This window comes from Magnolia sinica, chromosome 11 (genome assembly GCF_029962835.1).
Source record: "Magnolia sinica isolate HGM2019 chromosome 11, MsV1, whole genome shotgun sequence".
Classification (NCBI taxonomy): domain Eukaryota; kingdom Viridiplantae; phylum Streptophyta; class Magnoliopsida; order Magnoliales; family Magnoliaceae; genus Magnolia; species Magnolia sinica.
The window spans coordinates 30491514-30563602 of record NC_080583.1 but is presented as its reverse complement, the minus strand read 5'-3'; the positions used below and the strand labels follow the sequence as shown (position 1 = coordinate 30563602).

Here is a 72089-nt window from a genome sequence, read left to right as displayed (position 1 = left end):
CGTAGGGTTAGGGCGTTAGGGAAAGATCGTCGAGAACCTAAGTAAGCATACAAGCTTGTAAGAATTGGAATGAATTATATACAAGACTTAAACCTACAAACATGACTCAATACTTACCTTCAATCGTCGTCGAATTAATACCAATGAAGGGCATTGTTGCTATAGAGGAGATGAAATGGTGAAGGTGTACAAATCCTTACACTTCCAAGCTCTCTCTCTCTCTCTCGCATGAAATGAATGAGTATTTATAATACCAGAAGTGATGCAAATGGCCCTAATAGCCCTTTATTTATTATATTAACCCTTGAAGGGGTTGTTTCTCACTAATGGGACCCAACAGAAGGCATATGGGTCAATCTAAGCTATGGAATAAGTGTCCTATAAGGCGATCTACGTTTAGACACAACCATCCGACAATCGGACATGCCGATCAATTGAAAAGGCCCTAACCCAGACTAACGGCCACCGAGCGCCAATAGGGTCTATAACCATATGGATATGTGTGGGAAAATATCTTTGGTACCCTGACTTTGGCCATGAATTGACGGTCTGAAAGTTACAACTTCGCGAAAGAGTAAAGGGGCTAGTTTCACTTAAGTTTTAGATTTTATTTAAGGTATTCGCACAACTCAGGCACTCCTCTTACAAGTTCAAGTTGAATGATTCGAGACGCGATCTTAACTCGATGTTCCGCGATGGACATCACGCCCACTAAGACGAAGATATTTCTATATCCTCGGGTTTAGCGGCCCACTAATGAGCGGTCTAGAGCTTGTTCAGATAATTAGGACATTTCTGGAATGAATTAGGTAACGAGATTTCTTGTGCACAATGATTAGGGTTTGGATTAGCTAAGTTGCCTATTCGCAACTAGAAGAAATGACGATTCGATTATAATCACCATAAACCATCAGTTCTTAGGCTAAAAGGATACTAGGTCAGTTTGATTTGTTAATTAAGATCTGACCCTTAATTGTTTCGGCTTTAAGTAGATCTTTATTTAGTCATGGTTGTCTTGATTAGTCAGTGATGGGTCAGATAGATGTGGGCTCTATGTGAACAAATCACGAGGCTAAACTCAATGTTTAAGTGATCGGGCGGATTCGTTGGCTTCCTATAGTTGATTAATCAGATTTGGGTGGTTCTTTACTGGTATCACCCACATATAGGCTCACCTCGAGCATTAAGGGTCAGTCAGTGACAACGTAGGCTAGTTATATCGAAAATTTTTAAGAAATTTTAAAAATTCAAAATAGCGAAAATCTAGGACGATACAATCTACCCCCCCTTAAAAATCTCATCCTCAAAATTGTCTAATGTTAATATGTAAAGATATTCTAATTTCGCACACCCAAGTTTCTGTTGATTTCACATTCATATACGTGTTAGGGTGTATACTAACTATACTAGCCTGGCTAATTGTTGTCTACCCCCCTTAAAAGTTTCCACATTTGATGTTTGAAAATAGATGTCAAAATCATTGTTATCGTATTAAGTGTTTGACGACAAAGTTTACCTAAAGGTGGTATATTCTACTCTTCACAATTGGGCTAATAAGGAAAATTAGTTGTGGTAGGCTCAAATCTGACACGTCGATATTTTGCCTGACCAAGGCAAAAAGCTTATTATATCCATTCCTAGTCCTGGTGGATGTCGGTCTTCTGCTCGATCAAAACAGTGAGTTCATTGGTAGTCGCCCAGAATTGAGAATTGGGTCAAGCCACAAATGCCTCGCAATTGTATGGTTCTTGGGATATTATAATTCATTAGGAAGTTTAACCCTCATATTTATAAGGTTGTCTTTCATTTCTTAGTCAAAGAGAGTTATCGTTTTAGTTGGTGTCCAACTTAGTGATAAAAAACCTCCCACTATGACTATGGTCAACGGTCATCTTAAAAAGGTTTCTAATGGCCTAAAATTTTATATGTCTATTGTCATTTCGATCTTATGGGCGTGAGTAATAAGCAAATCACACTTCAATTCTATTAATTTCGGGAGGGAATGAAGAATCAGAAGTTCTAAGGTATTTGAGAGGTTTGGAGTGCTAGTGACGAAAGGAAGGCCGCGGAAAAGAAAATAGGAATAACATTTCCTCAATGTGGTATGAAGCTTGAATCCATAAGAGAATAAGAACCTAAAATATTTTAGTGAAGCCCACTTCGAATATGAACTCACAGACTCTTAAGCAATGAAATTCAACCCTACTCAAGAAGGCTAATTCGTATAAACTAGAAATGATCTGAAACAGTAAAATATACTAAAAAAAATTTAATTTAATCATTTGGGATGATTCTTGGGATATTTTGAAGCAATTCCTAAGCAGACTCTAAATCCTAAAACTCTATGATAAAAAAGATGCGTCCGGTCCATCGGTAACTCATAGTTGCATAAACTTTTGGTTTCAATACATCTTTTGTTCATAATGTATTTATAACTTTTAATTACTTGACCATTTTTATAATTTTTTTGATAATTCATCATTAAGTTAATCTTTGTCCCACAAAATTTCATTTTATTTCAAGTTCCATAAAAATTATAAAAATTCCAGAAGTACAAGTTATTCGAAACCAACGATTTTTTGTATGATTGCAAAATGTCTCTATTTCTTGTAATATTTCTTGTACTTTTAATAGCTAAATTATTTTTAAAATTTTTATAATAGTTTATCATTAATTTTAAACTCATCCCACAAAATTTCATTACATTCAGAGTTGTAGAAAAATTATTAAAATTTTAGAAGTAACAACTGTATGAAACTAACAATTTTTGTATAGCTATCAAAGAATCCTAAAATTTAATATACTTTAATTTTAATTTATTTTTATATAAAACCAAACTTATTAAGATTCAATCTCATTTTGAATCACCTCAATTGGAGTTGTATTGAAGGAGATATGAATTTTTGAAAATGGCATAAAAAATTGAAAATTTTCAAAAATTCCGACGGTGGAGCCGCCACTCCTTGCTGATCTTGCGGTGGCACCACCAGGAATATTATTATTATTATTATTAATTTCAAAGAAAAAAAATTTCACACATTTTTCTCTAATACATACATACATACATACATATGTCCAAATATATATATATATATATATATATATATATATATATATATATATATATATATATATATATATATATTCCTCTCTTTCTTTCTTTCTTTCTTTTTTTCAACAAGCATATCTTACAAATTAGATTAAGTTACTTGACATAATATATATGATTTTTGGGTAGGAGAATCTACTTTAGCTAACCAACCTAGTTATTTTGCAAGATTCCATCAAGTCGACGGTAGAAAATCTATTTTGTTTTTGTTTTTACTATTTATAGTAAGTTTTATTTTGCTTATAACTCTTTATTGTTTGAGCTTTGGGAGTTGTGTCCAACATGAAAGGTGCTTAGAAAAATTAGGAGAATAATGTGGTTTAAGCCAATTAGGATACTTACTATAAATAACAAATTTACTATTTATATTAAGTTATGAATTTTAGGGAGTTTGAGTTGGAGCTTGATTCTGAAACTTCTTACAAGGTTTGGTATCACTATTTAAAGGATTGTGAGTTCGTTTTTGTTATCTACCAATGAAAGTTCAAATTTTCTAGAATTTATGTTTATTTTCTTATTTTCCCTCATGGATTCAAGGTATCTCTATAAGGAGTCCAGAAAAGCTTCGTGGATTCAGAGTAGTTATACATATGTTCACTAATTAGAGTAGTTATACATGGTATATTTACAATGGTTTGAATTTAATTACTAAATCAACTTTAATATCTCTAATTAGTGAACGTATGTAATGTTTGACATAATGTTTGTAATAAGACCATTGAAATATATACTTTGCTCGAAAATGCCGAGATTCCAAGTATTGGATGGGCCACAAGCATAAGATTATGTCCGAGTGACTAACAAACGATTTTTAACCGTTGATTTACATGGACAATGTTTGAACGATGCTAATCATTATATTAAAGTATTTATAGTGATGTAATTGATAATCTAGTTGTTTTAAGATATCATTAGTGGGTCATATGCCCAATGGTTTAATAGTTTAGTGACACACATATCACACATGTAACTCTTGAAAGCATTTTAGATGTAATCCAAGCTCTCGCTGAGGATTTCAAACCCTCTCTTTGAGGAGATTTGGAACTCCTAGTTACTTTATGGTGCCAAACAACAATGGGATTCGAAATCCCCTTAAATCCATGGTGCCAAATGACCCATAACTATTACTTCGAGGAACAAAGTGCCATTATCCATATTTTGTATAACTTTAACTGTACTTGTTGGTCGAGTTTTTACAAGCTCGGATCACTCATCATACTTAGTACTTAAACCCCTATGTTAAATCTTACTGTCTAGAGCTACGATTTACCAAATTTACTCATCCTGCGTTGGAATAACATGCACTTAAATACTTTGTGCGCGATAAAACTAACAAGGGTGGTCCTTATGTTCATATTTCTACATCGAAGTTTGAAGGCATCACAAAATCAGGGATTTAATCCTATTATTCATCATTTGCAATTTTAAATTCAAAATCATCATCACAATAGGAAATTTAATCATATACTCTAATTTCTGAGTTTCGAGTTTCATACCCTAACAAACCGGGGAATTTGATCCTAGGGTTCATTATCTCTAATTTATTAGATTTTTTATATTAATGCATACTCCGAAAATCAGGAAGATTTCATACAGGACCAACCTCTAATCCTAAGTGTCTCAACCCTAGTTATGGTGGTTTGTATAGTCCGTATTCACAAGGTCCTAGTTATCTCAATACTCCGCTCTGATATCAACTTGTAACGCCCCAAAAATCGGCACCCGAGTACATAGACTCTGATCCTGAGTTCCCAGGTGTTAACTAAATGAAAATGCACGTGTGACTTAATTAAGATTCATATTTATTCAACACACGAATAATCAAAGTTGCGTAATTCAATTTAACGGGACCAATGCGAAGTAGAGATAACAAAAATCAACAAATATGCAAACAGACAAAGTACAATTAAAAAGTGGTGTCCACCCAAATGAGGATTATACAAGTCACAATATACATACTAGAGATGGTTAAAGCGTATAGTTGCCGGTTACGCCAAATCCTCCAAAACATAAAGACGGTGGCACAAGACGATCTAAGCCTACCCGTTTGAGGTCTCACTAGTACCTATATCAATTATATATCTGGTCGGTGTTTTAAAACACCATCCCAAATGGGAGTAAGTACCCAACTCAGTGGTTCCATTAGTTTTAAGTCACACATGTTATCGACTCAATCAGCGCAGTTAATGATAAAATAAAAAAAATCAAGCACTTCCTAAATACTCTTTTTAAATGCATGAAGGATATTATGAAATGATACACGCACCTCACAATCCAACACTCCCTCACAAGCGACTTTAACTCTTATTTCGTAAATGCCAACACTCCCCTCATCACGCGACTCCAATGCCAAATTGTCACATCCTATCTAATGCAATACAATTAATGCCTATGTTAATCGAGTAATTATTAAGTTTTATTCATTCAGCATATTGGCGAAGCTAGGATACCGACGTTATATCACAAGTCCTTATCAGGATTACGTGGCTTGTTGCGGCATGTAGTGGATCCTCACCAGTGTATTTTAATCCAAAGTTAGGCATCACCCATTTTTCTCACCAATCACCAATTTCAAAGGTACGACATGATACCCAAAGGTACAAGGATCAGCCCGGTATGGGTTATCACCCAAACACCAAGTATGATCACTTAGTTCTGAGGTGTGGACTTGTCACATAAAACCAAACCACAACAAAAGAAAGGGCTCATCACTCAATTTTATTCATGCCTGGGTCATTCGAACGGTACTCTAGCACGGAACCATCACCCAGGTAATTTGACTGAGGTCGATCGAATAACAATCTTTCACCTTCATTAGTGCTCACTGGTCATTATGGGGAGTCTCGTCACCCCAACATAAGTCGACAGCTCAAACACGGTGTCCCATACCACCATGCTCGGCTCATGAGTCTTAGTGGGATCGTATTACACCAACGATTATGAATGGACCATCAATTAGGAATGAGGTATCCTAGATTCAGTTTCGTCGTATCATACATTGTGAACATACATGATCAGTTGGCTAGTGAACTAATTTGATTGATTTGGGAGAACCCCGGTATAACCGGTATTGGGTGCAAGCATCTCGTGTAGTCTAGCTACCGTCGATCGTCCGTGTTCGACCTGGGTCAATCGAACAAGCCTAGGATGGCCGCCTCAATTCGGGTCACCCCTTTAGTTCAAGCGATTAGCCAACTGACCCAACATCGTTACAATCCTAAGTATCGTTATGGACTAAACACTGCATCACGTAATTATAGCATAGGTTCTATTACACAACCACTTAAGCATTTCATTGAACATGTAAGCATTCATAGGGTACTATGTTCACTAAGGCATTAAATCAAACATGTGAGCATGGATAAAGTAATACAATCACTTAATCATTAAATTAAGCATGTGAGCATCGACAAAACAACATATTCCACCACTTAGATATTTCATCGAACATGTGAGCACCCATATCCAACCAATAATATTTATTATAGTAAAATCAAAATATTAACATATTAGCATGTACCAATTTATTTACAAGCAACTAATCATTAGTTGAGACCCTCAAGGGTTGGTAAATGATAACCCAGAGATAATTGTCTGCACTTTATGACGATTCGCCTGACTCACAGTGCTCGTAGGGTTAGGGCATTATGGAAAGATCGTCGAGAACCTAAGTAAGCATGCAAGCTTGTAAGAATTGGAATGAATTATATAGAAGACCTAAACCCACAAACATGACTCAATACTTACTTTTAATAGTCACCGAATCGACACCAATGAAGGGCAATATTGCTATAGAGGAGATGAGAGGGTGAAGGTGTACAAATTCTCACACTTCTAAGCTCTCTCTCTCTCTCTCGCATGAAATGAATGGGTATTTATAATACCAGAAGTGATGTAAATGGCCCCAATGGCCCTTTATTCATTATATTAACCCTTGAGGGGGTTATTTCCCACTAACGAGACCCAACGGAAGGCATATGGGTCAATCTAAGCCATGTGATAGTGTCCTATAAGGCGATCTATGGTTGGACACCACCATCCGATGATCGGATGTGCCGATCAATCGAAAAGCCCTAACCCAGACCAACAGTCACCAAACGTCAATCGAGTTTATAACTATACGGATATGTGTGGGGAAATATCTTTATTCGGTACCCCGACTTTGGCCATAAATCGACGGTCTGAAAGTTACAACTCCGCGAAAGAGAGTTTCACTTAAGTTTCAGATTTTTATCTAAGGTCGTACAAATCATGCACTCCCTTACGAGTCGAAGTTGAACAATTCAAAATGCGATCTCAGCTTGATGTCCCACGATGGACATCAAGCCCACTAAAATGAATATATTTCTATAGCCTCGGGTTTAGTGGCCCACTAATGAGCGATATAGAGCTTGTTTGGATAATCAGGATATTTCTGGAATGAATTGAGTACCGAAATTTCTTGTGCGCAATGGTTAGGGTTTGATTAGCTAAGTTCATAGTGTGGCCTATTCGCAACTAGCGAAAATGATGATTCGATTATAATAATCATAAACCATCGATTCTTAGGCTAAAGGGATACTGGGTCAGTTTGGTTTGTTAATTAAGATCTGACCCTTCGTTGTTTTGCCTTTAAGTCGATCTTTATTTAGTCATGATTGTCTTGATTAGTCAGTGATAGGTCGGTTAGATTTGTAATCTATGTGAACAAATCACGAGGCTAAGCCCAATGTTTAAGTGATCGGCCAGATTCGTTGGCTTCCTACGGTAAATTAATCGGATTTGGACGGTTCTTTACTTGTATCACTCACATATAGGCTCATTTCGAGCGTGAAGGGTCAGTTACTGACAACGTAGGCTAGTTATATTGAAAATTTTCAAGAATTTTTAGAAATTCAAAATAATGAAAATCTAGGATGTTGCATTTTTAAATCTCAAAATTTTCAAAATCTCAAATTTTCTCAAACATTATCCATGTTTTCAAGATACCAATTTTTCTTCTCAAAATGTCATTTTCTTTCAAAATCTTAGTTTTTTTTTAAAAAAAATCTCAATTTATTTATTTTTTCAAATCTCAAATTTTCTCAAACATTGTGATTTTTTTTTTCAAACTTTTCTAGTTTGTTTTTCAAAATCACTTTTTACAAAAAAAAAAAATCACAAAAACATCATTTTTAACCAAAATTCATTTTACTTTATTAAATTATTAACTTTATTCAGATTTCTCAATTGTTTTTAAGATGTCAATTTTTTTTTCAAAATCTATTTTTTTTTTCTTAAACATTGTCAATTTCTCTTAAACTCCTTAACATTTTGTTTCAAAATCATAAAAAATTTTAAACTTATATATTTTCATTTTCGAGATGTTAATTTTTTGTCAAAATTTCAATTATATATATATATATATATATATATATATATATATATATATATATATATATATATATATCCAAATTTACTTCGTTTTTTAAAATCTCTATTTTTTAATCATTTTTTTCTTCAAAAACTACAACTTAGGGAATTTTTCATGTGACATTGCTAGGCATTTAAAAACCGATTTTCATGCAGAAGTAGACATAAATTCCACTCAATTGATACCAAAAACAAAAAATCAATGCATTTAATCAATTCATATAAGAAAAAAATCATATTGAAGTTGGGGCAATAGTTACTATTTCTATTAAAAATTACTTCTTTGATTAAAATAGAATTTTTCATTAAATTCAACACAATATATATATATATATAGCTGAATGCTCAGATGCGCACCAGTTCGCACGAAACTCATGTGAACTTTTTTGAGAACTCATCATACATGATGTGACTCCAAAATCTGAAAGGTCCACGTGAAGCAGCACCTCATGAAACTCTTCGGGCCAAATTTTTACTTTGATCCAAAACTTTGGTGGGCCATGAAAAATGAAAACAGTTTCCTCCCTTAATTTCCATTTCTCTTTGCTATGGCCCACCAGAATTTTAAATTGGGGTGAAAATTTGTGCCTTGGGTGTCACGTCCCAAACCTGAAAATCGGATTCACAGGAATCCCGATCGCCGAACCCAGTGCCGACAACCTCCGTAGTATCCCATTCTCGGCCCCCAGTGTACATATGTCAGGTCCCTATCCTAGGATCCTACAAGGAGGATTTTTCAACGTAAATTTGTCTCATAAGAAGCATAACCACAAGTATACCCAAATCGTAAAGGCAACATCATCATCACATATCCACTAATATAATCATTTGAATACAATGTTGAAAGGGAAATACATATATCGAAATCAAAGCTCTTGAGGACAGCTACACGCTCCAAGCTCAACGCTGCTGCAACCGAACGCCACCTGCACGCATCTATCGTGCATAAGCTTATAGAAATCTTAGAGGGTGGTGAAAGTGTGTGCACAAGGTAAGTGCCAAGTAAGCAATATCAGAGTAATCAGAGTAAGCAGAAATATACTGGTAAGTCCATGAGTGCTATCAGCCGTACTAAGGCTATGTGATGCAAGGCATGAATGCTAACGGCCACATCAAGGCTATGCAATGCAAAACATAATAAAACAATAACAGATGTCGAGGATGCAATGTCATATGCAAATCCTGCCAAGTCCGTCTAAGCCATATAAGTGCGAAAAGATAGTAACCCAAAATGTTAAGTACTGTGGATACAATGTAATATGCGGTGCGAATGAAATGACCATACTAGAATGTGAAGTCGGTATGATAGTACGTAGTATCACAGGCTATGGGGTCTACCACAAGGGACTTCTATCCAAACCAGTCCCATACCTAAATTTAGATAGTCAGACTCAATGTGGTAAACTCCTGATCTCAGGTTAGTCGCGTGCCCAACTGAAATCCTGACCATGTGAAGGTACATGTAACAAATAGTTATGCACCACCAGCCCGAGTGGATAATGAATGAATGGATATGCAATTCCTGCTTAATAAGTCCATATATCAGTACAGTTACTCTCTGAAAAATCACCGGGGTCTATTACACTCCACACCGACTGCTGCCTCCCTAGCCACACAGCCTAGTAAGTGGAAGAGACCTCACTATCCGCCTAGCCAGCAGTCTGCCAATACATGCTCGGCTTGTCGATAGCAGACCCATTTATGAGCTGGTCATACTCAGCCTAGCTTATAGCCCCCTTACTTAGGTGGATAAGGCCACACCCCCTCCCAACCGACCATGACACAGTGGGAGACGCGGCCTACTGGTATTCGGCACTCGGGCGCTCATGTTCCACTCGGTCTAGACGTTGGGGCACTTCCTGACCTTAGAAATTTTAGGATTTTCACCCAAGGACATCCTAAGTGCCCACAATGCTAGAACCAAGTATTTTCGGTGTCTCATTTAGCCATCCACGATGTGTCTGTAGAGACTACAGCCCTGATGTCGCTAGGGCGTATAATGATCAAGTCACATATATGCGAGATGCATGAGTCACACTATCCAGTCATGCAGTAATCCTGCGCGTATTGCGCGATAATGTGGGCACTCCATCTCATAAGGAGTCCCATAAATGGTCTGCCTAATGGCGTATGCTATGATCAAACATTCATCATATCAGGCATATATATGATGCGTATGGGCATGAATCATGGAGTTATACTAAGCAATTTATATGGTGATGAACTATCTTCACAACGAAGATGGGCCTTGATGACCTACACACAACAAGTATGGGCCTATCAATAGGCCCTAGGGAGAGTTATAATGTGGATATTTAACCAACATTATTCTTACAATGTGGACGTCAAACCAACATTACTCCCAAGGCACGACTCGCCATAACATCATTACCTGTATTATAATGAAATCACATATTACATCAGGTGTACATTCCTCGCATTAAGCTACATATACACCACATCGGGCCTAGCTATGCGGGCCACAAATACATCAAGATGGGCCTCATCACATTGGTTGAAAATAAATCACAATGGGCCTCAACCCACAGGCCCTAATACATCACAATGGGCCTCAACCCATGGGCCCCAAATACATCACAATGGGCCTCAACCCATGGGCCCTAATACCTCACAATGGGCCTTAACCCATGGGCTCCAAATACATCACAATGGGCTTTGCCAAATGGGTCGAAAATACATCACAATGAGCCTTAACCCACGGGCCCTAATACATCACAATGGGCCTCAACCCATGGACCCCAACTACATCACAATGGGCCTCAAATACACAATAGGTAGGCCCTGCATATGGGCCTAATATACATAACAGGTGGGCCCTGCATATGGGCCTAATATACATAACAGGTGGGCCCTGCACCTGGGCCTACACCTTCCAAATGGGTCCACTAAATGAACGACATGGATGAACAACACATAACTCATGGTATGGCCCACCGTCTAGTTCATGATGGACCATGTCAAATGGATGGAAGGAGTAGATACAACATGTACATCACGTGGGGTCCACGTCCCAACCAAGGATGGATGGCCAGGAAATAAATCACATACATCACAGTATGCACCACCGTCCAGCCATCTGGACGGTGGATGCAAAACAGATGGATGACATTGATAAACACATGCATTATGTGGAGTCCACACGTGCGTGGGTCCCACAGCTGCTATGCAGCATGAACAAAACACATCCATCACATCTGCCCACGTCCATGCCTCTGGACGGTGGGATATAACCCATACATCACTGTGGAGTCCACATTGGTGGACGGTGTGGAGTACAACACATACATCAGTGGGTCCCACATGGGGCCCACCATAATGTTTATTTCCACCCAATCTGTTGGCGAGGTCAGACAAACTCGGATGAGAGGAAAAACAATTTAATAATGATCTAAAACTGCTGTGAACCCAAGCTGGGTTTCAATGGCAGTCGTTCAATCCCTATTATTCACTGTGACGTGGGCCACCTAAGTTCCAGATATGGTTGATTTTTGGAGGGGGCCCACTTCAAGAAGGGGCCCACAAAATGCACGGTGTTGATGTACACACGTATCACGGTGGGGCCCATGGTCGGGACCGGTGGCCCCTAGCCTTTCACGCCCACCACAGGAGTGCGACAGGATGCTGCGTAGCGTCCTCTGGTGCCAGCAGCAGCACCTGCTGCCTCCTTTTATTTTATTTTTTTTGAAAAAAATACATTTTCTATGGTTTTTCAGAGGTAGGGCCCGCATCAGTTGAATCCAGTTCAACCAATGGATTCTATAGTCCATAACAAATCCATCAAGCCCAATATTGGACATGTTTCGGTGTATAGAAACATCGAAGTAAGTTTCAACGGTAGAAAATACTATTTTCTAAGAAATGGCCCGCCAGATAATCGGATCGGCTCCATTTTTCGGCTCAATGCCTAAAATAATCTAAAGAATAGGATGAATGGCATGGATTACATTCATGCATCGAGGTGGGACCTACACAAGTGGCCCACCCCAAATGCTTTAAACCAAGCTAATATTTATATTTTTGTTGTTAATGTCCAGCATCCCTAGACGCTGGACGATTTAGGCATACCACATATATAAAGGTGGGTCGCGCTCAAGTGGGCCACCAAATCGTGGATGGCGTGGATACAACACATATATAAAATGGGCCCCACCTATAAATGGCTTGGATCATATACATACTTCATGGTGGGGTCCATCTAGGTGGGCCACACAACTATATCATCTCATAAAAAGAAAGAGAGAGAGAGAGGGAGAGAGAGAGAGAGGGGGACACGTGTGATGGAGGGACCCCGACACTATGGGCCCTCCCTTGCATGATTTACAACATACATCAAGTGGGTCCCATGACATATGGGCCCACCGATCAAGATCAACGGTGGAGATCCTTTTTCCACTAAAATGAAAGGTCTAGATGACCTTATCCATGCATGAAAAAATAAACATCATGATGGGGGTCCATGGAGAATGGCCCCATGATGGAGTGATCATGAGAATTAAGATGAGCCATCGGCCACACCTAGGGTCCAAAGTGAGATCCATACCATCAATCAGTAGGCCCCACTTGGCCCATAATCAAAAGAATGAAATCTAAGCCTATAGAAGCACCCACTGTTCGATCTTCTTGGTCCGACGGAACGCCGGTCTCCTTGTGCTTCACTTTGATGGAGGGTGATGAGAGTTGAATGGCTAGGATGAAAGTTTTTGGGGTAGGAAGTGGGCCACTCAAAACACCTTTTTCTCTCTTAGAAACGTTAGGCGTCCACTCTCTTGCTAGCTTGGAATGTGTGTTGAGAAATGAGAGAGAGAGGGTTATAAGGAGAGAGGGTGATGGGTGATGGATGTGAGGTGAGTGATGGGTGAGGTGAGAGATTTGTTGACTTTTAGGGTTTGCTTGACTTGTGGAGAAAGAAAGCATGGGTTGCTCTTGTACTTGACATGAGGTGATTAATTGATTGATTGATTGATTGATGGGACATGTCGTAGAGATTCTCTTGGGATTGCAAACGCGCGGTGTTTTCTCAAATGGAACGCGGGTCCACATCTCCTTGTCAGGGTATCGAATCGGTATGCAAGACACGACATTGGAACCGCGGCAACAGTGCGGTTGTAATGGTATAAGTCTCGGATTAAGCCGACTCAAATCTACGGGATACGACTTAGGGTCACGCGCAAACGTCGATTATAGGTCACAGATTACCAGACTTCGACGGGAAGGATCGCAGGAGTCGACAAAACTGTACGGATTAGGATACGAGTCTTACATTGGGGTTTGATAGGATTCCGCATCACATGGACCGTTCGGATTAAATGCACATGACACGTGTGCAAAGGTGTGCACATGCGTAGGTGCACAGGTGAGCATGACTCTATATATAGATATTGAGGTTTGGACAAAAGTTAGAAATTTGGCAAGCTTTTCCATGGACCAAGATCCTCTACGCAATGATGAAAGTTTGTTGCTAAATGTTGAAAAGCAGAAGGGCTAAATTGTCTGTCAAAAAAATTAATTTTACAATAGATTCTAGTCTGTCGTAAAAATCTAACCCAATTTCCTCAGGGACTTAGTGACGGACTTCCTTAATTTTACGACTGACAAAGTCCATCATAAATGTTTGTAATGAACAAGATCTGTTGTAAAACCAAACATTTTTGTATCGTTTTTTTTTTCGCTGTTTTGGTAGTCTTATCCCCATCTAGTTTGTGGTGCAATATGGTTCCCATGGATGTCGGCAACATGATCTTAGGTTGGCCTTTATTGCTTGATTTGGACGTTACAATATTCGGCCACTCGAATATTTGTACGTTCATGTTTGTGGGCAAGAAAATTAGATTGAACCCCCTACCACCTAAGAATATCCCGGAAAAGGAGGTCACCAAAAAGGGTGATCCAGATATTTTGAGGAAGTATATGCCCAAGGCTCTTCATATTATTAATGCGAAAGAGTTTGAGAAAGAGAATAGAGTGGATTCAGAGGTGTATGCCCTCATGGCTAGAGATATTATGCCCCAGATTAGTGTAGAGTTGTCCAACGAGGTGATTTCGACGATGGATGAGTTTAAAGATGTTTTTTTTTATGATCTCTCGGATGAGCTTCCATCTATGAGAGACATCCAGAATGTCATTGATCTTGTCCCTAAGTCAACTCTCCCAAACCTTTCTCATTACAGAATGAACCCGACAAAGCACGCGGAACTCAAGGAGCAAGTTGATGAGCTTCTGTGAAAAGGGTTCATTCAAGAAAGCATGAGCCCATGTGTTGTGTCCGCGCCCTTCTGACGGTCGAGAAGGTTCGCACGTGGCACATGTGTGTGGATAGCAGGGTCATTAACATGATTACCATCAAGTACTGATTTCCCATACTGCATATTAACGATATATTGGGCATGATGGCCAATGCTACCATCTTCCCTAAAATAAACCTCAAGAGTGGGTATCACTAGATTCACATTCACCCATGTGATGAATGGAAGACTACCTTCAAGATGAAGAATGGGATGTATGAGTGGCTAGTTATGCCTTTTGGGCTTACCAAAGGCCATAGTACATGTCACGCCCCAAACTCGGAAACCGGACTCACAAAATTTTCAATCACCGAATCTGATGCCGACAGCCTCCGTAGTGCCCCATTCTCGGCTCCTAGCGTTCATACTCCAGATTCCGATCCTGAGATCCTATAAGGAAGATTTTCAACATGAATTTGTTTCATAAGAAGCATAACCACAAGTATACCCAAATCATAAGAACAACATCATCACCACATATCCACTAATATAATCATTTGAGTACAATCATAAGGACCTTCTCGACTGGTCGAGTGGCCAGAAGCTCTGCCGCACGTTCCTGCCCCAGCTCGACTACGTCCTATCATTACCTACACGCATTTATCGTGCATAAGCTTATAGAAAGCTTAGAGGGTGATGTAAGTGTGTGCACAGGATAAGTGTCAAGCATTCAATACAATGCCTTAATCATATAATATCAGAATTACTGGCATGAATCATACGATATCAGAGTAAGAGGAAATACTGCAAGTCCATAAGAATATCATCAACCTCATCTAGGATATGCGATGAAAAGATATAAAAAGTAAATGTCATATACTGAGAGTGTAACATAATGAACCAGATATCAGATATCGAGGATGCAATGCAATATGCAATTTGGGAGAGCTACGAATACCATCAACCTTATGTAGGTCATATAAATGCAGAAATATAGTAACCCAAAATGCCATATGCCGTGGATGTAATGCGATATGCGATGCGAATGGAATGACCATGCTGGAGTGTGAAGTCGGGATGATAGTACATAGTATCGCAGGCTATGGGGTCCATCATAAGGGACTTCTATCCAAACTAGTCTCATACCTAAATTTGGATAGTCAGACTCAATATGGTAAACTCCTGATCTCAGGTTAGTCGCGCGCCCCAACTGAAATCCTGGCTATTGTGAAGGCACACGTAACAAATCGTTGCGCACCACCAGCCCGAGTGGATAGTGAATGAATGAATGAGTATGCAACTCCTACCCTAAAAGTCCACATATCAGTACTGTTCATCTCTGGGATCACCACCGGGGTCTAGTACACTCTACACCAGCTTGCCGCCCCATCAAGCGCATAACTGGGTGAGTGAAAAAGACCTCACTATCCACCTAGCCAGTAGTCGGCCAATATTTACCCGGCATGTCGATAGCGGACCCATTCACATGCTGGTCAAACTTAGCCTAGTTATACCTACTCCCTCAAGCGGGTAAGGCCACACCCCCTCACAACCGACCACGACACAGTGGGAGACGTAGCCTACTGGTATACGGCCCTCATACACTCATATATATATATATATATATATATATATATATATTTATTTATCCACTCGGTCTCGACGTTGGGGCGTCTTCTGGTACCGAGAGGGTTTAGGAATTTTCACCCAGTGCCATCTATGGCAGCCCAATGCTAATAATATATTTTCAGTGTCCCATCTGGCCATCTACGATATGCCTGTGGAGGCTATGGCCTTAATGTTGCTAGGGCGTATAGCAATCACAACACACAATGCCAGATGCATGAGTCATACAATCCAGTCATGCATCAACCCTGCGTATACCATGCGCTCATGTGAGACAATCTTCGCCTATCAGGGAGTCTCATAACAACCTGCCCAATGACATATGCAATGGTCAACCACATCTTATAACAAACATGCGGATGATGCGTATGGGCATGTATCATGATGTTATGCTGTCACATACTCATAAATCGGTATCAATAACCGGCATCGACAATCGACCTCGATAATGTGGACATTTAACCAACATTGTCCCCAATGAATGACCCACATAAAGCCTAACATGTAGTGGACCCATGGCCTTACACAAGGGCTAAATATACAATACCATGGACCTCACTCAAGAGCTAATACACATCACAATGGGCCTTTCTCACAGGCCTAACATACATTACAATGGGCTCTATCGCCTGGTCCTCAATGCATCACAATGGGCCTTATCCCATGGGTCTCGTATACATCACATTGGGCCTTAAATACGGGCTGAATATACATCACAACGGGCCTTGAATATGGGCCACATATACATCACATTGGGCCTCGACAATCGGCCTCGAAATCTGGCCTCGACAATCGAAATCGGCCTCGATAATCGAAATCGGTAATCAGTCACAATAATCAGTCTCTATCGCTAATCGGTAATCGGCCACGACAATCAGAATCGATCGATATTTGGCCTCGATAATCATAATCGGTAATCGGCCACAATAATTGGAATCGATAGATAATCGGCCACGATGATCAGAATCAGCAATCAAAATCGGGTTCGATAATCGAAATCGGCAATCGGTCATGATAATCAGCCTCGATCGCTAATCAGTAATCGGCCACGACAATCAGAATGGATCGATATTCGGCCTCGATAATCAGAATCGGTAATTGGCCACAATAATCGGAATCGATCGATAATAGGCCTCGATGATCGGAATCGGCAATCAGAATCGGCCTCGACCCCGATAATCGGAATCGGTAATCGGCAATCAGAATCGGCCTCGACCTCGATAATCAGAATCGATAAGCGGCCTAACAAAGGGCCTAAGTGAAGGTCATAATGTGAACATTTATCCATCATTGCCCATCAATGTGGACATTTAACCATCATTACTTTTATAATGTGGACGTCAAACCATCATTGCTCCTAAGGCATGACCGCCAAAACATCATTACACACATTGCGGTGGAATCTCACATAGCAACGGGCCTCATATACATCACAGGTGGCCCACACAAAATCCTCACATACGTCTCATTAGGCCTCATATACATCCAATGGGCCGCATCATGTGGGCCGCTCCCAATGGGTCAATCATGCATCAAATGGGCTACATCAAATGGGCCGTGAATCAAAGGGGTCAAATCAAAGGGGCCAATTCAAATGGGCCGAGTTTAATGGGCTGACATAAATGTGCCGATTCAAATGGGCCAAATCAATGGGCCAAGTCAAATGGGCCAAGTCAAACGGGCTGAGTCAATTGGGCTAATTCAAATGGGCTGAATTAATAGGCCAAGTCAGATAGGCCGAGTCAAATGGGCCGATTCAAATGGGCCGAATCAAACGGGCCGAGCCATTCATCCATCTATAGAGGTCGTTTTAAAGCATTATCCAAACAATGAATCAGATCAAAAATCATCTGGTCCATACTATAAATAATAGTAAAAATGATGATTGAAGGATCATCTGGACCACATCGCAAATAGTAGCAGAAATAGTAATTTTCATTGTTAAAATCTCACGGGGCCACCACTTTATTTTCTATCTAGTCTGTTTGTAAGGTCACAAGGACCTGAACAAATTTCATATAGGTCCAAAGCTTCTGTGACCCAAGAGGGGTCTTAATGGTGTGCGTTCAACCCCTCGCTGCTTTTGCTGTGTGGACCACTTGATAGCAGATTTGATTTATTATTATTATTATTATTTATTTATTTCAAGCCATAAGACCTGCTTGCCATTGGATGGACGGTTTGGATTTATCACATACATCAGGGGAGAGCCCACCGTTTGGACGGTGTGGATAAGACCCATTCATCACGGTGGCCCCCAATGAATGGATGGATGGTTTAGATATGGCACGTGCCACATGCACGGCTCACAAGTGCAAAATGGATGGACGGTTTAGATATGGCATGTGCCACATGCACAGCTCACAAGTGAGAAATGGATGGACGGTTTAGATATGGCACGTGCCACATGCACGGCTCACAAAAATGGGCGCTGATGTATCGTTAATACAGCAGCACTCTAGCTGCTGTACAACCTCGCTCCTGTATAACCTCAGCCACTGGATTTCCACAGAGGTGGGTCCCACGTGGGGCCCACCAAACAAACAATATAATATTATACATATATAATATATTAATATATTTCATATATGATATAACTATATAATAAAATAATATATTATTTCATATATTGTATTCATCCACTCCAGCGTCCAGATGGACGGCCTAGACGGTGAATACCTTACACACACGATGGTGTGGCCCATCTAAATGGATGTTTGACATGGACGGGTCCCACCCCACGGTCAGTTCACACTTCACAGTTAACCACACTCCACCGCCAGCACACCTCACTGTCAGTCCACACACTCCACCGGTGGCCACGTCCAGCATCCTCGGACGCTGGATGGTATAGATTCAACACAGGCATCATGGTGAGTCCCGCATGGACGTGGCCTACTTGCTTGGATCGATTTGTATTTGTATTTTCCTTCCGTCTAGGCCCAGCATCGGACTGGACGGTGTAGATTCAACACATCCATCAGGTGGGTCCCACAAAGGTGGATGGCATGGAGGAGTTACATACCTCATGGTGGGTCACACACATACACACCAACATCCATAAGAGAGGGAGAGAAAAACAAGAAGGGGAGGGACGCCGCCACTATTGGGCCCTCCCAAGTACAATGCATACATCAAGTGGGTCCCACCACAAGTGGGCCCAAAAAAAAAGAATCCAACAGTCAATCATCCACCTATTGCACTCCTCCTTGATCCCTTGGACTCATATGCTCCTTGCCTTCATTTTTTATGGAGGTTGATGGTGATTGGAAGGTTGAGATGGGAGATGAGAAGGTGGGCCACACTTACATTTGGGAGAGAGCTTGGATGTTGGAGCTCTCATGGGATTTTGGAAAATTGCTAGAGAATGAGAGGGAGAGATAGAAATAATGGATGAAGGGATGGATGGAGTGGTGGTTGTAAGGAAAGGAGATGGAGAGGTAAGGTTTGGTTTGAAATTTTGTAAAGAAGGATGGGTAGGGGAGAGAGAGTTGACTTGTGGAAAAAGGAGGGATGGGTGCTTGTACTTGAGGTATGGGGTGTACTTGATTGATTGATTAATTGATTAATGGGACATGTTGTAGAGATTCCCTCGAAATTCGCAACGCGTGGCGTTTCTTCAGAATGAACGTGGGCATATATCTCCTGGCCTGGATATTAATTTGGTGCGTGAGTCGCGGCGTTGGAACCGCGGTGATGGCGCGGTCGCTAGGGTACAAGTTTCAGGTCGAGCCGACTTTGGTATGCAGGGTTCAGCTTAGGATTGAGTGCAAATGTCGGATACAGGTCGAGGGTTGTCACGCCCCAAACTCAGAAAACGAGCTCACAAAATTTTCGATCACCGAATCCGGTGCCGACAGCCTCCGTAGTACCCCATTCTCGGCTCCCAGTGCCCATACGCCAGATTCTGATCCTGGGATCCTACAAGGAGGACTTTCAGTATAATTTTTTTTGTAATGGAGCATAACCACAAGCATAACTAAGTCACAAAACAATATCACCACATATCCACTATATCAAAAACTTTAAGTACAATGCGTATGAAAGAAAAATACAAGGTGATCAAAAAGCTCCAAAATAATCTGATGCGTGCTCCTGCCATAGCGTTGCTGCAACCTAACGCCACCTGCACGCATCTATCGTGCATAAGCTTATAAAACGCTTAGAGAGTGGTGAAAGTGTGTGTAAGGCGAGTGCTAAGTGTACAATATCAGAATAATGCGGAAATATGCGGTAAGTCTATGAATGCTATCAACTATACAAAGCTATGTAATGCAAGACATGAATGCTATCGGCCATACCAAGGCCATGCGATGCGAGGCCTATGTAGCCAAATGTCATATGCAAGATGTAAAGCAAGCGTGCTAGTACTCGTCAAGTACATATATCAGTACAGTTCCTCTCTGGATATCTCCGGGGTCTAGTACACTCACACTGACTGCCTCCTCCCTAGCTGCACAGTTAAGCAAGTGGAAGAGACCACACTATCTGCCTAACCAGTAGTCTGCCAATACCTACCCGGCTCATCGATAGCGGACTCATTTGCGAGCTGGTTAAACTCAGCCTAGCTTATAGCCCCCTCACTCGGGCGGATAAGGCCACACCCCCTTCCAACCGACTACGACACAGTGGGAGACGCGGCCTACTGGTATTTGGCACTCGGGCGCTCGTGTATCCACTCGATCTAGACGTTGGAGCATCTCTTGGTACCAAAAAGGTTCTGGGACTTTCACCCAAGGACATCCTAAGTGCCCACAGTACTAGAACCAAGCATTTTCGGTATCCGATACGGCCATCCACGATGTGTCTGTGGAGCCACGGCCCTGATGTCGTTAGGGCGTGCAGTGAATCGTGACACAATGCGAAATGCATGAGTCACACCGTCAGTCATGTAGCAATCTCGCACGTACCACGCGCTCATGTGGGGCACTCCATCTCATAAGGAGTCCCATAAATGCCTCAGCTCAACGGCTTATGCAATGATTAAACATTCCTCATATCAAGCATACATATGATGCGTATGGGTATGAATCATGGAGATATACTAAGCATGTTACAAAGTGGTGAACCATTTACAAATATGGGCCAATCAATGGGCCCTAAGGAGAGTCATAATGCGGACATTTAACCAGCATTATTCTTACAATGTGGACGTCAAACCAACATTGTTCTCTAGGCATGGCCCCCGCCATAAAATATCATTACACAAACCATAGGGAATCACACATTGCAATGGACCTATATACATCTCATTGGGCCTCAACCTATAGGCCTCAAATACATCAAATCGGTCGTATTATATGGGTCTTATATAATCAAGTGGGCCACATCAATGGGCCTTAGAATACATTGCAATGGGCCATAACCCATGGGCCTTGAATACATCAAAATGGGCCTTATAACATGGGCCTTATATTCATATCAAGGTGGGCCTCAACAACGGCCGGAAATACATCGAATGGGCCTAATCACATGGGCCTTATGTACATCAGATGAGCCACACCAATTGGGCCCCATGTCTATACTCAAGTGGGCCCCAACAACGGGCCATAATACATCAAGATGGGCCTAATACATATCCCAAGGTGGGGTCCACTTGAACCATAGATCTGTCTAATTTTTAGTCTCAAGCCTTAAAATGTCTTTCAAAATGGTTGGACAGCTTGAATGCAACACATGCATCATGGTGGGTCCCATGAAGGCCCACCATCATGTATATATCACATAATATCATATATAATCTATATATAATATATATAATATATACAATATAATATAATATACATGTGTGTATATATATATACACACACGCGCGCGCGCGCACATCAGGTGGAGTCCCACACATGGGCGGGTCCCACCGTCCAGTGTGGACGGTGCGGATAGAACACATCATGGTGGGGCCTGACCGGTACAGCACCCGGGACAGGGGGGCCAGGAGGATAAAACACATGCTGCACGGTGGGTTCCACCATGGACGGTGGGAAATAAACACATACATCACTATGGCTTCCATGTGGGGCCCACCATAGCGCTTATTTTCCATCTAAACCGTTGATAAGGTTATGCAGACCCAGACGAATAGGAAAAACAAATTTCATCTTGATCCAACACTTTTGTGGACCCAAAAATGGATTTCAAGGGAAGACGTACAATCACCACTGTTTCCTCTGATGTGGGCCACCTGAGCCGTATATACGGTTGATTTTTGGGGTGGGCCCACTTCTGGAAGTGGCCCACCATATGAACGGGTTGGATGACCAATATACATCATGCTGGGGCCCACAGATGGAGCCATGGGTCCCTCCCCATTTCACGCTGATGCCAGCAGCGTCCTGCTGCACAACAGCAGCAGGCGCTGTACCTAAATCTGATTTATATATTTTTTTTTGAAATTTCATTTTTTCGAAGTTTTCCATATGTGGGGCCCACATCAAGTGAATCCACTCCAGCCATTGCATTCCATAGCTCAAGACAAGCTAAACAAGTCCAATATCGAATATATTTCGACATGTAGCAAAAATCAAAATGAATTTGAACAGTGAAATTCAGTAATTTCAAAGGTATGGCCCGCCAAAACCTCGGATTGACTCCGTTGTTTGGTTCAACGCCTAAAATGAGGTAGGAGAGGGATGGACGGCTTGAATTCAAAATATACATCAAGGTGGGGCCTGAATGAGTGGCCCACCCCGAAATCTAAAAAGAATCTCTCTTTTTTTTCTTTTACAGATCACGTCCAGCATTCAGAGACGCTGGACGGCTTAGCACAACAAATATATACAAGGTGGGCCCTGCTCAAGTGGGCCACCAAATGACGGATAGTATGGATACAATATATATAAAGCGGGCCTTACTTACAAATGACTTGAATCCAATACATACTTCATGGTGGGGTCCATCCAAGTGGGTCACACGGTCATATCATCACACATAAAAATAAATAAATAAAAAGAGAGGGAGAGAGAAAGAGAGAAAGAGGGACACGTGTGATGGAGGGCTCCGCCAGTATGAGCCCTCCCTTGCAAGAAATCATACATCAAGTGGGTCCCATTACACGTGGGCCCATCAAATCAAGGATCAACGGTGGAGATCCCTTCTCCACCCAAAATGCACGGTCTAGATGACCTCTTTTTATGCAAGAAAATAAACATCATGATGGGGTCCATGGAGAATGGCCCTATCATGGAATGATCATGAGCATCAAGGTGGGCCATCGGCCACACCTAGGGTCCAAAATGAGATCCATACCATCGATCGGTAGGCCTCACTTGGCCCATCATAAGAACATGAAAAATCTAGCCTATAGAAGCACCCACCGTCGATCTCCTTGGTCTGTTGGAATGCCGGTCTCCTTGTGCTTCACTTGGATGGAGGGAGATGAGAAGTGGATGGCTTAGATGAAGGATTTTTGGGATGGGAAAGTGGGCCACCAAAAATCACTTTTCTCTCTTAGAATGGCTTGGATGTCCACCACCTCCTTAGCTTGGAATTTGTGAAGAGAAAGAGAGAGAGAGAGGGTTGTAAGGAGAGAGAGTGATGGGTGATGTGAGGTGAGTGATGGATGTGAGGTGAGAGGTTAGTTGACTTGGTGGTTACTTAACTTGTGGAGAAAGAAAGCATGGGTGCTCTTGTACTTGACATGAGGTGATGGATGGGATTGATTGATGGGATTGATTTGACATATTGTAGAAATTCTCTTGGGATTGCAAACGTGCAGTGTTTTCTTCGAAATAAACGCCGACCCACATCTTCCGGCCAGGGTATCGCATCGGTGCATGAGTCGCGACGTTGGAACCGCGGCAATGGTGCGGTCGCAATGATACGAGTCTTGAATAAAGCCGACTCAATTCTACAGGATTTGACTTATGGTCACGCGCAAACGTCGATTATACGCCGCAGATTGTCGAAATTTGACGGGAAGGATCGCGGCAATCGATGGAACAGTACAGACTAGGATACGAGTCTTCCAAGAGTTGCCGAAATTTGACCGGAAGGATCGTGGCAGCCTACGGAACAGTACGGACTCGGATACGGGTCTTACAGTACATTTATGCGGGTGATGACTCAGGTGTTAAGACCATTCATGAGAAAATTCTTAGTCATTTATAGCATGACTAGGAAACAACATCTCCACCATTTGAGGCAAGTGTGTGGGATCCTTAGGGTAGAGAAGTTGCATGCCAACCTTAAGACGTGTTTGCTTCTTTCTAATAGTGTCACCTTTTTAGGTTTTATCATCTGAAGGCATGTCTGCAAATCCTGAGAAGATTAAGGCTATAGTCAGTTGGCCTGAGCCGCGCAATATTCATGAGGTGCATAACTTTTATGGCTTAACCACCTTTTATAGGCAATTCATTAGAGAGTTTAGCTCTATCATGACTCTCATTACCGATTGCATAAAGAAGGGGAGTTCCAATGGACTAAACCAGCCTCTAGGGCGTTCAAGGAGATCAAAGTCAAGATGATTGAAGCTCTTGTCATAAGACTTCCAGATTTTTTTCAAGGTTTTTGAGGTTGCATGTGATGAGTCTAGTGTAGGTATAAGTGGAGTGCTTAGTCAGGAAGGGCACCCTGTCACTTTTTTAGTGAGAAGGTGAATGAAGCGAAACAGAAGTATTCTACCTATGACAAGGAATTTTATGTGTTAGTATAGTCTTTGCGACATAGGCGACATTATTTGTTACCCAAGAAGTTCGTCTTATTCTCTGACTATAAGGCTCTGCACTACCTTGGCTCCCAAAAGAATTTGAATACAAGGCATGTTAAGTGGGTCCAGTTTCTTTAGGAGTACACTTTTGTGTTGAAGCACAAAGCCTATGTCGAGAATAAACTTGCTGATGCACTGAGTCATAGGGTCACGTTACTCCAATCCATGAGCGTAAAAGTCACTAAGTTTGAGCGATTAAAGGAAGAATATCCTAGTTGTCCAGACTTTAGAGAGGTGTATGCATCATTGTTAGGTGGTTAGTCTAGGGGTAGTAGTGAATTTGTCTTAGTTAGTGAGTTTTTGTTTAGAGGTGATAGATTGTGTATACCCCATACATCCCTCCATGACTTTCTTATTTAAGAGCTTCATGCGTGAGGGATAGCTAGTCATTTTGGGCGTGACAAGACTATTGCCCTTGTAGAGGAGCTTTTCTATTGGCCAAGTCTTAAACGAGACATGGCTAACATTATACGGCAATGTAGGACTTGTCAGCTAACAAAGCAGAGAAAGAAAAATACAGGATTATATACTCATTTGCCAGTTCCCCATGCCCCATGGATTTATGTTAGTATGGATTTCGTGCTTGGGCTACCTAAAATGATCAAAAAGCATGATTCAATCTTTGTGGTTTTGGACCGTTTTTCAAAAATAGCCCACTTCCTTCCATGTTCTAAAATGTCTGATGCCATTAATGTGGCTAAGATATTCTTTAGGAAGGTAGTTTGTCTGCATGGTTTACTGAAGACTATTATGTCAAATAGAGATGTGTGATTTATGACTTATTTTTAGAAAACTTTATAGCACATGATGGGAACTAAGTTGCAATTCTCTTTGGCATGCCATCCTCAGATTGATGGTCAGGCAGAAGTTCTTAATGAAAGCTCAAGGAATCTGTTACGATGTTTGGTGGGAGACCATATTAGGACCTGGGATGCGGTTTTACCCATAGTCGAGTTTGTATATCAGTTTAATCAACAGGTTCACAAGAATGACTCCATTCGAGATAGTACTTGGGTATAAGCCGAAAACGCCTATAGATCTCATACCTATGTCTGTCTCACGTAGGTCATCTGAGTCTGCAGACGCATTTGCACAACATATTCATATTTGCATAGTGAGATTGGGAAGCGCATTAATGCTAGTAATCAACATTATAAATTCTCTGCATATTCACATCATAGGTTTAAGGAGTTTCAGGTGGACGACTACATCATAGTCCGCATTAGGCCCGAACGATTCCCACAGGGAACCATGAGGAAATTGCATGCCCACGGTGCAGTCCATATAAAATTTTGACAAGAGTGGGCCTTAATGCGTATGTGTAGATCTTCCATCTACCATGGGCATTAGTGCCACATTCAATGTGGAGGACCTTATGCTGTGTGACAGATCCACACATCCATATTATAACCCTTATGTAGACCTCTCTCTTACCCCACATGATGGTGTCCCTGACCCCAACTTTATACCATAGCCTTTGCCAAGACCCTGCTTCCCACTTATTACCTTCTCTTCCATTATTACCTGCGGTCTCTACCCACCATTGAGGATATCAGAAATACCGCATGAAATGGAAGGCCGAGCCGGAGTCAAACAACACCTGGATTATAGAGGTAAAGTTCCAACACATTGATCTCAACCTCCTCGGATACTACCACGGTTCTATTTTGCCAATGGCGAATTCTTCTCAACCAGGGAGAGTTAATGAGGACATCAAAGGACCTACTCGAGTATAGCAGAGGTGAAGGTGACCACCGACATCAATGCGACCCTATCTGTAGATGGGAGATGAGTTCTAGATGGGGTTTGTTAGACCACTTTGAAGACTCACATGCATTGGTCATGCATGAGAAAAACCCCACATTGGGATGATACATATAGGCTGCTTAAGTAACATTTTTAATCATAGGTTTTTATTTTCGTATCAATCTGATCATTGGATCTTGTTGATCGGGACCACCAAATCTAGGGGCCTTGGACCTTGATCTTGCTTCTTCTTCTTTTTTTTTCTTCTTTTTTTTTTTTGTTATTTTAGGATTTATTAGACTATTGAGATTGCACTTAAGTATTTTACTGTGCTTATTTTAGATTATGGGCCTTAACATTTAAGTGGATGGTAATTTTGTAATTTTTAGTATTTTTGATATGTAAGCAGGTGGGGCCCTTACGGTGTTTCGAGTAAAAGAAAACAAAAGACTTGTTACTCTTGAGAAAAGTCATTCCTCTTCATTTAGGGTTTGTGAGAAAACTCTCCCTTCCAATCAGACCGTGGAATGGCTAGAAGATCGATTGGGGGCACTCCTCCAAAGTTCTTTTCTTCCTTATTTTCCTCTTCTCCAACAAAGTATACAACGCTTTTCACTTTTGTTTTTCTTCCTTTTTCTACGACTCCTTTGAAACCAAAATCACCTTTCCTCCTTTTTTAACATTTCCCCATCAAAACCCAGCCGGCTCGAACCGACATGCACATCCGTACAGACTAGCCTTCTGGACAGTTGTGCGTCCGTACGGACAACCCTGTCCCCTCATTTTTTAAAAAAATGTTTTTAACGCCTTCTTTCTGCTTATATCATCCATTCATCCTCTACACCTTTTTGCTAATATTATCATCAATCTTAAACCTAAAACTGTACTCCCCAAATTCTTAAAACCCTAAATCCCCAAACCTCGATTTCCGATTCCCAAAACCCCCTTCAAAAAATATAATATTCAAACAAACCCATTTTCCCAAAATCCCTAGGTCTCTAATTCCCAAAATCCCCAAACCTCGATTTCCGATTCACAAAAACCCTTCAAAAAATCTGATTTTCAAACAAACCCATTTTTCCAAAATCTGATTTTTATAGTTTTATTGTTTCTTCATGTGAATGTTACCATACCTATGCTAGATTGGAAGTCCCAACTTCCACGTGGGTCACCCTTGTGATATTTTATACTTTCATGCATCGTGTATGTGATAGCCCAGGTCCATTGAGTAGTTAATTTGAACTTTCATAACTTATAATGTGGTTGTCTTTGATTTTACTTGTTGAATGCTTAAATTGATATGTAGTTTGATCTCACATCATTCATTCTAGGCTAGTTTCACTCATCCTACATCATCCATAGTCCACACCATCTTGTCGAGGAGGTTAATGGAGCATGGCCTATCCAGTCCACATGGTCCGGATCGCTGAAGCAGGGGGCCATACTTGTACAATATGTTGTTCTTATCCCTTAGGTTGTGTCCATGTCTGTATTTTCCTTCCATGAATGAAACAAGAAACGAATTTGTACACATGTTATAGCACAAAATCCTGTCTCAATTATGCATAAAAGCTGCTAATCCAACCTCAATCTTGAGTGGCATTGGCTCCATGACCAATGTCAAGCGTAATTGATTGCAGATGGAAGAATATAGTTATGCAATTGCATGGACCATTCAATGCCCTGATCGCTTTGTGGATCGCTTAACCTTCTCCTTTGTTGTTTCTTCATGCACCTTCTTCCTAAGGCTTCTTTGAGGCTGTCCAAAGGGGAGGTTTGATCTGGTACTGCTAAATGCAGGCTGGAGCCTGTGCGTGGATTCATATTTGGGTAAGCTGTAACATGGAAGAATATAGTTATGCAATTGCAGAGGTTTGGAATGCCGTCGTGTATTGAAGACTAGGATTTTGAACTTCTGTTGGTAGAGGTAGAGTGGATTTCAGAGAGAAATGGAGCTCCCTCCCTCCTGGCAGTACGCATGGCAAATATGTGCTGTCACTGCTACCATTGATCTGGTGAGCTACCATCATGCTGTAGAGACTCACAACTGAATAAGCTACCACCAGACGAATGGTCCCAATCACCATCCATGTTTGCCATATTTAGTGCAGGGAGGAAGCAGTATAGAGAAATTCCATGATACGGCCTGCAATGCATAACATCATATATCTTTGAAAGATTGGGGATGCAGAACCTCTTGGGATCACTTGGAAGAGGGTCAGTAAAAAAATAAGCCTCTTTAAGTGCATCCTCGGCCAATATTCTCTGCATAGAGGGGAGAAAGAAAAGGAATGTTTCAAACACAAGCAGCTCTGATGAATCACATGGAAAATTTTACTAGTTAAAATGATAAAGAACCAAACATTCTAACCCAAAAAAAATAAATATTTGAGAGTGAAGCAGAACACAATTTACCCAATTTGTCCATAATCTAATGGTCGAGATAATAGGTGGTCCCTCATCCATAAACTTGATGGGGTTAAACAAAAGGGAAGAAATATCAAATCTTACAAACTCAGAGATTTGAAATCTGTTGAAAAAGGTCAAGTTGAAAAATCCATGTTGAGGAAGACATTTGAGAAAGACCAAGCTTGTGAAATCTTCACAAGAGGAATTCCATTCCCAACCATGCATCTCAGAATGCTGAAGAAGAGCACCCCCGTCGTCATTCTGGCACACTTGAGATTGAAAACATTCATTAAACACTTGCCCTTGATGAATGTCCATAGGTCAAAAATCTGGGTGGTCCACTCAACAAGTGGTCCATATATGCTCATTGAATTGTGGTTTTTTTCTATTATTTTCCTAATAATCCATTTTGGTGATACAAGGACTGGTACATCATGTGGTCTGCCGGCGCGATAAACAGGTCGGACCTTTCACACATGGTGATGCTGTCTTGGGAGCATCCCAATGTTCATCTGCAAAAAACATTCATTATCATGGCAAAATCATGGATGAACCCAGGTGCCAAATGATGGACCGCACCATCAAAAAGCTTTTGAGAAACATAAATGTGCTGAACAATTAATGCAGTTTCGCGTAAAAGACAACAATAAAGTATAAGCTCCCACAAGTTTCAAACACAGTATTTGAGTAATCAAGGAAGGGTTTAGAGCATTTGCAGATGTACTTCAGTTGGATCATGATGAGTAATAAAATTGGAAATAAAATCCAGCACTAAAGTAAAGATAACCATACCTAGACGACAACAAAAACAACAAAAGCTTCAACAGACCATTATATGATTTTGAATCCAGTTGTGTGGATCTTCCAGCCAAGGTGCCACTCTTGCTTCTGACCCTGCTCTGACTTCAAACCTATCACTACTGTCTACTGAAAAATAAAAAAGCATGGTCTTTCCAAGACCACCTTTAACTCAATCAATGAAGTTTTTTTATTTTTGACTTACACTTAAATAACACTATCATTAAATAAGTTTGTATGTTTTACTGAACATAGAGGCATACTAAATTTCTTCCATTGCAATCTCTTGTGTCCTAAGTATTTTGAGTCGTTCAGTATTCTGTAAAAATGAAATTTCAATAAAATAAAAAAGGAATCTTTATGAAAAGTGGTTATTTTGAGGTCCTTATATTCTGTTTCCAAGTGGACCAATTCGTTAAGATACCACCGAGCCATTTTTTATTGACTTAATGAGACCAAGCCCTTATTGCAGCTGATTCTGCTGAATCAGGTGCTTTCATTTTGGTCCAACTATTAATGATGATGTGAGCTAGATAGCGTGCATATAGCTTCCCCACTGCAGCTTTGTCGCGCCAATGCCAGAATCTAATCCCGGCCCCACTTCTTACAACAAATATTCAACATTGATGTGTATCTATAGAGAAGAAAGAAAATACATTTGAGAAAAAATGAGTTAAGAGGAATGCTCTCTCTAAACGTTTTATTAAGCCACCCTAATATGAAAATGACAGGGTGTAGTGTGAGGGAGCACCGAAATATGAGACATGAGTGCACTATATACCTAACACTCTCCCTCAAGCTAGAGAATAGATATCACACATGGCCAGCTTTTGATGATACCATCCATTTCGATGGATGTGGCATGTGCACTTTGGACATGTAGGGCATATTGAAGTGCCTATGATACTAAGAGAGTTGGATCCGGGCCATTCCTTCTTCTCTGCTAGTTTATTCAATCCACACCATCCGCACTATGATAATCAGTGCAACCAGTACCTGCAACTGCCCTTTTTCCCATTTCCAAATCGTCATTTTTTCACACATAAGCCATCCAGCGAAATCACAATTTCTCCAACCTCAGTCCTTGCTCGTCCAGAAAGGGTTCAGAAAAGCCATCTTATTTGAGAAAGCAAAGATTGTTCAACCCCTTTTTTCGGCTACAGTACTTCACAAGAGCACCTTCTTTTGCACACACCAACACCTGCGTCATCCTATTTGTGGCCCCAACGCCATACAATGCCCACTATTACATGCTCGTGCAAGTACGACTGACCTATTTATCAATCTAAGGTGTTTGAATGGAGTGTGATTCTTGCTTTCTGGTGTTTCATCTTAAGTGTTGATTACCTACTCATGGGTCTCATGGTGTTGTCGGTCCGACCTCTGACCACATCGTCCTCTCAATCCTAGTATGGATGGAGTGGACCCTACATCGCTTGCTCCACGTCAAGCCGTGATTCCCTTCTTGCTGCTAGACAAACCTCACTATAGGAAGTCCTGTGGGCTTGCTCAATCATTCAGATTTGCTCTAATCAAGTGCTACTTCTCGTTATTATTTTTGTGACCTGGCCTTTATTGGATTTCATTCGATCATGAATACGTCATCTAGCATGACAAGCCAAATCAACAATGTGTCGTCTTCTTACTTCTTGCACTTTGATCACCTAGAGGTCATCCTTGTCTCTTCTCTACTCATCGGAGAAAATTGTTCTATATGGAAAAGAGCCATGGAAATGGATTTAAACGCCAAAAAGAAACTGGGATTTGTATGGCACACTAAGTAAGCCTTCCACTTCACCGGAACTAGAAGCCTTGGAAAGATGCAATGACATGGTTTCATCCTGGATGCTCAATGCTATAGACTAGTCTTTTACCAATAGCATGATTTATGGAGGAACCCCTTGCGAGATATGGTTGAAGCTCAGGGAACAATTTTCCCAAAGCAACCATCCTCGTATTTTTAACTTAAAACAGGGTATTTGCACCTTCCAGCAGGATCAATAAGCATTGGTAACTTATTACAACACTCTCAAATCATATCAAGATAAGTTGGGTACTCATATCACCAATCCTGAGTGCACTTGCAGAGCTCTCAAGGAACTCAAAAACTTTTTAAGAGACTTAACGTGTTTATCAATTTCTGATGGGCCTGAATAACACTTATTGTCACATTCGTACTCAAATTCTAGCTAAGAATCCTCTCCCACATGTTAGCAAGGTTTATCCAATTATAAATGAGGAAAAACAAAGACTTCTTCACTTGCCCTCTCACAATTATGGTGATACCATTGCCATGTCAGTCAATACTTAGCCTCAACATGCACTTAGAACTACCCCATCCAATCACAGATCAGGACGGGGATGCAGTCATCCTTAATGTGAGCATTGCAATCAATTTGGCCACATCAGTTCCAATTGCTATGCTCTGGTGGGATATCCACCTAACTGGGGTTGATCACGAAGCAACTCCCACAATTTATCTCGTGACTCAACATCCAAAGCTACGCTTTATTCCATTGCCCACAACGCTTGCATGCCAACATCACCTCCCCATGGTACCACACAAGACAATTAGGTTCCTGTCATTCACCTCCCCAATGGAAATGTGGCTGTGCAAATCTTATTGGTAGTCCTTCCTCTCATAACTCAATTATTCCTCCTTTTCTGATCACATGGATCATAGATAATGGAGCATCTGACCATATAATACCCACCTTGTCCTCTCTTATGGGCTAAACATGTACTTATAACGCTAAGTTCGTCAAACTTCCAGACGATGATGTCACCCCCATTACTCATGTTTTCGTACTTGCAACATAACTGAGTTTCTCTGTCATAAAATGCAAATTCTTTCCAAGAAAATGGCATCATCCATCAGTGTACTTGTGTGGAAATCCCTCAACAAAATGGCGTTGTTGAACGTAAACTTAGATACGTCCTTAAGTGGCCTGAGCATAATGTTTCCAAGCAAACCTACCCTTATCTTTTTGGGGAGAATGTATTTTGACCGCTACTTACATAATTAACCAAATTCTCACTCCTAATTTAGATGATAAAACTCCATATGAAATGCTCTTAAAACGCCAACCATGACCATCTTCAAGTTTTTGGATATTTGTGCTATGCTCATACACTTCGTACCCGCCATCACATATTTTCCCCTTGTGCTTGTAAATGCATTTTTGTTGGGTATCCGTTTAATCAACGTGATTAAAAAAATTATGAACTTGAGAAGAAATACATTTTTTCTTCTTTAGATACCACCTTTGTTGAACCCACATTCCCACCCCTAGAAGTGTCCTTTGTTGAAACCACATACCCATTTATGATATCAACTTTTCAAAACATGCAAACTGATGGTTGAGATCATGCCTATGATCGTGTTCTCCTTAAATATGTAGAAGCTTGGTGTCAATCCATCAGCATAGGTCTCTCCTTGATCTATCTCTAGTGAAGAAAGCATTCTCATGCCCACACTATTGGGTTATGGACATGAAGAGAAGATGGAAGCTGTCCAAAGGGTGACCACACATGATGGAGGATAGGAGGAAGAGTGGAGAAAGCATTCGCATGCCCACACTATTGGGTTATGGACATGAAGAGAAGATGGAAGCTGTCCAAAGGGTGAGCACACATGATGGAGGATAGGAGGAAGGGTGGAGATCTCTCTTCAGCTGTCCAAAGGGTGACCGGAGATCTCTTCTTCTTCTCCTCCTCCTCCTCCTCCCCCTCCCCCTCCCCCTCCTTCTCCTCCTCCTCCTTCTCCTTCTTCTTCTCCTTCTTCTTCTTCTAATAGCTATCCCCTCTAGGATACAATATATTTATATAAGAGTTTAGGGTTTATAGGAGTACAACTAGACTTCAATATGGATCCCTACATCATAAAAAAATTGTGCTCCTCCTATCTATGTGCCCAAATTGACCCGAATCCTTCCACTAACTGTGGTGTCTATGTTTGGCCAAATATTCCATTCAAGCACAAATGGTGGACCATTAAAAGATGCTATTTGTTGGATGTCCATCAAGTTTAATGAAAATACTTTAATGGTGAAATCAAAAGATTTAACGCTTGAAAACATTCAAGAAACCTTTTAAAAACATTTTAGAGCGTTAGCCAGCTTTAAACATTTGATGGTTCCTACTCATAGGATGACCAATTAAACATTTCATGAATTTCCCACTCCTATTATGGATGGTCTAATCGATAAGATCTGTCCACAATTAAGTCTTAGGAAAGACTAGTGGATCCCTTACTGGTGGTGGACATAAGGCTTCTACTACATCCTAATGTGTGATCCCAATAACACCTTTGTGTTAGCCACCGATGTAACCTCAAAAGGCGTGTAAAGGCCCATAACACTAGGTTATGAAGTCCTTGAATGACCTTGGTCTAAGGATTAGTCAGAGCTAACATACGATCAAGTTAATCCAATCAGAGCATGATGGGCCTCTTGGTCATGTGATCCTCTAATGTGAATGTCCATTCAAGCCCAACACAAGTATTTATAAACTAGTGAACACGCACATGTTAATATAATGTGCCTTGGAAAGCTAATGTTTTATGTATCACCTTAGCTATAATAGAATCTTTTGTTTTGCCTTAATCTCAAAACCCTAAATTCCATCACCATAATAGTAGGAGTGGGCAATTCATGAAATGTTTAATTGGTCATCCTATGAGAAGGAACCAGCAATGATTTGGGATGGAAGGTCTTCACCATCAAGCTATTGGTACTCACGCCCTATCCTACATAGAAGTGTGAATGTTTAAGAAATGTAGGTTCTTGTGTTTACACCTAGCTAAGCACTTGCAATGGAGGATCTCATCAAGTTGCTAGTTTGGGAGACCATTATACCTAGACCGAAATAACTTGATCATGTATGAACTTCATGGTCCTAGTGTTTTAGGCTTTGACTCAGCTTGCAAGGTCACTTTAGTGGCTGGCATATGGGTGTGGTTGGGTGCATGCATTAGGATGTGGTACAAGCCCACATGCTCCAATAAGGGATCCAATTGGATACCTAGGATACATATCATGGACTGATCTTGACGCTTGCACTATTCATCAAGTGGTTTTTAAGTTGGTTAGTGCATTTTAAATGTTTTAACCATTGATCCTTTGATTTTAATTGTTCAATTATTTTCATCGCACTTGATGAGACATCCAATGGTTGAGATATGTTGATCCATCTCTTATACTGGCATGGGATTAGGTTAAAGATGGAAGTGACCGAAAGTGGGAGGATTTGATCAATTTTGATGCGTGGATAAGGTACGCTTTTAGGCTATCAATGTGGTAGCACATACCAAAACCTATAGGGGTGAGGAGAACCGTATTGGTGTTTTCCTCTAAACCCTTTACTCCTTATAAATAGATTCTATCCCAAGGAAAAAAGAGCAAGAGAGATGCCTAGACATCCCCGCCCCTTGAGACATCTAAAAGAGAGAGAGAGAGGAAAGGAGGAGAGAGAGAGAGAGAGAGAGAGAGAGAGAGAGAGAGAGAGAGAATCCACTCTGCTCCCTCCTTCACTATGCATGCGCACATGGGTCCACCTATGGATGACTCTCAAGGTGTGCACAAATTAGCCCTACCTTAGGCTATGTGCAAGCTTTTCTGCTCTCTGGTTTTCTGGGATAGATTGTGGAGAGACCTGTGTTTAAAGAATGGCATCAGAATTCAACAATGATCATATGATAGAAATTTGAGGTAAAATCTTGAGTGTTATTTTGTGAGTTTTTGGAACTTGATTGTATACGGATAGGATCCTATTCATGTTAATGGAAACTTGAAATTTATCAAAGTTTATGCTTCCATGTCCTTCTAAAATTTTCCAACAGCACACTCACGTGGGGTGAAGGGCGATGGCAACAAAATGCCCGATAGTAAGGAGTTGTCCATCCCAACTCGTCCTAGATTCCACAACATAGGATGACCTCAAAACTAATCACAGGTCACCCAAACCCGATGACGTGGTTAAGGAATTCAAGGTACTCAAGAAAATTTGATAAACAATTGTTTCCTTAGCCATGGTAGCTGTGGAGTTGACTTCATTCTTTACTCAAGGGCCCACAAGAGAGATTCCAGAAGGAGCCCCTATAACTTTAGAACAAGATCCATCAACATATGAACCATTGGATTTCCAAGGAACATAAACAATATAAAAGTCAAGGAACTATCTTTCGAACAAGAAGCTAGCTCATAGTCATGATAAGCATTGAGCACACAAAGTAAATTCCCACTAGTCACCACCACGAGAGATATCTATACATTTAGATGAATTTGACAAATATAAAAAAATCAAAAGCGATACCTTAGATGGATCTAGAGTTAGCATTTTGTCCAGTAACTCCAAAGTAGGGGTGTCAAGACTGTTGAGAAAAGGGAGTATAAATTAAGCCCCTTCTTCATTTCCATCAACTTTGATGCCAACTACTTGAGATATTGAATTAGAACTTATCATTTGAAAATAGACAACTAAATCTAGAACTACTTACTCTTTGAAAACCTCCTTAATACATCTCTCCATTGGACTTTGTGGCTTGAGTTCATTATACTTGGGCAAGTTGGAAACTCCAGGCCAGTTGTCTTCATCAGCAGATCCACACAACGCATAAATTTCATGCAATTGATCTGCCTGCAACTAGCAAAAAACGGAGCACTAGCATCAGCCTTCTCTACTGGGATCACAAAGTAGGAGGCTTACTTTTCAAATCAAGACAACCAAAACCCACACTGAAGTTATATATATATATATATATATATATATATATATATATATATAATTTCATAGATGAACTGGACTACCATGGATACCAATGTTGGAATGCAGATTTTCTACCATTGAACTACATGCTCAAATCCAAACTCATACCAAAGTTCATAAAAGAAAATTAAAACCGAAGTTTATGCAAAATACTAGAGGTGACACAAAGGAACAATCACAGAAAAGAGAATATTTTGCATGATGAAAAAATATCCGTGTAAGAAATACGATTGTATGTTATGTGGGCTGGTGGTCATACAATGGAAAAACATGAATGTCCCTGAACATCAAGTTTGAATGACTACAAGTATGGCCTTTCCAAGGAAAAAACCAAAGGCATATTTTCACATTAAGGTGAAGGAATGGAAAAAGCTTGAGGCATCAAATCTTTTATTGATGGTCAGGAAATAATGGAAGTATCCACTCTTGATTTAATAGAGAAACACAGAAGGCGAGATTCCTTTCCTTAATTGATTACAATCACAGAATCCAGTGCAGATCCAATTCAGCTTGTTTTTAACATAGATTCCTTCCCATAATTGATTACAATCACAGAATTAAGAAAGCCAATTTCATATTCCACCATACATAAATCCTCCATTTAAGGATTTGGGATATAGAAGCCTGCCTTGTTTTCCCCTTCCATGACTTGTTGTCCAAGCAGCTTTGTAAAAACACAGCCAACAGACCATATGTCAATAGAAGTGCCATAATCACGATCCTCCTTGGTTTGAAGAAGCAATTCTGGAGGCCTACTCACACCATTATGATCATGAACCAGTTGAGAAGAGGAATATATGGTTTATTTTCTTGGTATGAAAGAAAAGAAGATTAACTATGATGGTGATCAAGGTATAGCAATACCTATACCACAAAGAAGTAACCTCTAATGTAAGTTTGGTGTTGTCCTTGTTTGGTTCATTGCTGTCATCACTGGGGCACCAGCGTGAAAGGCTAAAATCTGCAAGCTTTAAACTTCATTATTGATGAGAATGTTTTGTCCTGCACAAATATGTGCAGAATGGATATCATGGAAGCTTCAAAAAATAAAATCCTCAACAAGAAAAAGATCCAATTAAGTATTTGATGACAAACCTTTGATGTCACGATGAAGCACTCGATTAGCATGACAATAGCAGAGCCCATCCAATATCTGTTTCATATAGCAATGACAAGGAAAATTGGTAAACACCTAATTTCCAAGGGTCAGTTTAATGAAGGAAATGAACTTCTTTTAGGCCACGTGATACCTTGACATGTGCAGCTGGAAATGGCGCATCTCTATGACTTAAAAGACCTTCCAAAGTATGGTCCATGTACTCAAGAACCAAGTAGATTCTACCAGTGTAGTGGTAGCCAACTGTAGCCCTTACAAAAATGGTAAAAGAATTAGTAACTTGCCTCAAATTAACCTACCATGATTTGGTTCCCTAAACTTCTATGATATGACTTGAAAGCCACTAAGATTCAAACAATACATAATCAAAGGTTTTAAAACACCCCCGAAAGAAAAAGAAAAAAAAAATGGAGGCTAAGGCCATCCTTACTCATCGTTAACAAATTGTCAACAGTGAAAAATATGCTAAATCATTATCATTGCAAAGAGCATGTGTAAAATCTACCTCATGTATGTTGTAAAAAATTAATCTAAATACCTATTCTCCATGCCCCAATTTATTCTGTCACCTAATGAATACCCATCCATTAAGAGGCCCCCACTCAAAGACTCCTTGAATAGCTTCAACGTTATCATCTCTCCTCATAGGAGATTCTTATGCCAATTTGGCTGGAAAAATCAAAGGTCACCATTTCTTTATCTCCCTTAAAAGTTCCTCCAATATTGGGCCCCAAAGACCTATCATCCTAATATGATCCTGTTAGCCAAAATAGATGGCTCAAGAGAGTGAAAAAGCAGAAGCCTCTTGACTGAGTCAGCATGAGGTAGACAGGCTTCAGAATCCTGTCAGCAGCTCAGCGACATACTGATGAAAACCCCAATTATGAGAGATCCAAAAGCAGCTCAGCAGGAGCAAGCATAAACCACCAGCAAATTGGGTTCATCATGTTGGAAATTTAGGGAGATATAATATTTCTTTTAACAAATCAAAATCAATCAACTATATTATAAAATTACAAGATTACATGTACTTGAACTACTTTTTCCTCAAACGAAAAGAAACCCCAATATAATCCTAACCATCTATTACTTTAATCATAAACATCTATTTCAATAAAATATTAAAATAATGTAAACACCCTTGAATCCCATCACAATCTCATCGGTCTAAATTGGATGCCATGTTGAGAAACACACCTGGATTTCCTTGCTCGTCCTTGTCAATGTCTTGAAGAAAATCTGAAGAACAATTTGTTAGCCTTGATAAAATTTATGTAGGATTAGAGCCACTAGCTGAGCAAAGAAGAAAAGGAAAATGTGAAAATTCAAATGGAACCTGAAGATGTTAAAATCTCCTTCAAAGGAATCACATTTTTATGATCAAATGTTCCTAAAATTCTAATTTCACGCATTACAGCATTTACTTCCTGCAAAGCACAAAACAAAAAGGCCCACCATATTCATAAGCGTGAATATATCACTAAAATGACTTTACCAGCTACCTGTCTCAAACTGTTTCCCGGTCATGACAATAATCAACAGAAGAAAAACACCATACCACATACTGTAAATCACCCATTAATATCTCTTTCAAAGCAACAATTTCCCCTGTTTGTTTATCCTTCGCCTCATGTACCTCGCTGCGATTTTGGAAATAGAAGAAGAAAATTCCTCTGGCATGAGGATTTGGTAGTAACTCAAAAGGAAAATTTTACATTAAAATTTTCCAAAGAACTAAAACAAAAGCTGTGTATTTATTTATCAAGAGAAAATAAATGAAACATGCAACCGCTGAAGTCATACCACGACAAAAAACAGAACATTTTCTACAAATACTTCCGTATTATTGAAGTCATAATTTACGGAACAAAAACAAGGGCAGCATAGTTTCCTACAAAACTCTATTGTCTAATAGTGAAAGATAATATTGTGACAGTACTTCTGCTAAAAGCCCGCACCTAATTGCACATGGCAATGTTGGACATATGGGAAAGATCATAGATTTCAATCAGGTGAGCTACATGCTTTATATCTCGAGGCCAGAAAACATGTCAGTTTTACCTAGGAAAAACTTGTTCTACACATCCAGTCTTTTAATATACTGTTCCACACATGAGCAGACTGGCATTTCTTGGGCTAGATTATCTGCTAAGTGTGAACCACTTGATGGACCACTCGGATCTTGCACTGTTTTTACATGCGTGTAGGCAAGGTTTTATTGGTAATTAGAGAGCAATCAAGCAAACAAATATGAACTTTTTGGGAGCCAGTCATCAAGATTGGGTTTCCCCATGTTCTGTGCAGACATCATTCACTCTTCCTGCTGCAGAACACCCAAGATCGAAAAAAGAGAAGTCACATGGGCCTTACAAAAAAGAAAAAAATTTGAACGAACAAATGAATGGACCACACACCTAACATCTTTTACAAAAGCATCAGAAAACAATTAAAAGAAGTACAGAAGCCCTCAGATTACCATCTCTCTCTCTCTCTCTCTCTCTCTCTCTCTCTCTCTCTCTCTCTCTCTCTCTCTCTCTCTCTCTCTCTCTCTCTCTCTATTTGCTTATTCAATTGTTTCTCTGTATGCCCAATAAATAGAAAGGATACCACAAAAAGATCCAAAAGCAGAATCAACAAAACATTTGAGAACAGCTTTCAATATCTCAATATCTTCACAGAAAGAATAAAAAATAAAAAATCCATTGGGCATACAGAGAAACAATTGAATAAGCAAATGAATAAATGCCTATCTAAAAACATAAATAAACCAAAGCCATAACTTCAATGCCCCATAAGAAAACAAAATAGATAGTGAATCAAGGTCAAAGACTTAATGCCATCTTCAATGCCATTTTGGGAGGAAAAAGAATAATAGAATTAATTAAAACTTAATCATTTTGAAAAACGTCAAATCCAAAGTTTTAGTATGCATCTTTCTTTCTTTTTTTGAAAAAATTGAAAAGAAGATGTTTGGAATTTCAAGGCAGGTATTCGGATCAGTAGTGAAAGCTGCAACATTTTAGAGTCCTGGAATTTCGAGGCAGGAATTTGGATTGGTAGTGAAAAACGTGCCGTTCCAATATCATCTGCTTTTTATATCAAGATTCTCTCTCAAATAAACAGGGAAAATAACGGGGAAATATCAAGAAAATAATAGGGAAAATCCAGAACTTATCTTTCTGCATTGGAAACCCAAAAATCCTTCCAGAAAGGACGAGAAAACCATAACAGAATTCGTCTTTTTTTCTAGCTGGGGAGATGAATTCCGACGAAAAGGAAGCAAAAACCACAAGAAAATCAGACCAAAACAAGGTTCTAGAACTTTATTCAACTAATCAAATCCTACAAACCTTTCAATTTAGACCAAAAAACGAAAGAAAATCAAGAAAGAGAGAATCTGAGATTTGTTCTCTCTTCCTTTCTTCCTTCTGAACCCATCTTGTGGAGTATTGAAATTTCAAACGAAAATAAGCAAAATTGCAGACTGGAATTTGGATTCTGCATCAAACCCACTTGTCATTTCGTATAAATCAAGAATTCAAAGAGGAGAGAGAAAACAAAAAGTGAAATGGATTGACTGCAGCTGATAGAGAGAGAGGGTGTTGGAGTTATTACCTTCAGAACTATTCCTTTTCTTTTGGTTTGATTGAAGGAACAGAGAGAAGAAATCTTCTCTTCTTGTTGGATTGATTGAGAGAGAGAAGAAAGAACTCGAATGACGGTTTTTCGATAAGCGAAAGGGCGGGAGGGTTCTAAAAAGTGAGGATCGTCGGCACGAGTATATGGACAGCGTACTCGGGTCTTCAGTTTTTCACAGTGGGCCCCGCTTTCAGCAATCCAGGGAACACGGATTAGGTACTACCCTAGCTAGCAACGGACAGCTGCTCTTAGGGCCCACCGTGATGTAAAGGATTTATCCACACCGTCCATCCATTTTTCTGTATCATTTTAGGGTAAAGCCCCAAAAATGAGGCAGTTCCAAGGCTCATGTGGACCACACAGTAGGGATTAAACACTTGCCGTTGAAAACTTTTTGGGTACGGAAGTTTTCGATCGAGCTGATATATATGTTGTCCCTTCATCCACGTCTATGTGAACTTATTAACAGTTTGGATACCAATTAACCATATATATATGTTGTCCCTTCATCCACGTCTATGTGAACTTATTAACAGTTTGGATACCAATTAACCATCACGGTGGGTCCTAAGAAGGGTTCAATGGTGGTTGTCAATATCGCTGCTGCTTCCTTCGGTGTGGCCTACTTGAGACTTGGATCTTGATCATTTTTAGGCTTACAAGCTAAAATGATATGGAAAATGGATGGACTGTGTGAATAAATCCCATAGGTAGCCCCTCATAGCAGGGTTAAGTACCCATATCCTAAATCATTGATGACAAAATTCATCTTAGAAAATAAGATTTTGCTTTGAAAGTGCACTTGACTCGGTGGAGATCGCTAGTGAATATGGAGCTCTATATGCCATGTACACTAGTAAGAATATTTGAGAAAGGTTTATTTATCACTTACTATTCTATTACGGCGTGTTTGGGCGGTGGGATTAGAAGGGATTAGGTGGGATAGGATTCAAAAAACATAATTATTACCCATGGCAGGGATTGTCCCCTCTTGCCATGGGATAAGATTAATTCCCTGATTTGTTGGTAACACGGTGGTACAGTATATCCCTAGCATGGATAAGCAAATTGTTGTGCCTTATTCCTGGCAGCCCTCGTGGCAGCCAATGAGAAAGTGACATGTGTCATTGCACAAGAGATAATAGGTGAATGAAAAGATCTTCAAAATGTCATTTTCAAGCATTATTTTACATAATCCTAATTGGCAAAATATTAATACTATATGTCATCAGAGGACCCGAATAATCAATGCGGCCGATGTGTACTGATGAACAAGTAGCAGCTGAAAAAAGCAAAGCTTGGGTGAGAGAAGAGGAATAGATGGGAAAAAGAAATGTATCCAAAGAAGGATGTAGTGGACTCCTCAACTACAGTAATGGCTGAAGTAATGATAAAAATATATTTAAGAATAAGTTGTGTAAAAAAAATCTATAAATAGGAGAGAAAAACTATAGAACAATCCCCCAAAAAAATAACAAAAACAACAACTAATCTAATATTAATCAAAATTTCTATTTATCGCAGTTATCCTATGGGTAGCGATAATTCAATAGCAGTAATTCTTAGTTCTTAGTTATAATCAATGTCTATATTTATACGCTGGACTTGATACTTATCCAATATCAAACAATTCTTTTAAGAGACACATTAATTCTTATAGTTGCTCTCAACGACTGGCTGTGAGTTTACTTTTGTCTGGTTGCACTAGTATTTTAAAAAGTTCTTTCTTGTGAAAGACAAAGCGCAGCCTATCTTTGGAGGAACAACCCCACCCTTCAACAATTACATGATCACTATAAAATTCTGCGAGTGGTTGAGGAAGTGACATATGTTTGTAGAATCTTGTCATATACGTTCACGTCGGAGTATCTGCTTATTTCATCGATTAGGGTTGAAAGCTCATTCGGTTTGAATCGAGTCACTTTATTAATTATGGCATGCTCGTACTAAAACACACATGATAGAAAACAAAGAGCGCCGACAGTTTTTGGCATGCCCCGTGGGACATTACAAATAATTACTTGGTTGTCAGAAATTTCCTTTTTTTTTACACCAGCTATGCAAAAAATTAACAATTTTGACATATCCAATAGAAATTTGATTGCAAGAATGCTTACCAGTGCAGTAATTCTAAGAAATCATGAGTTGAAGAGGTGGTTGTAATGCTTTTACAGCTGCTAGCGCTGTTGCAGCTAACGAACCTCTTGCTCAAGAGGAAGAGGTGCAAGTGCCTCAGGCACCCGAGCAAGTGAATCCACCACCTGTTCTGGTGCTTGCACTGCCAAATCTAGTAGAGCTTCATCATATCGGGTTGAACCTAGTGAAATTATGTCGACCGGGATAGTCTATGTTCAAAGGGAAATTCAACCTGTGGCGAAAATGTAATGGGTTTAAGCTGATCAATCATGGGCTCAGGTAGAATCCTTTAATAGGTGGATGATTAGCAATACTGAAATCATGAATTGGTTGGAGGTTATGTTTGCCGAGAGAGCACTGGTTGCACCTCAACAACAGGTCAATAATAGTTCTGTTTGGGAATCTAGCCCAGACAACTGGTTGCTCGTACTAACCACTTGCTCTAAAAGCTTGAACTGTTAGAGCATGGTGAATTAATTCCTTTATCTGATAGCCCAAGTCCCACATCTCATGAGTTAGGACCTCGGTCAAACCCCCCTCATGGGCCCCAAATCATATGAGTACCGCCTCACATGGGCCGGCCACCCTGAGTGTGTCCCCGCATCCCATAGGCTACCCCATTCGAGCCCAGTGTGAAATGCACATTAATTACCCCCGGTGAGGAGTCTCGAACACAAGACCTCCCCCGTAGGCCCCGCCCACCCCGAGTGTGCCCCTACATCCCACAGGCGACCCCACTCGAGCCCGATGTGAAAATGCCCCTACATTATACTAACTTGCTTAAAGAGTTCGTTGATTGCTTTACTTGGAATCATCATGAGTTACCTGAATTAGATTAAAAACTGGTCAAGCATAGGTTACCTATGAAAAATGGCTTTCAATCATATAAACAACCACCTAGACGAATGATGATTGAAGTTACACAAAATATTAAAAAAGAAATTGAACGGCTTTTGAAAGTAAATATCATCAAACCCATCAAATACGCTGAATGGATTTTAAATATAATATTGGTTATCAAGAAAAATGATAAAATCAGAATCTACATTGATTTTCAAAATTTAAATCAAGTCACACTAGAGGATAAGTATCCCATGCCTATGGTCGACCAATTGATCAATCGAGCAACATGACATCAAATGGTTTCTTTTATAGACATCATTTAGTATATAACCAAATAAGCATTGCAGTTGAGGTCGTTCTAAAAATAATATTTAGATGTCCTGATCCTTTGGGAATGTTTTGTTGGGTCGTAATGTCATTTGGACTAAAAAATGCAGGAATTACTTATCAAAGAGTTATAAGTGCCATTTTCCATGATATGATAGACCGATTCATAGATATTTATATTGATTACATAGTAGTTAAATCGGCCAGTTCAGCTAAACATTTTGATCACTTATAGAAATCATTTGAACAAATGAGGATTCATAAGCTCAAAATAAACCTTCTTAAATGTGCTTTTAGTATATTGACAGAATTTTTTTTAGGATTCATGGTACATCAAAGGGGAATTAAAATCGATCAACATAAGGCTTGAGCAATAATGGAAGCTCAGATGACGAGAAATGAAGCTGAATTGCAAAGGTTTCTAGTAAAGTCAATTTTATGCGTCGATTTATTTCTAACTGTATTGGAAAACTAATGTGTTTTATCCATTGTTGAAGCTAAAATAAGGAGACGAGTTCAGATGGGAGCTAGAAATGATGACCGAATCAATAATAAAAAATGTATCAGTGATGGGTGATTCCTTATTACTTATTAACCAATTTGTTGATTTATTTAAATGCACAAGTACAACCCTCTAACCATATTATGTTTTGGCAAATCAGTTGCTAAACAGATTCGATGAGGTCAAGTTGAAACATATAACTCGAGAAAATAGTATTGATGCCAATGAAATGACACAATTGGCATCGAGACTTCAAATTGTCTAAGGATTTGAAGCAAGAACAATAATACATAAAGGACATCATTACCTTCGGTTTTTCAAAAGGAATCGACTGAAGAAATTTGTTAGGTCAAGATAAGTAATGATGACTGGAGAAATCCAATTATAAATTATCTCCGATTCCCACAAATAAAGGTCGGCCGAAACATTAGGAGATCGGTCGTGAATTATGTCATGATTGATAATGAGTTATATCGAAAAGGGGCTGATGGAGTATTATTGTGATGTTTGGGGTGGCTATGGGAGAGGTGTATGAAGGAATTTGTAGAGCACATCAAATTGAAAGAAAATGAGACTTATGCTCCAATGCTATGGATATTTCTGGCAAAAAATGTCAACCGATTGTATCCAATATACCAAAGGATGCAAAGCATGCTAGAAACATGGGCAGATACAACATGTATTTGCAATTGAGTTGCATCCTATTGTCAAACCTTGGCCATTTCGAGGATAGGATATTGATTTGATAGGAAAAATTTATCATCATTCATTTAAAGGACAGTTTCATCATTATGGCTGCTAATTATTTTACCAAATGAGTGGAAACAAAACCTATGTTGGGCACCGGTCATCAAAAAATTGTTGAATTCTTTGAAACTCATATAATTCATTGATTTGGAATCCTTGAGTCGATTACTATGGACCAAGGTGCAACATTTTCATTTAAGGAAGTCAAAACAATGGTCAATCAATATAAAATTAAACTATTACATTCATCACCTTACTACGCTCAGGCCAATGGCCAGGTTAAAGTCGGCAATAAGGTCATCAAGAATATTTTGTGCAAGATGATCGATGAGAATCCTAAATAATGACACATTAAGTTATTAAAAGCTCTTTGGGCTTATCGGAATTCATTTTGAATAAGCATAGGGATGAGTCCATTTAGACTTACGTATGGACATGATGCTATGTTACTTTTGGAAGTAATTATGACATCATTACAGGTAGCCTATCACGCTAATTTGATCCGAGTCGAGTTCACAAAAGCTATGTTGGTTGAACTCGATGACTTAGATGAAATTTGGCTGAAGGCGTTGGATTCTATTGTGTTTAACAAAGCTCAAGTCACCCTAGCTCATAATAAGAAAGTGAAAAAAAATGCTTTTCGAGAAGGCGATATAATCTGGAAAGTGATATTGCCTCTCGGAACCAAGTTGAGTTTCGTAAATGGTCGCCTATTTAAGAAGGACCATTCACAATGGTAAAGGTTCTTTCTAGTGATGCTTACATTCTTCTTGATATGGATGAAAAGATCATGAGGAATCCTGTAAATGGTCAGTTTTTAAAAGCATATCATCCCAATGTATAGGATAAATATAAAGATCAGGCCAAACAATGACTAGATTGATCAATGGTCATGCATAAAAGGATGAAATTGGTCACAAAAAAAAAAAGAAAAAAAAGAAAAGAAATATATTATATTATAAGGTCGATAGAAAAACAAAATGTGGCCTAAGCCGACTACATATGCTTATGTGTATATATAAAACAAATAAACAAACAATTAAAAAGGAAAAAAGGAAAAAATAGAGACTCGACCGAAAAGAGTAGGTCAGGTATGAGTAGCCCTGATTGTATCGAATTTGGCTATTGACCACTTATGGTTTCTTCAGCTTTATGCATGATAGCTCTCCAAGAAAATTTCTCAGTCACCATGTGATTAAGGACTACAACAATTTCATCTACGTTACCCAAGGTTCCTAACCTTGCCTCTGCTTCTTTCTTTATAGCAGTGTTTCTTAAGAACGAGCCTAGAAAATAATGATATGGGAATCAATAAAACCCCACGGTTCTTGAGTATTCGAATTTTCAAGTATTCCATATACACACTTGACCTCTTGGATGTCATGATCCAAATCTTTGCCCTATAATTGGAACACACACAACGCAATCTTGTTAAGTTGATGTTGATGGGTCTAATGAAGGAGTTCGTTCTAGGCTGCATCATATTCATCATAGAAGGAGTTAACTCCTACTCGAACACGGGCTAGTTCTTTAAGGAGATTGTTAACACGATGAAAGTCGGTAGTAGCCTCAAAGTTTGCGTGCTTAAGAGGGCATAGTTTTTCTAAGAGATCTAAGATTTCCTTTAGGGTTGGATCTATCATCGCAATCTCACGATAATGTCGAATGCAAAACTAGGTATCGAATATCAAAGAAGAACTACTAAATAATCCTAGATTTTCATAAAAGATTTTGTCCAGAAAAGCTTTCGCTAGAGTAGGAGGAGAGGGAACGTTAGTGGATGACATGATAAGATCCTTCGAAATTGGAAGTAAGGAAAACTAGTAGCGTAGAAAAGAAAGCACCAAGCATCTCTTATATAAGGTCTCTAGGAGCACCAATCATGCCTGAAACTAAAGAGACTGATTGTAAGACCCGTAACTTCGCGAGACCTTCCGTACACTTCTACTTTAACAACAGCATGTTCCCGGTGGACCAAATCAACAAGTTTTGATCGCGACCCAATTTTAATACCACAGTACCCCTAGACTTGTACCTTATTGACCGCGTGGGCACTACAATTCCAACGCCGTGCGACACGCCTCATTTTGGTGCCTATATTAAAAGTTGTATATTTGACACAATTTGGGGTTTCCTAATGTTGTCAAATCAATCTATCAATCCATCAATCATTCGATCAAACAAGGCATCCATCACTCATGTCTATCTCTCTCTCCCCCTCTAGTCAAACAAGCCCATACCTTACTCATGCAACCCATGCCCTTTCCCATGCTTAGCCATCATTGTTTTATTCTTTTTCTCCCCATTTTACCCCTCCATATTCTTCTTATTCCCTCCCTATCTTAAAACTTCTACCACAAAAATCCCCAACTCCCTCTCATTTCTACCATTTTCTAGCAAGATTAGAGAGATATTAAGAGAAAGAAAGCAAAAGATTAGAGAGAATTAGGGAGAGATCAAGAGAGAAAGAAAGAAAAGAAAGACAAATTAGGAAGAGATTAAGAGAAAAGAGAGGTTGAGAGAGAATTAGGAAGGATCAAGAGAGTAAGAGAAAAGAGCGATTAGAGGAGGTTAGGGGTAGAGAGGAGCTTGTGGACCGTCCGATCGCCAATCCGAGCTAATCCAACTGTCCATCCTTCGAAGTAAGTGCATGGGAGGGTTAAAACCCTCCATTTCCTAATTATGTATGGAGTGTATGTTGGATCCCATAGTGGCGGGAGCCCACCCCATTAGCCGAATGCTTTCCTTGCTTTTCTTTACTCTTTTTTTCTTTGATGTTACGGACCATTGTGGGGCCTACTAGGTTAGAGCATTTTATACACATATTAGACAAGTTATATGTGTATAATCCATACCGTCTACCTACTAGGTTAGAGCATTTTAGGGCTAGCCCAAATCCGAGATAGAACTTGATTTCGGGTGGGTCACACTATATAAAATAGTGATGATGATGATGACACTACTGTTGAAACTTCCCATGAGGTCGAGCTGTGTGGGCCCCACCATGATGTGTGTCGAACATTAACATCGTGCATTTGATGGGTCCCCTTTAGGTTATGGGATATACCAAAAATCAATGAACTTAGGTGGGCCATACCATCTAAAACTATGTGAAGACATGCCTAAAACATATAAAAGTACTTGGTGGGGACCACCTGAATTTTGGATGCGGCTGAAACTTGGTTTGACCCCTCATCCAAGTGGGACACACACAATGGATGGTCTAGATTTATGAACCGTATCTCGGTGGGCCTAATAATTGATTATTGATTATGAATGTTTTAATAGGAGTATAACCCCTCTCCACTGTTGTATGCGGTGTAGCCCACCCAAGTCATGGATTGGGGTAGACGTTCGATGCACATCATGGTGGGGCCCACATAGCTCGACCTCATGGGAAGTTTCAACTTCCTATGAGGTCAAGCTGTGTGGGCTCCACCGTGATGCGTGTCGCTCTACCCCATAAATCAAATGCACCATTCCATGGTGGGCCTCGGGCTTAAAAATTGAGTCAATCGATGACTTTTTTGGGCACACCACGTACAACAGTTGAGAGGAGTTGCCCTCCCATTAAAACATTTATAATCATTTGTTAGGCCCACTAAGGTGTTGTTCACAAATCCAGTCCATCCATTATGTGTGTCCCACTTGGATGAGGGGTCAGACCAAGTTTTGGATGCATCCAAATTTTAGGTGGCCCCACCAAGTACTTTTATATGTTTTAGGCATGTCTTCACATGATTTTAGATGGTATGGCCCACCTGAGTTTTGTATACGACTGATTTTTGGGATATCCCATAATTTAAAGGGGACCCATCAAATGCACGATGTTGATGTTCAACAAGTATCACAATGGGGCCCACACAGCTCGACCTCATGGGAAGTTCCCATGAGCTCGACCGCATTGAACCATTTCCCACACACACACACACACAAACACACACACACACACGCACAGAGAGAGAGAGAGAGAGAGAGAGAGAGTGTGTGTTTTCCTACTGTACACCTCACTTTTAAGCCACCTACCTTATCACGCTCATCCAAACTTACCTTACCAAACTAATCCCCTATTGTATGGCGCACTTTTAGTGGACCAAAATACCCTTGCCATTCCTTTCAGAAGCAAATTGGTTGGTGTGCGAAGACGAGTGCCGACTCTCCTCAAGCTCCGACTTGTACGAATGGGCCCCACAATTATGTATTTATTATATCCACAACGTTCATCTATATTTCGAGATCATTTTAGAGCATTATCCAAAAAAAAAAAAATCATATCCAAAGATCAACTGGACCACACCACAAATAGCAGCGGGGATATTGATTTTCACCATTAAAAATTTTGTAAGGCCCACCATAACGTTTATTTTCCATCCAATCTATTTATAAGGTCACAAAGACCTGGATGAAGAGGAAAAACAAATTTCATATTGATCTAAAACTTCTGTGACCCCTAAAAAGGTTTCAGTGGTAAACATTCAATTCCCCATTGCTTTTTACAGTGTGGTCCACTTGATAGTTAGATCTATCTTATTTTTTGTCTCAAGCCTTAATATGTGCTTGCCAAATGGGATCCTTACTCTTGCTCAGGTGGTAGACTCTCAGGAGTTTCAAAACCAGGTCAAGGGTTCGAGTATTCATATGTGGTGAAATTCCACTAGTGTGAGTGTGTGGGGTGTGTGTGTGTGTGTAAAAAAAAACAAAAAGAAAAAAAAAAGAAAAAAAGAGAGCTCGCCAAATGGATGGACGGTTTGGATATAACACATACCACATGATAAGACCCACAGAACTTACTGATGTCAATACACCAGCTATATAGCTGGTGTGTGGTACACCAGCCAATCTGCTTCCATTCCTTTCACGGCGGTACTACTGTCGGTCCTGCGGTAGTGCTACCCGGACTGTCTAGTGGGCGGCGGTAGTACCGCCGGTCCATCGGTAGTGTTGCAGCCCCCTTATACTTTTGCATTCTAATATAGTTAGGATTGCACACTAAAAATGGTTCTTTAGGACCATATTCGGCCCCAGACAGGGTCCAACAAATAGATGGATTTGATTATTGATAGGGTCCAACAAATAAATGGTTCTTTAGGACCATAACTGACCCCATATCCATATTGATCATTGGAACTTTGATTCAAACCATCGTTTTTATATGAGATCTGATGGAAATCTTATTCTAATGGGTGTGATTTTTTCATGTTGGCCCATGAAAAGTGGACCGTACTTAGGGATAGTCCAACTCAATGATTTGACCATCCGCGCATCTATAAGGGCCCGCCACATCAATGGTCCTAGTGTGGCCAAGTGGCAGTTGCTGATTTGTGACCAAAATATTTCCAAAATGATTTTTTCATAGACTTACATTTGAAATTACCTAAATAACCTTTGCTTAAACATTGGTTTCAACCTTAATAACAGTAAGGCCCGTATCCTAAACCGTACAGTTTCTTAGACTCTCGCGATCCTCCCCGAAGAATTTCGGCAACCCGCGATCTATAGTCGGCATTTGCGCGTGACCTTAAGTCGCATCTCATATATCTAAGTCGGCTTGTGTCACGCCCCAAATTCAGAAATCGGATTCACAGGAATCTCGATCACCGAATCCGGTGCCGACAGCATTCATAGTATCCCATTCTCGGCTCCCAGCGCCCATTTGCCAAGTTCCGATCCTGGAATCCTACAAGGAGGATTTTCCAATGTACATTTATCTCGTAAGAAGCATAACCACAAGTTTACCCAAATCACAAAAGTAACATCATTATCACATATCCACTAATATAAACATTTAAATACAATGCTGAAAGGGAAATACATATGTCAAAATCAAAGCTCTGGAAGTCAGCTACATGCTCCAAGCTCCACGCTACTGCAACTTAACATCACCTACATGCATCTATCGTGCATAAGCTTATAGAAAGCTTAGAGGGTGGTGTAAGTGTGTGCACATGGTAAGTGCCAAGTATTCAATACAATGCCATAATCATACAATATCAAAAATACTGGTAAGATCATGAATCATATGATATCAGAGTAAGTGGAAATACTGACAAGTCCATTAGTCAATCAATATCAGAATATGCAATACAGATCAACTATGCAAATGAGGAGTCATAAAGAGCCAAATATCAGATGTCGAGGGTGCAATGCAATATACAATTCCTGATGAGTATCACGAATAGCGTTAGCCGTACCTAGACCATATAAATGCAAAAACACAGTAACCCAAAATACCATATGTCGTGTATGTAATGCAATATGCGGTGTGAATGGAATGACCATGCTGGAGTGTAAAATCGGGATGATAGTTGTAGTATCGCAGGCTATGGGGTCCATCACAAATGACTTATATCCAAACCAGTCTCATACCTAATTTGGATGTCAAACTTAATGTGGTAAACTCCTGATCTCAGGTTAGTCACGCGCCCCAACCGAAATCCTAGCCATTGTGAAGGTACACGTAACAAACAGTTGCGCACCATCAGCCCGAGTGGATAGTGAATGAATGAATGAGTATGTAACACCTGCTCCACAAATCAGTACTGTACATCTTTGAGATCATCACCAGGGTTTAGTACACTCTACATGCAAATCACCGCCCATTGACGTGCGACCATACAAGTGGAAGAGACCTCACTATCCGCCTAGCCAGTAGTCAGCCAATATCTACCTGGCACGTCGATAGCGGACCCATTCACGAGCTGGTCAAACTCAGCCTAGATATGCCCCCTCCGCTCGGGTGGGTAAGGCCACACCCCCTCCCAACCGACCATGACACAATGGGAGACAGGGCCTCCTGGTATTCGGCACTCGGGTGCTCATGTATCCACTTGGTCTCGATGTTGGGGCGTCTCCTAGCCTCGGAGATTTAGGAATTTTCACCCGGGGCCATTTATGGTAGCTTGATGCTAATAACAGATTTTCGGTATCCCATCTGGCCATCTAAGATATGTCTGTGGAGGCTACGACCCTTATGTCGCTAGGGCGTACAGTAATCACAACACACAATGCAAGATGCATGAGTTATACAATCCAATCATGCATCAATCCTACGCATACCGTGCGCTCATGTAAGATAACCTTCGCCTATCAGGGAGTCTTATAACAACATGCCCAATGACATATGCAATGGTTAACCACATCTCATAACAAACATGCAGATGATGTATATGGGCATGTATCATGATGCTATGTTGTCACATACTCATAATCGGTATTAATAACCGGCATTGACGATCGACCTCAACAATGTGGACATTTAACCAACATTGCCCCTGAGAAATGGCCCACATAGAGCCTAACATATAGTGGACCCATGGCCTCACACAAGGGCCAAATATACAACACCATGAGCCTCACTCAAGAGCTTAATACACAGCACGATGGGCCTAACATACATCACAATGGGCTCCATCGCCTGACCCTCAAATGCATCACAATGGGCCCATCACATAGGCCTCATATACATCACATTGGGCCTTAAACACGGGCTGAATACACATCAAACAGGCCTCAAATACAGGCCGCATATACATCACATTGGGCCTCAAACATATGCCGAATACACATCACAATGGGCCTCAACTACTGGTCGCATATGCATCACATTGAGCCTCAAACACAGGCTGAATACACATCATAATGGGCCTCAACTACGGGCTGCATATCCATCATATGGGTCTCGATAATCAGCCTCAGCCATCGAAATCAGCCTCGACAATCGGAATCGACTTCGACAATCGAAATCGGCCTCAACAATCAAAATTGGCCTCGACAATCGGAATCGGCCTCGACAATCGAAATCGACCTCAACAATCAAAATCAGCCTCGACAATCGGAATCGGCCTCGACAATCGAAATCGACCTCGATAATCAGGATCGACCTCGATAATCAGGATCGACCTGAACAATCGGAATCGACCTCAACAAACAAAATTGGCCTCGACAATCAAAATCGGCATCGACAATCGGAATTGGCCTCGATAATCGGCCTCGACAATCGGAATCGGAATCAACCTCAATAATTGGCCTTAATAATCGAAATCAGCCTTAATAATCAGCCTCGACAATCAGAATCGGCCTCGACAATCGGAATCAGCCTCGATAATCGGCCTTGACAATCAAAATCGACCTCGACAATCGGAATCGGCCTCGAAAATTAGGATCGACCTCGATAATCAAAATCAGCATCGATAATTAGAATCGGCCTCGACAATCGGAATTGGCCTCGACAATCAGAATCAACCTCGACAATCAGAATTGTCCTCAACAATCAGAATCGGCCTCGATAATTGAAATTGGAATCGGAATCGACTTCGATAATCGAAATCAGCCTTGACAATCGGAATCGGCCTTGACAATCGGAATCAGCCTCAATAATCAGGATCAACTTCGATAATCAAAATCGGCCTCAACAATCGAATTCGGCCTCAGCGCAAGGCGAGGTCCATAGATGGACGGTCGATGATGAATCAAGCAATATCAATTGGGCCCAATAATTTGGGTTAACCCATTAGAGAATGATGAGAATGGGCCTAACCAGGCCTAAGGGAAGGTCAAAATGTGGACATTTAACCATCATTGCCCATCAATGTGGACATTTAACCAACATTGGTCCCAAGAAGTGGTCCACATAGGGCCGAACATGTAGTGGGCCCATGGCCTCACACAAGGGCCTCATACATAATACAATGGACCGCATACAATCTCAATGGGCCTCATACAATCATAATGGGCCTTACACAAGGGTCTCATACATCACAATGGGCCGCGTCACATGGGCCCAGTATACATCATCATGGGCCTTAATGAGTGGGCCGCAAATACATCATATTAGGCCTTATACAAGGGTCTCATATGCATCAAATGGGCCATGTATCTGGGTCTCGAATACATCAAATGAGCCACACGTCATAGGCCTAATACACGTCACAAGGGGCCGGACGATAAGGGCCTAATACACATCATAATGGGCCTCATGTACATCAAGTCGGGCCTCATATACGCCAAGTGGGCCACATCAACGGGTCGCACCAATGGGCCTCATACGCATCAAGTGGGTTGCGTCAATGGGCCGCATTAATGGGTTGTATGTACATCACAGGTGGGCCTCGCTACAAATGGGCCTCACCAGATGGTCGGCGTGGATATAAAATGCATACATCAGGTGGGTCACACGTCTTATGGACAGTGTGGATAAAACATACATCAGGTGGGTCACACGTCACGCGGATAATGTGGATAAAACATACATCATGGTGGTCCCTTGTCCCTAGACAGCGTGGATGAAATCATATATCAAGACGGACCACACGTCCATCAAAATGGACAGATAGTGTGAATACAACACATAATCTAGGTAGGTCCACCGTCCTGGACAGATGGACGGAGCTGATAAAATACATAAATCATGGTGGGCCACGATGGACGGCCTGGATGATCAGATGAACGGCGTGGAGAACACATATATCACGGCTGGCCCCACCATCCACATGGATGGTGGGAAAATATACAACACATCATCAAAGTAGGGCCCCACTAGCACCGTCCAGAAATGGATGGTGGGGATATAAAATACATATGGCAAGGTGGGCCCCACCCACTGCCAAAATAGATGGAAGGCATAGATAAAACTCAAAAAATCAAGGTGGGCCTTACCCCCACACGTGCCACACGTGTGGGGTGGACCCACGTCCAAAACAAATGGACAGAGTGTATAAAACACATACATAATAGGTGCCCCACCACCCGTCCAGGTCGACGTTATGGATATAGAACAGATACATCAAGGAAGGGTCCCACTTGCCCACACGTGTCACACATGTGGGGTGGGCCCACACTTCAAACAGAGGGATGGCATGGTTACAAAGTACATGCATTAAGGTGAGCTCCACCATCCTTCACATTTGGACGGTGCAAAGCAAATACATTTGCCAAGGTGGGTCCCACATACACGTGGCCCACAGCTTGGGACCAAGCTAATATTTATGATTTTCCCACCGTCCAAGCAGTTAGACGGTGAGGACAGATACATCATGGGGTGGTCCCTTGTGGGCCGCACACACTGGTCAGATGGCAAATATACATTACCATGTGTCAAGGAGATTTTTAATGGTGGCCGTTCAATCACATTATTTCCTAAAATATGGCCCACTAAAGATCTGGAGCCATGTCATTTAATGTGGTGAGGCCCACCTGAGTTTATGGGGCCACCTGATCTGACAGAATGGATAGACGTTGTGGATACAGATTACATGCATGAAGGTGGGTTCCCACCGTCCAGCAAGCTGGACGATAGATATGCAACACATACATCATGGTGGACCCACACGTACTGTAGGTGGGTCCCATGAATGAATGGTGTGGGGATAACACATACCACGTGGGTCCCACAGCTGCTGGAAGTCAGTCCAACAGCCTCCTCTGATGGTCAGCATAGATAAATCACATACTTCATGGTGGTCCCACGGAGCTTGCTGACGTTGTTCAGCAGCTATTGCTGCTGGCCCACTGTCTAGGTGATGGACGACTGGGATCAATAGATACCTCATGATAGCCCACGTGCTGCACTTAGCATGTCATCAAGGTGGGCCCCACGTCCCATCCATGGATGGGGTGGATAACATATAAACATCAAGGTGTGTCCCACATGGATGGGGTCCACCGTCAGATGGATGGTGTTGATAAAACCCATACATCCTGGTCAGCCTTACCCAACACATTCAGATGGATGGCTGGATGGCATGGATTACAGATCAAGTAGGCCACATCATTAGTAGAAAAAAGAAAGAAAGAAAGAGAGAGATAAGGAGAGAGAGATAGAGAAAATGAGAGAGAAATCGGTGAAGGGGAGGGACCCCACCACTATGGGCCCTCTCTATACAATGCACACATCTAGTAGGTCCTATATCATGTGGACCTTACATCAAAATCAAATGAAATGAACACCCACCTTTGCTTTTTCTTGGACTTCTTCTTTCATCAACACATTCTAGAGCTCCAATGGATGAGATTCAACGATCGAGATTGCTTTTAGAGGGTGGGGATAGGAGATAGGAAGTGGGCTACACAAAGCTCTCTCATGGAGCTTACTTGGATGTGGGTTTCTTAGAGAATGAGAGAGAGAGAGAGAGGTGATGGAAGAGAAGTGATGGGAGAGAGGGATGGTGAGTGATGGATGGGTGTACTTGGTTATAAGAGAGAGTTGACTTTAGGAAGGGTGGTTGTACTTGGAGATGGGTGTTGTACTTGACATTTGATTGATGGATTGATGTAATGTGTCGTAGAGATTCTCTCGATATTTGCAACGCGTAGTGTTTTCCTCGAACTGAACATGGGCCCACATCTCCTGGCCCGGGTATCGCCTCGGCGCGTAATACGCTGTGGCGACGTGATCGTAAGGGTATAAGTCTCAGGTCGAGCTGACTTAGGAATAAGAGACACGACTCAGGATAGTGTGCAAATGCCGATAATAGATCACGGGTCGTCGAAATTCGACTGGGAGGACCACGAAGGCATAAGGAACGGTACAGGCTAGGATACAGGTCTTACAACTCGATCCAAGACTTATACCATCGCGACCGCGCCATCGCCATGGTTCTAAAGCCGTGTCTCACGTGCTGATGTGATACCCAGGCTAGGAGATGTGGGCCGGCGTTTATCTCTAAGAATCGCTACACATTTGCAATCTTGAGAAGAGAATCTCTAAAATCTATCAAATCAATCCCATCAATTAATCAAGTACAACACCCATCCCTCTCTTACCAATAAGGCATAACAACCCATACCTCCCCATCCAAAGTTAACTCTCTCTATAAGCCTTGTATCCTAGACTGTACCGTTCCATAGGCTTCTGCGGTCTTCCCGGTCGAATTTTGATAACCTTCGACCTTTATCCGATGTTTGCGCGAGACCCTGAGATGTACACCGTCAACACGAGTTGACTCAATCCGAGACTTGTACCCTAGCGACCACGCCATCACCGCGGTTCCGATGCCGCGTCTCGGGCGCCAAGGCGATACCCATGCCAGGGTCAAGTACATGTCAAGTACATGTCAATCAATCAATCAATCAATCCCATCAAGGGTCAAGTACATGTTAAGTATACATCACCTCTCACCCATCCCCAAGCAACCCCTAAAGTCAAAAATTCTTACACAAGCCCATACCCCTTCTTACACAATATACCCCAAAGTCAACAAAGTTCTTACACAAGCCCATATCCCTTCTTACACAATCTACACCAAAGTCAATAAAGTTCTTACACAAGCCCATACCCCTTGTTACACAATCTACCCCAAAGTCAACAAAGTTTTTACACCCATCACTCACCACATCCATCACTCCATCACCCATCTCTCTTTACAACCCTTTCTCTCTCTCTCATTCTCAAACCACTTTCCCAAGCAAGAGAGAGCCACACGTCCAAGCTCTCCCAAAGCTCTCATGGAGGAACTTTAGTGTGGCCCACTTCCTAACTCTCTCATCTCCCATCTTAACCATCAAAACCTCATCTCTTCCGTTGGGATCGAATCTAAGGAGCAAAGGAAGCCAAGGGAGCAAGAAGAAGGTGGTGGGTGATCTTGGATTTTTATCTTTCATTCATTTCTTTTGATTTAAGGGTCCATATATGTATGACCCACTTTGATGTATGCTTGTATCCAAGAGGGACCCATAGTGGCGGGGCCCCTCTGTCATCGCCGATCTCTTTCCTCTCTTTGTCTATGATGAATGGCCCACCTAAGATGTGTGTATTTTATCCATGGTGTCCAACGAATGGGCCACCTTGATCTCTATTGAGGCCTACATGACCGACGGTCACATAGGCCCGGATGAGAGTGAAAGACAAATATTAGCTTGATTGGAATCCTATGGCCCACTATGTGGGACCACCATGATAGGGTGTATCATCTAGCACCGTCAGCTTGCTGGACGGTGGCTGGACAATGGTTAGAGGCTGCATATAATATATATATTTATACAATCATATGGTATGTAAATATATTATAATATTATATTATAAATGATATAATATAATATTATATAATATAATATATATTATATTTATATACCCTTTTACAGGGCTTATCCATGCGTGTGGAGCTGCATGTGGGACCCACCCCCTTCTTGGAAACTGAGGGTTGGCGTGTGCTGATCAGTAGCCACGCCCAACCACCGTGCATTGATGTCGTCTATTCATTTTTTTGCTGGCCCGTCCTTGTGTTGGACGGCCAGCAGCAGGACATTGCCCCTCTTGGCATCAACATCCAAGCCGTTTAGATGGTGGGACCCATCTGCCATTTGACATCAGCAGTTTTTGTGGGTCCCACATGAGATCCAGACCGTCTAAACGGTGGGACCCAAATCCATGGCTCAAATGGTAGACGGAGTGAAAGATACCTCATTTCAACATTGACGTCTTGGCATTTATTCCAAGTACGGGTGACTGCTAGGGAGTGAAAGATACCTCATTTCAACGCTGAGGTTAGTGGGGTCCATGGGACCCACCCTCATCATCCATCCATTTTGATGGGCCACGTTGTAGTGTATGTTTTATCCAACCATCCACCGTCTTTGGACGGTGGGACACACCCCACATGTGGGGCCCTCCTTGATGTATGTACTGTCCAGGCCGTCCAGGGCCTGGATGTTACCCCTTATATATTTATACACACACACACACATATAAATGAGTGCTGGTGGGCCCTACGTGGGACCCACCTCTGCTTTTTAATATATATATATATGTAACGCCCTGAAAATCGGGGGTTGAGTAAAAGTCCAACTCCCGAGTTTCAACGCATCACTTATGCAACATATTTAATAATGATTAAATGTTATCTGTATTAGTGCATAAAACATGAATAAGATCAAGCCAAATCGGCAAAACATAATTCAGGGACAGTTGTAATATGCAAGCGGAAGACTGAAACGAATATATATAAGATTACAAATCAGTATAAGTCCCCAAAGTATGTGTGCATTGCCAGGTCAATAATTACATGTATTGTTTCAAAATGTAAAATATCAAAAATGTATCAGTCCACTACAAGAATAACCCTGAAGCCCCCGTCGATCAGAGTGGTCTATGTAAACCCACCTGAATAGTGCATATATGAGAATGCCTTCTCATCATCCTCAAAGTCCGGCTCCACCTCGCAGGTTGCGCCATCATCTGAACCTATAACAGGGTCTGGTTGGTGTTCAAGACACTGTCCCGTAACGTGGGAGTGAGTGATCAACTCAGTGGAACAATAAAGCAAAGGTTAACATGTTATCAATTCAGTCAAGCAGTAATGATAAAGCAATACAATCGAACTTCCCTAGATACTCTGATTAATGTAGGATGGTATGAATAAATGATGTATGCCCTCGCCTGCACTCCCTCAGCGATCTTTATCTAATGGTCGCGCATGTCAGTCACTTCCTCGTGCTCTCTAAACATCGCCAAACGGCACATGTAATGTGGTGCATGAATGTGATTACCAAGTTCTTATTAGTCCTTTTCATACAGTAGGATTGGGAAGCTAAGGTACCTCCCTTGTATTAATTTCCAAACGATGATCCATTCTAGGGTCGTCAATCCTAGCAATTGTCATACGATGTTGTGGTTTTAGGTCACTGCAAAGGGCTCGTCACCTTATCAATACAGGCTTAGTGTACTCTTGTTACTACGTAAGGGCTCGTCGCCTCTACGCGGTCTCAGAGTACGCTTGAGGTCACTACAAAGGGCTTGTCACCTTATCAGTGTAAGCCGACAGTTCGAATACAGTATCCCATACCACCGTATTCGGCTCACGAGGCTGTGTTGTTCACTTGTCACTACAGGAAGGCTCGTCACCCCAGCGTAGGCCGACAGCTCGACCACGGTGTCCCATACCACCATGCTCGGCTCATGAGTCTTAGCAAATCGAGGTACCAAGGTTTAAAGGGGTTTTCACTGGTGAGTTTGGTACCTTAGATTCAAGCAGTAGCGTCCATACATAGTGAACATATATCGGGTCAATCGGGTTACTTGACGAGCTCGACTAGTTCGAGCGCACGTTGAATTGACTGACATGAAGTGCGTAAGCACTCCGTGTGGCCTAACCACTGCCGATAACCAAGGTACGACTCGGGTTCATCGAACACGTCTTATGTGGCGAGACAACCTCAGCCACCTATTTAGTGCCTGTTACCGATTGCCTGGACTATTCCGTAGTCCCAGACACATTCAATTATAACAGATAATTATACAAGCTAATCGAAACAGTAATGGATCAACAATTCCAATCATACAAGCATGTGAGCATTTGATGGATTTCAACTAAAACATGAATTCACACACATGTACATCCCTAAGTAAAACAGACAGAGAATATAAGTTGCATGGAGGAAATCATACACATTGTTAAGATAGTTGAGAATCTCTTCTCAACGTCCATATAAAGTACAATATATTACACACTTGTTCATTCAGACATTTCTACAAAAATTTAGACTACATATTCCAACATACATAACGTATGTTGGTGATAGCACGTATTAGGGCAAATCCTTTCATCAAGGAGTTGTTACACATACAACTAGCATAATCACACGACAATTAATCATGGCAAACGTAATTTCAAATTCCATACGTACACGGTCTTTTCTACAAATACATGGAATACACTAAACTCCACATAATTCATACATATCTGAAACGCGAAACAAACATCGCATTTGGCATGTGAAATAGCACCCACATCAGTAATAAACTATTAACCGACATTGAAAGCCTTGAAAACTATAACCTATATGTTTATAGTCTGCACCTTTCGCCAGTAGACTCGTAACGAACTCAGTTTTAAAGTCAAGTCTTTGTCTACGGCAGATTGGCAACCTATAACATAAATTAGGTTAGCTATTTCATAACTTACACTATCTGAAACCCTAAAATAGATTAAGGTTAAGTTTTCTTACCCAAGTACGTTGTCAAAAATGTCAGATTTGTGATACAGAGGGGGTGGCTAAGTGCGTGGAGTAACGGGATCGAATCCCAGGAAGAACTTCCAACTCTTACTCTCACTTTCTCTCTTTTCCTTTCTCTTTTCTCTTCTCTCTCTCCTAGGGTTTTCTCAAATTCATATGAGGTGAGAGAGAGAGGATTTAAGGTCCTTATATAGGCCCAGGTTTGATGGAAATGGCCCCAGGGCCAAGGTATACTTAGGTTATATCTAAATACGGACCGTTTCGGTCCAACGGAGTACTTCTGGTGGCCCCTTTTTTACGTGCAGTTGGACTTAAGCTCCCTGACCATAGATCTAGGTCAGGCTGAGTTTTCGTTCCGATCAGATTTACAGATCGACCGTAGTGGACCAGTTTCAGTTCAACGGTCACCGGCACTCGATCAGGGTCACAAGTACACCGACATGTGTGGGACATTTCTCCTGATTCGAGGGTGTATTTGGGTCAGATTCTGACAGTCTGAATCCTTATATTTGACCCGCAAGCGACACGACTCAAAGTACTTAAATCCAGATTTTTATTTCTAAATATTTTCACGTTTCTCACACACTTTGCTTCGGGCTCAAGTTGTGCATTTCTAGACACAATTAGGACTTGATTTTCGAGGGAGTGGTCAAGTCTAGTAATGCGGTCATATCCATATAGTTTCGGGGTGATCAGACTTTCGACGTGCAGTCCAAGTCCGATACGAAGTTTCAGGATGCTCCCGAGAGCAACCGAGTTTTGGGATGAATTTTAGATATCAGGGTAATGTAGCGTCAATGATTCTGTATGTTTTGGGTCTGCAGATCATATTTAAAGTGATTAGTGCTAATTTCATAAGCACTCTAGTTTAGCACTTGCTAATATTAACATAATTTCTAAAGGTTTCGGTCCTGGGTGATTTCTGCCTGGGTGGTACTCGGATCTTTGTATGAATTTTTTCGAGACGTTACAATCTACCCCCCTTAAAGAAAAATTTTATCCTCAAAATTAGTATCTTTTCGTACTCCTCGAGAATCTGAGGGTAGTTCTTTCGAACCTCGGCTTCTGTCTCCTAAGTAGCCTCTTCTTTCGTGTGATGCGTCCACAGCACTTTCACAAGTGGAATAACCTTACTACGCAATACCTGCTCCTTCTTGTCTAGGATACGCGTCGGTCGCAGTATATATATAGCATCCTCGCTCAACTGCACCTGCTCCCATTTGATAATGTGGGAAGGATCGGGAACATATTTCTTCCGCATAGAAACATGAAATACGTTATGCACACCTGCAAGTGGTGTGGGCAACACAAGGTGATACGCTACCACCCCCACTCGATCAAGTATCTGGAATGGGCCAATGAATCGAGGCGTAAGCTTCCCCTTCTTGCCAAACCGAAGGACTCCCTTCATAGGGAAAACTCTGAAGAACACATGGTCTCCAACTTCAAACTTTAGCGGTCGCCGCCTCGTATCAGAATAGCTTTTGTCTGCTCTGCGCTGTTAGAAGTCAGTGCCTGATAATGTTGACTTTGTCTGAAGTCGCCTGAACTAACTCCGGACCAATCAAGCTCTTCTCGCCAACCTCTGCGCAGCAATGCGGTGCTCTACACGGGTGCCCATACAGTGCCTCGTAAGGAGCCATGCCAATACTCGCCTGGAAGTTGTTATTATAGGTGAACTCTGTATAGGGAAGACAGTCATCCCAACTATCCTTGAAATCCAGCACACAGGCCCCAACATATCTTCCAGAATCTGATTCACCCGTTCCGTCTGCCCGTCAGTTTGTGGGTGGAACGTGGTACTGAACTTCAACTTCACACCCATCACTTCCTGGATACAAGTTCAGAAGATAGATGTGAATCGCGTGTCTCGGTCCGACATGATCTCCAAGGGAACTTCATGCAGATGTATAATCTCCTTGATGTACAGCCTGGCCAACTCGTCTACAGAGTTCGAAACTCCGATAGGGAGGAAACGAGCCGATTTTGTCAACCGGTCCATGATCACCCAAATGGAATCATAACCCTTTCTCGTCTTCGGCAGCCCTGAGATGAAATCCATAGAGATGAAGTCCCACTTCCATTCAGCTATGGGCATGGGCTGAAGCAAACCAGGAGGTTGGCGATGCTCTACCTTGACCTGCTGGTATGTGAGACAACGAGACACGTAATCTGCTATATGAGCCTTCATATTGTCCCACTAGTACGACCTCTTCATGTCACGATACATCTTCATACTGCCTGAATGCATAGCCATCCGAGAATCGTGAGCGCCCTCAAGAACTTCTTTCCTCAAGTCAGGAAGGTTCGGGACGCATAGGCGGCCACGGTAACGTAAGCCCCCATCCATACCAACGCTCCACTATGAATCCTCATATGTACTAACCTGCCCTCTCATCTTCGTCAGTAGCTCATCATCTGCTTGAGCCGCGATGATCCTGTCATCAATGAGGGGCTGTACTCAAATATGTGCGATGCCCTCATACGGCTCCTCCATCGTGAGTTTCTGCTCAAAGTCTTGCACAAACTTTACTATGTCCCACTCTGTTACCATCAATTGAGCCACAAATGCCAATGCCTTCTTGCGTCTCAGTGCATCTGCACAAGGTTGGCCTTGCCAGGATGGTTAGAAACCTTGAACTTAAAGTTCTTCGGTGTCTCCATCCATTGCCGCTGCCTCATATTCAGGTCTCGCTGAGTGAATATGTATCTGAGGCTCTTGTGATCACAAAAGAGCTCGAACTCCTCTCCGTAGAGGTAATGTCTCCAGATCTTCAGTGCAAAGATGACGACTGCCAACTCCAGGTCGTGAGTAGGGTAGTTCTCCTCGTGTTTCCTCAACTGTCTTGAGGCATATGCAATCACCCTGTCCTTTTGCATAAGGACACAACCAAAACCAACACGAGATGCGTCGGTATATATAACATACTTGACCCCTTGCTCTGGCAATACTAGCACAGGGGCGGACGTCAACTTGTCCTTCAGCTCCTGAAAAGCTGCTTCTGCCTTTTCATTCTAGGCGAACTTCAGATCTTTCCGTGTCAACTGAGACAAAGGTCTGGCTATCTTTGAAAAATCCTGAATAAATCGTCGATAGTAACCTACCAGACCAAGAAAACCCCTCACCTCGGTAACCGAACTGGGCTACTCCTAGTCCTGAACTGCGGCTACCTTAGCAAGGTCCACAGCTATCCCTTGGACACCGCATGTCCTAGGAACTTGACTTCTTCTTTCCAGAAGTCGCACTTCTTGTACTGTGCAAATAACTGGTTCTTCCTCAGAGTATCCAAGACTGCTCGTAGGTGTTCCTCGTGCTCTTCCCGACTCTTGGAGTATATCAGGATGTCATCAATAAACACATGACGAATCGGTAAAGGAATGGCTAAAATACCCTGTTCATCAAGTCCATGAACACAGTCGGAGCATTCGTAAGGCCGAACGACATCACGAGAAACTCGTAGTGCCCAAAACTGGTCCTGAAAGCCGTCTTCTACACGTCCTCATCCCTGACGCGCAACTGATGATACCTTGACTATAGATCGATCTTCGAAAAATACTGCGCTCCTTTCAACTGATCGAACAGAACATCTATCTTGGGCAAGGAATACTTGTTCTTCACCGTCACTTGGTTCAACCTGCGATAATCAATACACAATCGTAGTGAACCGTCCTTCTTCTTCACAAATAACACGGGTGCTCCCAAGGAGACACACTCGGCCGTATGAAGCCAGCATCTAACAAATCGTCGATTGTTTCCTCAGTTCCTCCATCTCACATGGAGCCATGTGATACGTCGGAAGAGATATTGGTGTCGCATCGGGCATAAGGTCGATAGTGAAGTCGATCTTGCGCCGAGGAGATAGTCCAGGTATCTTACTGAACACATCCTCAAACTCTCGAACCACTAGCGTGTCTTTAAGTACCAGGCCGTCAACATTCTTCAGTAAGGAAGCATAACAAAGGACTTAAAAAGGGCAACTGACCTGCATGGGGATGGTAAAGGGCGTGCCCTTAGGTCCATGAGCTGTCACTAGTCAGGTCTCACAGTCAATCTCGGCCCTCACTTCAGTCAGCCAATCCATACCAATGATGACGTCGAAATGGTATATCGTGGTGACAATCAACTCAATGCATATCATCTTGCTCCCTAGATCTATCAAGCAACCCTCACACATCTTGGTGGCATTTACAAAAGTCCCTGGTGCTGCAATAACTCGCACCCCAACCATCGGAGTCGTCTTCAGCCCTAAGCGCTAGACTGCAAAACATGATATCATGGATATAGTGGATCCCGTATCCACCAACAGAAATATAGGGGTACCTTCAATGTGGGCGGTGAGCTCGAAGGCCAAAGGTATGGTAGCTGTAGAATCAGGCGCCTCTGCTATAAGTGCATGGATGCACGCCTGCTGAGACCGGTTGGGCTGAGGAGCCATAGGTCGCTGGGGCGGCCTAGATCGAGATACGGGTGGCCGGAAGGATGAATGAGCTGGTGCCGAGCGTAGAGGTGGTGGTGATATAGTCTGGGGAAGCTGGCAGTTGATCCTCTGGGGTGGTGAGAAGATGCTATCCCTCATCCTAGTGAAGCAAGTTACCTCCGTATGGCCTGGCCTCTTACAATAGGCACACCACACACTAGGTCGCCTCACAAGGGCAGGTGGAGCCATCAGTCTTGGCGGTGAATCTGCCCGCGGCCTCTTCCCGAGGAATGGTCTGCTCTGAATCTCAGGTCGCTGCATAGGAGCCATCAGTGCTCGCATACGGGACTGCCTGTCCCCGTCCTGCTCGGCCCTCATGAACATGCTCACTAGCTCAGAGTAGCTAGGTATGCTAGCGCAGTACATCTTCGACCGAATATCTGGTCGCAAGCCCTCAGAAAAATGCCGCATACGCATTGGCTCATCTGCCAGAATCAACGGGGCGTACCTGCCCAACACCGTGAACCTATTCTCATACTTAGCCACTGTCATCCCTCCCTATCGGAGGCGAAGGAACTTACTCTCCTTCTCGTGGCGGTAGGTCACGGGGTAGTACTTCTCGTAGAAGCGTGCCTCAAAATCTGCCCACGTCCACACGTGTCCAACCGCAACAGTACGGAGGACACTATCCCAGCATAAGCTGCCCTCCTTCTCGAACATGAAGGTGACCAACTCCACTTGCTCGGGCTCTATGCAGTGCAGCGGCTTTAGCATCTTAGAGATGCAGTCAAGCCAATACTCGGCCTCCTCGGGTCTATGAGTACCTGTAAAGGTAGGGGGCTGTAAGCACGGCAATCGCTCAAGGTGGCCGCTGGCACCTGCATTCCCAGCAGGGGGTGTAAATGGAGCAGGCGAAGCCGCACCCATGCTCTAGGCAAAAATCCTCGCCATGGTGGCCAAAAACTACTACTGCTGTTGTATCAACAACATCATCTGCTCCAACCTATTAGTAGGGGGAGCCGACTGAGATACAGGTGGCGTCAAGGAGGACACATGGTTCTGCTCTGGAACCGGTGGCACAATAGGTGTAGGCCCATTAGTGGGGCCAGTGGCCGGCTGAGAGTCTAGCATGTTGTCAGAAGGAGACGGGCCCGAACTGGGGTCCGTATGGTTATCGCTTAGGGGAGGTGCCCCGTCAAACGAATCGCCAAGCGTGAGACGTGCCGTACTCCGTGTGGTCTTAGGTGTCATTCCCTATACACAACATAGGGTGCAACCCAGGTCAGATTTAGCATGCCTACAACCTCAATCACGCAGCATTTACACACAGTTTAAAGAAACTTCATACATTTCATTTACCAAAATTGCCACAATTACATGAGATACGTCATAACATGAATCATGACAGGAAACGCATATGAGCTATTGCAAATAAAGCTGCAACATTAAGACAACTAACAAACACAAAACAACCATTTACCTACGATATTACTAAGCCCTTAAACATTGAAATACAGACATTATAAGATAGCAACAAAACAAACTACTGGGCAACAACATGGATGATTAGACATCTGAGTCTGGCGATGGAGGAGGGGCGCCCTTATCCTGCAGGCAACATAGGATAGCTTTCAAAGTGCGAGTCACCTTCTTGAACTTGTGCTTCACAAGGGCCCGAGTATCAATGATCTCCTATCGCAGGGCAGCCTGGTCCTCCTCAAGTCGAACTAGACGGGCATTCCTAGTAGCTCGATTAGGGTCATGCTCCGTTGCCGTAGCTGGGGAGCTCTCATCCGTGTCCCGAGCCTCCACTTCTTCCTCCTGTTCTTCTTCTATCTCCTCTTTGCTTTCCTCCTCGCTATAATATTCTTCACTAGCCGTCTCGTCCTCACTCTCATCAAGGCGGGCTTGTCGCTGCCATGGCCCAATTTCCATCTGGTTGAGAGTAGCCTCTTTGATGTAATGGGTTGGCACCGACACTTCCGCCCCAAGTCTATAGCCAAACTCACGTGCAATCTTGCAAATGAGTCGGCCAAATGGGAGTGAATCAGACGCTCTAGTGGAGCGCACGGTAAGGACTATCTGCAGCAGAACGTGCGTAGGCACGTACAACTTCTCTCCCTGCCCCACTTGGTATAGAAAATCCACCATCAAACAGGTGCACTCGCTACAGTTGCTCCACCTAGGGTACACGTTGTACGTGAAGATGTGGTGGAGCAGGCAAAATGCGTCAGTCATGTTAGTTGCTAGGAGACTGTTGTTCAGATTTCAGCGAGCCAGTTGTCCACAAAGGAATCACGTGCGGCGATCCCTTTCACGTACACTCTTCAAATTCTTCTCGCTTGCATGCACTTCGCCAAGCAGTATCTTCATGAGCCGAGCTATCAACCCAGCATCAATTGTGGCTTCCCGATCTCTACCAACATGGATTTTGAACTGCAAGGGCTCCAACGTAGGATCTCGAATGTGGGCGTAGAAGGCTCGGACTGTGCCCACATTTGCGCGGTACTCGCCCTCAAACACAGGACCCCACCCGGCCTCAACCAGGCGGTCCATCACCAGATATTTCCCGAAGAGCCTCTCATCTACATGAGCTTCAAAGAGAACCCTGTGACCCTGAAATCTCCCATGAGACATCCGTCAGGAGGATCCTTTCGAGGGGAGCCTGGGGATCAAGCTCCCGCTTGGTCCGTATCTCCCGGTTAACATTTGCACTTGTAACGGCGCCTCTAGGCCTCCTTGAATGAGTAGGACGACTAGGCCCGGCCTCATCCATAGGCACCCTCTTCTTCCCCATGAGAGAATGAAGCTGAAAGTCGAGAAAATGGCCGTCACAAGCTCGAACAAGGCCATGGAAAAGAGAAGATAGGTGGAAAATGGAGGAGTTGTTGAACTTGAAGGTATGTGGGACACAAATGAGGGATTTGTGCTCTCAAATTAAAGAAAAAGAGAGAGATAGGAGAGGGTTTTGATGAAAAATGGTGGGAGGGTGTAGGTGTTAAAGAAAAATGTTGGAATGGGTGAATGAAAGAGAGATTTGAGAGAGAACCAAAGAGTTTTGAAGAAAAAGGGAAGCTTGGAGGGGTAGTTTATGAAGGGGAGGTGTGTTTGAAGGGTTTAAAACTGACCCAACACATATCAGTGGACCACACAACACCCCAGGGGCGTCGGCCAGAGCCAGCCCGCCCGGACAGGCTCGCCAGCCGGCTAGGCCTCGCGGAATTGGCGAGGCCCTCGCCGGTCTCTGGATAGTCCTTCGAGGGCTCGCCCTTTGGGTGAGGTCCTCCTGCCCCCTGGACTGTAAAAATATATGGGGCCCACCTTGGGTCTCCCTGGAAGTATTTTGTTTGGCCCCTGACTCTATTTTGAGTCGTTTCGAGTCATTTCGAGTAGCTTCTGATGTAATCACATATTTCCTCAAGTGTTGAAGGCTGGGATTGGGTAAATTACAGTCTAAACCCATCGATTGATGGTCTAGAAGTGGTCCGGGTTGCCTCAAGCGATCACGGACGTGTACGAACTCGATCTCCGCGATCGTTTTTGGTAAATTTCGCCAATTGGCGAAACTGGGCAACCTGAGCTTGTTTCTACATTTTTCTCACACCCACCTAGGTCTAAATGCGTCAGCGTAGGTCGTATGACCATAACCTAAGTCCGGTTTAATCCAAATCATGCTCTGATACCAACTTGTAACGCCTTGAAAATCAGGGGTCGAGTAAAAGTCTAACTCCCGAGTTCCAACGCATCATTTATGCAACATATTTAATGATAATTAAATGTTGTTTGTATTAGTGCATAAAACATGAATAAGATCAAGCCAAATTGGCAAAACATAATTCAGGGACAGTTGTAATATGCAAGCGGAAGACTGAAACGAATATATATAAGATTACAAATCAGTATAAGTCACCAAAGTATGTGTGCATTGCCAGGTCAATAATTACATGTATTGTTTCAAAATGTAAAATATTAAAAATGTATCAGTCCATTACAAGTATAACCTTGAAGCCCCCGTCGATCAGAGCGGTCTATGTAAACCCGCATGAATGGTGCATCTATGAGAATGCCTCCTCATCATCCTCAAAGTTTGGCTCCGCCTCGTAGGCTGCGCCATCATCTGAACCTACAACAGGGTCTGGTTGGTGTTCAAGACACCATCCCGTAACGTGGGAGTGAGTGATCAACTCAGTGGAACAATAAAGCAAAGGTTAACATGTTATCAATTCAGTCAAGCAGTAATGATAAAGTAATACAATCGAACATCCCTAGATACTCTGATTAATGCAGGATGGTATGAATAAATGATGTATGCCCTCGCCTACACTCCCTCAACGATTTTCATCTAACAGTCACGCATGTCAGTCACTTCCTCATACTCTCTACACATCGCCAAACGACACATGCAATGTGGTGCATGAACGTGATTACCAAGTTCTTATTAGTCCTTTTCATATAGTAGGATTGGGAAGCTAAGGTACCTCCCTTATATTAATTCCCAAACGATGATCCATTCTAGGGTTGTCAATTCTAGCAATTGTCATACGATGTTGTGGTTCTAAGTCACTGCAAAGGGCTCATCACCTTATCAGTGCAGGCTTAGTGTACTCTTGCTGCTACGTAAGGGCTCGTCGCCTCTACGTGGTCTCAGAGTACGCTTGAGGTCACTACAAAGGGCTCGTCACCTTATCAGTGTAGGCCGACTGTTCGAATACAGTGTCCCATACCACCGTATTCGGCTCACGAGGCTATGTGAGGCTCGTCACCCTAGTGTAGGCTGACAGCTCGACTACGGTGTCTCATACCACCATGCCCGGCTCATGAGTCTTAGCGGATCGAGGTATCAAGGTTTAAAGGGGTTTTCACTGGTGAGTTTGGTACCTTAGATTCAAGCAGTAGCGTCCATACATGGTGAACATATATCGGGTCAATCGGGTTACTTGACGAGCTCAACTAGTACGAGCGCACGTTGAATTGACCGACATGAAGTGCGTAAGCACTCCGTGTGGCCTAACCACTGCCGACAACCAAGGTACGACTTGAGTTCATTGAACACGTCCTATGTGGCGAGACAACCTCAGCCACCTATTCAGTGCCTGTTAGCGATTGCCTGAACTATTCCGTAGTCCCAGACACATTCAATTATAATAGATAATTATACAAGCTAATCGAAACAGTAATGGATCAACAATTCCAATCATACAAGCATGTGAGCATTTGATGGATTTCAACTAAAACATGAATTCACACACATGTACATCCCTAAGTAAAACAGACAGAGAATATAAGTTGCATGGAGGAAATCATACACATCATTAAGATATTTGAGAATCTCTTCTCAACGCCCATATAAAGTACAATATATTACACACTTGTTTATTCAGACATTTCTACAAACACTTAGACTACATATTCCAACATACATGACGTATGTTGGTGATAGCACGTATTAGGGCAAATCTTTTCATCAAGGAGTTGTTACACATGCAACTAGCATAATCACACGACAATTAATCATGACAAACATAATTTCAAATTCCATACGTATACGGTCTTTTCTATAAATACATGGAATACACTAAACTCCACATAATTCATACATATCTGAAATGCGAAACAAACATC

General features: G+C 41.8%; 2 protein-coding genes across 2 annotated transcripts; one reads left to right on the top strand and one right to left on the bottom strand.

Annotated features, from left to right (window-relative positions):
* The first annotated feature begins 14239 nt into the window (after positions 1-14239).
* Positions 14240-14743, top strand: LOC131218083 (uncharacterized). Its single transcript, XM_058212765.1, has one exon. It carries the CDS (start codon positions 14240-14242, stop codon positions 14741-14743), a length of 504 nt encoding a protein of 167 aa, XP_058068748.1.
* A 22648-nt stretch (positions 14744-37391) lies between these two features.
* Positions 37392-66893, bottom strand: LOC131218082 (uncharacterized). Its single transcript, XM_058212764.1, has 9 exons — positions 66516-66893; positions 65789-65987; positions 43748-43863; positions 39244-39334; positions 39105-39146; positions 38041-38150; positions 37886-37943; positions 37655-37751; positions 37392-37542 (listed from the first exon to the last, which is right to left on the bottom strand). Exons 1-9 carry the CDS (start codon positions 66891-66893, stop codon positions 37392-37394), a joined length of 1242 nt encoding a protein of 413 aa, XP_058068747.1.
* Between the last annotated feature and the right edge of the window lie 5196 nt (positions 66894-72089).

Bases quoted from the DNA above. Each gene is read 5' to 3' on its own strand.
- LOC131218083 (XM_058212765.1), top strand. From the start codon at position 14,240: ATGGATGTCGGCAACATGATCTTAGGTTGGCCTTTATTGCTTGATTTG.
- LOC131218082 (XM_058212764.1), bottom strand. From the start codon at position 66,893: ATGTACTGCGCTAGCATACCTAGCTACTCTGAGCTAGTGAGCATGTTC. The intron at 38,151-39,104 runs GTGTGTTTCTCA...TAAGGGCTACAG, and splicing joins GGACGAGCAAGGAAATCCAG to TTGGCTACCACTACACTGGT. The intron at 37,543-37,654 runs GTATTGCTATAC...TGGTGTGAGTAG, and splicing joins GTTACTTCTTTGTGGTATAG to GCCTCCAGAATTGCTTCTTC.